General features: G+C 41.9%; 3 protein-coding genes across 5 annotated transcripts; 2 read left to right on the top strand and 1 right to left on the bottom strand.

Moving 5' to 3' along the window:
* Positions 1–3,408: 3,408 nt before the first annotated feature.
* Positions 3,409–15,588, top strand: mtnr1al (melatonin receptor type 1A like; the record flags this gene model as incomplete). Its single annotated transcript, XM_080773351.1, has 2 exons — positions 3,409–3,706; positions 14,819–15,588. The coding sequence occupies 2 exons, from the start codon at positions 3,409–3,411 to the stop codon at positions 15,586–15,588; spliced, it is 1,068 nt and encodes a 355-aa protein (XP_080629477.1).
* Positions 15,589–26,797: 11,209 nt separating this feature from the next.
* slc36a1 (solute carrier family 36 member 1) lies at positions 26,798–58,191 on the bottom strand. 3 transcript variants are annotated; one of them, XM_080774561.1, is made up of 13 exons: positions 58,051–58,191; positions 55,361–55,491; positions 53,751–53,880; positions 53,261–53,351; positions 52,800–52,888; positions 51,689–51,778; positions 50,376–50,460; positions 49,606–49,833; positions 46,454–46,556; positions 45,817–45,983; positions 43,513–43,682; positions 29,706–29,872; positions 26,798–28,093 (listed from the first exon to the last, which is right to left on the bottom strand). In XM_080774561.1, the coding sequence occupies exons 2-13, from the start codon at positions 55,401–55,403 to the stop codon at positions 27,996–27,998; spliced, it is 1,461 nt and encodes a 486-aa protein (XP_080630687.1). In that variant the 5' UTR covers positions 55,404–55,491; positions 58,051–58,191; the 3' UTR covers positions 26,798–27,995. The 3 variants fall into 3 exon arrangements, with proteins under 3 accessions (XP_080630687.1, XP_080630688.1, XP_080630686.1); XM_080774562.1 differs by having other exon boundaries at positions 46,458–46,556; XM_080774560.1 differs by having other exon boundaries at positions 26,798–29,872; positions 46,458–46,556.
* A 503-nt stretch (positions 58,192–58,694) lies between these two features.
* Positions 58,695–62,507, top strand: atox1 (antioxidant 1 copper chaperone). The gene is made up of 4 exons (XM_080774563.1): positions 58,695–58,830; positions 59,033–59,111; positions 61,125–61,278; positions 61,412–62,507. The coding sequence occupies exons 1-3, from the start codon at positions 58,825–58,827 to the stop codon at positions 61,247–61,249; spliced, it is 210 nt and encodes a 69-aa protein (XP_080630689.1). The 5' UTR covers positions 58,695–58,824; the 3' UTR covers positions 61,250–61,278; positions 61,412–62,507.
* Positions 62,508–72,089: the final 9,582 nt, after the last annotated feature.

Raw genomic sequence — 72,089 nt, 5'->3', positions numbered from 1 at the left:
CAGTCTTCAACTCCACGCACGCACGCACACACACACACACACACACCATGCACTGAGTTGGGGTGCAGCAGTATCTCCACAGTATTTAGACTCCAGCGGTGAAGCTGCTGAACTGTCAATCAATATCTGTGCGTATGGACGCACACACGTGCACTATCTCTCTGTCTGCCAGCATGATTCAAAAAGAGTATTTGTCTGAAGGTGTGCGCATCTGAATCATTGTGTGTTCAAGTAGGACTATGTCTGTGTGTGTCTGTCTGTTTACCATGCAGCATAGAGCCAACCTGACCTGCAACAATATGGAGGTTAAAAAAGATGGGCCATGCATTATCAGAGGAAAACAGAGTTACCGCATGTGAATGTTCGTGCTCACATCTGTGTGTGTGAGTGTGTGTGTGTGTGTGTGTGTGTGTGTGTGTGTGTGTGTGTGTGTGTGTGTGTGTGCGTGCATGCGTGCGTGTGTTTGTGTGTTTGTGAGTCAGGTCCCCCCCGAGTCTGTCAATGTGCTTGTCTGTTTGGACACCAGAACACGTGTGTTCCTCTGCCTTGCACGTGTGTCTGCAGGGTGTTGTCTAGTAATTGGAACGGATGAAGAATGATAATGCCAGATCCATTCACACACACACATCATTCTGACGTGATTGTGTCCAATAATGACTTTGGAGCGTGGCTGGGTTAAAGTTCAGATGCAACCTATTTCTCAGCTATGAAATGACATGGGCTGTATATGTTGCTTAGACAGTCTCGTGTCCTGGACTTACTATATAGGACAACATTGTATGTTGTTAAGGGGACAGAAATACCCACCCCGGGTAGCCTATATACTTGAGTAGTCAAACCAGCAGGTGATTCAGAACTGTGGAGGTACTATATGTTTTTATACACAGTGATTCAAATAAACACAACCGTAGGCCTATATACTCAGCTCGGTCAGCGTTTATGTCCGCAGACTCAAAACATTCAGTAAAATCAACATTTCTCTTTGTATTTTTGTCACACTCCATCCTTGAGTGTGCACTAAAGGCACTTGATTCAAGACTCAAAAATTTCAAATTACTCAAGATAGCAAGTCAAAGTCCTTTTTAGCTAAATCAAGCAGTTCTTTATTCACCTTTTCCAAAGTCCCGAGGCAAAAATGGTGTTCGAACAAAACACAGCAAAACTATATACAATGGCTGAACAGGTTGGCCCTCCTGGTTTTTCCTCCACTACAGCCCTACATCGACTGCTGGACAGTGGCAGGTCCCCCTTCTTAAATAGGCTATAGGCCCCTCCCACTGAACCGTACCAACCCTAATTGATTCCACAATTAACAGCCCCATGTCCAGAGACAATACCTACATTTCATATGCTGCCAGACAGGAAATGGTGGACAGTCTCACGATATTTGTCATGTTCAGTTTTTGCTCTTTAGATACCTCTATAAAAAGAATGATCATGCTGGCCTTTCTGTCAGGGGGGTGGCTGTGCGTCGTTAATTTGATACAGCCAGTTTCTGGAGAACATGGAATTAATGTGTCCGTAAAAGCCTTGAAACTACAAGGGTATGAAAGCAATGTCGCTGCTAATATACGTCACGCCCAGCTGTCAACACATTGCGTTCCTGAGATTCCTCGTTGACATAAACTCAGCTGGCAGTGACTCGTAGTCGTAGTAACCACGAAACATTAAATATCAATAAAAAAACTAAAACAAATTTAATTAACATGTCAGTTTCTGTTGTGCGACAGGCAGCTGCAGCCACCCCGCCTACCGGGAAATGTAGTCTCTGGGTTGTTTGACTCGTTTCTAGCGCTTATTGTGTACTCTTTGGGTATATTTGTACATTTTTCACCTTCAGTCGATGCTTCATATTGATATATCCATATGAGTGAAAAGGCCGGGATGATCGGTTTATTTTTCAAACACAGGGGATTTCAATGCAAATAAAAAGTACACAAACCTGTGGACTGGCGCCCTCTACTGACAGTGACGTCAGGACTTTGGTGCTCTATACCTTGTTCAGATCCAAGGAAGCACTGTGGTTAACAAAACAGAGGTGTCAAACATGATTACTTTACTTAACTTAAATAATAAAGGTGAGACTTAAACCGAGTGTTGTAAACTTTTTTTTTGGCACATGCCGCACATGGTGCACCGACCAATCCTGGATTAAAAGCTGCTAATATATTATTTATGGCCCAAAATCTATAAATCCGCACAAGGTGCCCTTTTTCACTTGCTCCTCAAAATGTCTGTCAGTCTGTGCACGCCACTGTAGTATATGCATGCCATGTACTCAAGTAGATTTTTAATTCCGGACATTTACTTGATCATGCATGGCAGTATAGCCTATTGATACTTTTACTTAAATAAATAAAAATGTGGGCACTTATTCCACCACTGCTAGAGAGAGATACAAAGATAAGAAGTGTGAGGTCCAACAGAGGCAATAGAGAGGACAGCACGTGTGCGTAGCCTGCCCTATACTGCACTGACTGAGATGATGACGAGACGAAGGAATGTGCTACTGTAGAATCACCTTTACGCGCGTGCCTATTGGTTAACTCACTATGGGAACAACTAAGCCCCTATAGGCTTTACCATACTACCTCTGTACAATTTCCAAACTGCTAAAAATAGTATTCAATCAATCACTTGCAGACATAGTCCAAACAGAGAAGGGTTAATAATGAGAAGGATGGAATGGAACGTGATGCGCGTGCCTGCCTCCACTCATTACACGAGACAAGTGAAAACGCGCAACAGCGGCGAGAGAGAGAGAGAGAGAGAGAGAGAGCGAGAGAGAGAGAGAGAGAGAGAGAGAGAGATGATAGAAAGTGGGCGTATTTCGTTGACTTTCATAGCGACCAATGCGCCTTCCCACTACAGACACACGCACCTGCAACTACTTAGTACTCCGTATAGTAGCCTAAAGTTGTTCTCCTAAGCTTTCTTCAGTGTGAACGGACGCCAAGGCGGAATCTACAGCGCTTGAATGGGGGCTTGGATTTATGAATTAAGCGACAGATCTATGAATGAAATCGAAAACCCGGAGGGAGAACAATCGTTCCATAGAGAAGATTGAGTTTTTCCAAATACAGTTTTATCAATCAAAACAGGAGGCTAAATGATATCGTGGTGAAATATTGCATTTTGCTGCCTGTTTCCATGTTCCTGAAATATTTTAGCATGAATTTGAAGCTGAAAATGAACCCATTCACAAACCTTTCACTGACTCTGTAACTGCCTTTTTTATGTAACTTTGTCCTACTTAAGATAACAGAACTTTTGGCCGACTATAGACCTATATAACAGACGAATCGGTTGAAGCACTTGCCATGGCTTGTTTGGAAACTTTTAATCTTAACGGACACCACTTCGCATCGCAGTGGTCGCCAAGGGCGACGCGGTGGGCGACCACCTAAAATGCAGTCGTACTACTATGGAGCAGGACGGACCCGGCTCGGCAGCCCGATGCAGGTCCTCAACGCCCGGTTCCTGCCGCAGCTCATGTCCCGGCCGCTGGAGGACGATGCCTCCATGGCGGCACTGGAAGGGACCGCGGGTCCGCGGAACGCCACGGCAGGAGAGGCAGAGGACCGGCACTTCCCCTGGGTCGGCCCTCTGCTGTCCAGCGTGCTGATCACCACCATAGTGGTGGATATCATCGGGAACCTGTTGGTGATCGTATCCGTCTTCAGGAACCGAAAACTCAGGAAAGCAGGTATAGGCAGCTGAGCTCCATTTAAGGAATAGAATAGATCACGGTTTCCCAAACACTGCACATTTCTATGGGTCCCTTTATTTTTTGTTTCCTATATTTAGTTTTAAATGAATAGAATACTATTTTATTTTTTATATATGTGTGTTTATGGGACAAGATGTAAATTTTCCCTTCATTGTCAATGGCGTTTTTAAAACAAACATTAAACGTGTATATAGGAGGGGCTCAGAAATCTAAGAAATTCCATAAATTAGAAAACAAATGTTTAATAAGTAGGCAATAGTGAAAATAAAGCTTGCATATCTGTTAGTTTGGGGCAAACACCTAATTTTCTCTTTTGGGACACGGGCTGAAAGGTCTGGGAGCTACTGGAATAGATTGGAATTCCTTTGGGTTCACCTTTAAACTTTAAAACAATGCACAGCCCCACAGTTGTGTTTTTAGCTTCCAAACTGTAAAGTGTGAACTGTCGATTTCATTGCCATCTCTCATTTGTTAGCTCGCAATCGCATGCCAACTCTTTTTTTTCCTCATCAACTGCTCATGTTCTCTCATCTAATAAACCGACAGACCGAACCCCACACAACCCCACACCCACCGTCCTTAATTGGTGAATGACTCGAGTCTATAGTGGGAATTTCGCGCACGAAAACGCATTAAAAGTAGCCTACGGGATAGACCTGGCTCGCTGCATGCACAAATGCATGGATAATGCATGTTAGAGCCAGGAATGTCATGTGAGATGTGATGTGAGGACCATATATATAATCACACCCGTGTGAAGTGAGGGGCTCCAATATATTAAAGTCTAACTCATGTTGATTAGGTGATGTAATGGTGATGTAAAACAAACATTAAACTCCCTTAACAATAAAGAGAAAATATGACGTAAATGACACATGCACATTTTCCCTTCATTGTCAAAACAAAACATTGAACTAAAGACAAACATTAAACCTGTGTATAGGAAGGGGCTAATATAGACGAAATATCCTTTAAATTTCAACGGATCTATCGATCGGCTCACTCGATCTGCTCCAACTGGTCTGATATCGCTTTTCAACATAAGTTTGAATCAATGGATTCACTTTGAAGCAGAAAAGAAAAAGCCTAAGAAGCTTCCCTGAAACTTTTCTCTTCGCCAGCCCTAGAAAATGTATCTTCAGTTGTAGTGTCACATAACTGAAACCAGAAAACCTGTATAGGCTACTGTGTGAAGTATCATGATTGTTCCACGTCCACAGTATGTTCATAACACCCGTAGTTGTGGAGTAGAGTCCTAATGGTCTAGTAGCCAGCCCATAGAGCTCCATTGTGAACCTGGACATGTTAAAACGTTTTATGTTAGGCTATAAATGTTTAGTATGGGTCCCCAGCATGTAGAAACTGCCGGATGCTAACTTGCATATGTTGGAGCAATTTTCATAATTGGCATAATATGTGACCATATCATTAACAACCTATAGAAGGCAAAATATTCCAAATTTCATCATGCTTTATCTAGCATGTGACACAAACTAGGGGGTTTTCATGATGCTGAATCCATTCCAAGCATTAGTTTTGCAAAAACTATTGCATGCCCACTTGCCCAAATGTGCTGACATCATCTATTTGTGATGACGGCATTGGCCGTTTTGAGACCAATTAGGTTTTTTTGCAAAACTAATGCTTGGAATGGATTCAGCATCATGAAAAACATAAAGCACATGAAATTTTGAATATTTTACATTTTGAATATTTCTATAGGTTGGTCACATATTATGCCAATTATGAAAATTGCTCAACATATGCAAGGTAGCATCCGGCAGTTTCTACATGCTGGGGACCCATACTAAACAACATAAAACCTTGGTGTACTCAACATGTCCGGGTTCACGATGGGGCTCTATGGGCTGGCTACTAGACTACAGGCTAAATTAAGAGCAAATAAACAGATTTGCCATATAGAATAAAATATCTTAGCCTATAGTGTAAAAGTATAAAAGGTTATTATCTTAGCTGCATGGTTAAAAATCTAATTTCTAAAGGCTTGTAGGACAAGGGCAATCGGTTGCTGTCGGTCAAACGGCTTGCATAGTCACTCACATCACTTAGGGACCGTCACACGTGGAGAGGAAATCAATTTATTAGCATTCTAATTGTTATGGCTCATTCAGCAGCATGCATGGACAACCACTATACGATAGCTTATTAAAAGCACTTTGTAAGATGTGCAAGGGGCATGCCCTGTCATTAGCCAAGCCGAGCTAATTCTAAGAATGTTTATCAATATTCATGAGCCATTTGCTGTACACATCTTCACATGTTATGCAATATTTCTTGGAATTCTCAGATAATTAAATGGTTGGGGTTACACAGGGTGGAATCGGGTATAGGCTATATGTGCGTGTTTGATAAAAAAAGAAAAGCTGCCAGTTTAAATCCGTGGCAGGTATAATTCCAGGGATTTAAACCAGCAACTCGATGAGGATAATGAATGCAAGCACTTCACTTGCCAATTCCTCAAGACTGTGTACATTAAAGGACCACTTCACCACTTTTCAACCTTATCTTCATATAATTGGTCCTCACTAATCATGATAAAATTCCACAATTGTTTTCTACTCAGTCTGTGTCTCCTAGGAGAGCTGTGGGCAGTTCAGAAACCCGTCCACCAGTGACACCATCGTTAGGCAGATTTGTTTTAAACAATCTTTTTACAAAAATGTTTAGATTTTTATTATCGTGAGAACGATGGCTTCCATTATCGCATTGGAACTTTTCAGGACTAGAAATCCCTGCAGTTTCTATTAGCTTGGATTCCCCATCGATGATGTCACTGGTGGACGGGTTTCTGAACTGCCCACAGCCCTCCTATGAGACTGAGTAAAAAAAAACTGTGCCATTTTATCATGATTATTAGTGAGGACCTATTCTATGAAGATAGGTTGACAAGTGGTGAAGTGATCCTTTAAGAAAGGAAAGTCTAAAAAGACAAAAGACCGCCTGACATCAATTAAAATCTGTCGAAGAACATAGTAGTCTATCTATATGCCTGTGTTCGAGAGGGAGATTGTTGGAGAGTGAAACCGAGTGGGGAGGAGAGTTAGTTATAGTTGATCTATCCAAGATAATTTAGTAACTGTCACTCGTGTTCAAATCTGCATACCACTGAGCATTAACATCTGAAGCCTACACTGTAGTGAGCCTTAACCAACATGACAGTGACACAGACCATGCATAGACAGGAACCCACTGAACCCAGGGCTCACATTGTGAGCTTGTAGATCAGCTATTTTGATTTAAGTATAGGGCAGGGAAGTATATAGTGGTTAAAAAAATATCCCCCTCTACCTTCCTCTTTCCCATTTTTTTTTCTTTTACTAATCAAACCCTGACTCGCTCACACCAAAGAAAAGGAAGTCATTCTTCACCTCTCCTCATGTCTCTGTACTGTACATACGTATACAGTATCAACCTTATCTAAAGGCTTTTCTTCTCTTTCACTCACCTACCCTTTCTGCTCGATTCAATTGTGTGTGTGTGTGTGTGTGTGTGTGTGTGTGGGGGGGGGGGGGGGGGGATACATGTGGAAACATACCCATATCCCATGTGTTACTGTACTCTCCTCTCCTCTCTCCATCTACACGTCTTGTCAGAAACAAATTACTGTATCATTAGAGATGCACCTATATCTGTCACAGTAAATCATCATGTCAATGTCAGACAAGGCAGATCTGACATACCATGAATCTCATCCCTCCAAAGAAACTCTGATTACCTGTCAAGTCCACATAGATACATTGGATCCATTTGGGACACAGGTTATCCATTTCCTGAAAAGTTACGGTTTTGTGTCTGACAGGAGGAATACAACACACGATTTCAAGAGGTAACGTGTTCAAAAATATTTGGAAGGAATGCCTACAAATTGTAAAGGTTTCTGTTAAATGTAAATGCAGTGACAGTTTATGATGCAATAACGCTTTTATATCTCACACCATCACCAGGAAACTGGTCACCAGGAACTTTCCACTTTTGTGTTCTGTGCTGTTGCACATTGATCTGTTTTGTTGTACTCTGATCTGTTGTTCTCTGATCTGTTGTTCTCTGATCTAATCTGTTCTACTGTGTTCTGTGCTGTTGCACATTGATCTGTTTTGTTGTACTCTGATCTGCTGTTCTCTGATCTAATCTGTTCTACTGTGCACTCACAGAAATGTCAAGGATCAGTTTGCTTTTTTTTAATTCCCAGACAGACAGAACCTTTGGAGAAACTCAGAAATTCACACACTCACTCTCTAATTGACTGAAATCTTGTGTTCACTGGAAATCAATCCACTGCATGAGTTATGAGTGAAGCTTGTCATTGATTTCAAAACTGGCTAGCTTATTATCTCTCAACCTTTCCACAGCTCAGCAAAGCTCTAGCCATATCCACACTGCATACTTATTGACTGGCTCTAAATGTCACAGATATGATCATGTAATTTGAGGATGCCATGATGCGAAATATGTTTTTGGACTACAGCCCAGAAAACATTAACATGGAGAAAATGATCATCATAAACCTATTTTATAGACTCGCAACCCCCACCCCACCACCCCCCAAAAAAAGAAAATGCAACCGCTAAGTTATTGAAATACACTTGCCTAGCTGTGACCTCTCCATCATTTCTGGATACAAAACATACTGAATTATAAACACTAGACCTGTACGTGCCCGTCGCAGTCGGCAACCGGTCGGCCTACTTGGAAATGATGCAACTTCGGAATCTAATGATATACGTTGTCATAGCACCCGTTTTAACTGTCAGCCAGTGTCCTACATGGAGATCTGTGTATGTGCCTGTGTGTGAAGACTGCATACTGAAAAGTGTACTTTGCAATCAATACGGCCCACTGGCAGAGCCTGATTGGTTGAGCCTCAATTGGCAGAGGCTGGAAATTGCACAGGTGAAAGGAGTTGGCCTCATTAGGCCCACTGGCAGACCTGACCAGAGCCTTTTGTGGTGGTTCTGTCCGTGGGTCCGACCGACTCAATACCTGGCACTGCACTCCTTGTGGGCGTGTGGAACGCGTGTGTCGAATGTGAAGTCGGTGGGTCAAACGGTTCTCGAGTTACGTGCATTACAACCGTACACACACACACACGCAGAGACGTGGCACATTTATAGTAGGATATGCTGATGCTGACTTTTTTAATGTTTTAAAAAACAAACATATAAAAATAGCAGATCTCTAAAATAGTAGATCTGCTATTTTCAGTAGTTTGGATCCGGGGCAAACGTTTAATTTCTCTTTTGGTTCTTGAGCTAAAAAGTTTGGGAACTTTAGCAACCAAGAACTGAAGGACATTCTTGACTTTGTGGATGAGTAGTCCATGATGATATACAGGCACTTACAAACACGGTTTGTGGCCAGCTGTCACTTAACTGCTGGCCTGCTGTCTCTGTGCTCAATAGTATAGGAGCCAGAGACCTTGTTATCCTGATGGGGGACTTTAACGCCAAGATTGGAGGCCAATGGAGGCAGTGATGTGAAAACATGGAGTAGGGCGAATGAATGAGAACGGCAAGATCCTTGCGGAGACCTGTGTAAACAATATTCTAGTGATTGGGGGTAGTGCATTCACCAGACCATGTCACAGAAAACCAAATTGACCACATCTGTATCAGCACAAAGTTCAGAAGAGCCATGGAAGATGTTAGGGCAAGAAGAGGGGCAGATGCAGCCTCAGATCACCAACTCCTGGTAGGGAAATTCAAGCTAAGATTGAAGAGATATCAACGGGCTAAAGGTCAAAGAGCGAAATACAACACTGAATCTTTCAGCAATGCTCAAGTGACAGCTACAGCTAGGAAAGATGGAAGGATGGACAATAAAAGAAGAGTGGGATCACTTGAAAGCTGCTTGGAGTTCAACATGAGGCCTTGGGGAGAAGATCCCAAAAACACAAGGACTGGATAACACCAGAAACACTCAACATAATCCAGCAGAGGAGAGAACTGAAAGAAAAAGTGAACAACTCAAGAACAAGAGCGGAAAAAGCCTCGACACAAAAGGAGTACAACAGGTGCCATAAGGAAGTGCGACAGAACATCAGGAGGGACAAGAGATCACAGGTAGAGAGGTTAGCCAAGGAGGCAGAACTCGCAGCGGCTCAAAGGAACATGAAGGAATTGTACAACATCACAAGGAAGCTGTCTGGAACGTATCGACATAGCAACAAACCGATCACAGACAAGAATGGCCATCTGCTTTCAACCCCAGCGGAACAGCTCGAAAGATGGGTAGAGCACTTCAAAGAGGTTTTGAACAGGCCACCACCAGCAGAACAGCCAGATATCCCTAAGGCACTAAAAACCAAGTGTCACAGACCAACAAAAACTGAAATAAAAGCTGCAATCAAGCAACAGAAAACTGGCAAGGCTGCTGGCCCTGACAATATTCCACCTGGAGCCCTTAAATGGACATAAACACATCCACTGACATGCTCCACAGACTCTTTAGGAGAATTTGGGATGAGGAAAATCCTTAAACGTCTCCAGGAAGCTGTGGACAAGAGGCTCCGGGACCAGCAAGCAGGTTTCAGGAAAGATCGCTCATGCACAGACCGAATAACAACACTACCAGTAGCGTAACTAGATGTCACTGGGCCCCGACGCAGGCTGATCAGCGAGTGCCCTCGACAGCACCCACAGCGAAAACCCTGAAATGGAACCCCCAAGGAAAAAGGAAACAAGGTCGCCCCAGGAACAGCTGGAGAAGAAGTATCGAGGCAGAAATGGCACAGAGTGGCCTCAACTGGGGAGATCTCGAAAGAACGGCTAAAAGCCAAGTGAAATGTCAACGGCCTATGGACCCTAGAGGAGCAAAAGGCTTAAGTCAAGTGTCTCCCTCTTCCGTGTTTCCTGCACTGTCCCACAAAAGCTGTTCTGATGGATGTCCTACAAGTTAACAGTTCTGGGCTGTTCACCCTTATGGTTAAATGAAAACCAAGCCAGGTAGATATACAACTACTCCATAACACTGTCCAAACACTTTATGACAAACACAAAATGGAAGCCATAAACATTTGATGGGCGAAGGCTTGTGGTTTAGCATTTTTCACATTTGTCATTTTGTCAACCTATATGCTCCAGAGAGATAGATGAACAATGAACTTCGGTTAACGGTCTTTTCCCCACTCTGCATATAATGGCAAATTGATATAATGTAGGGTCAAAGCCAGAGCATCCATGCACTACAAGTGAAAAATATGCCCACGGTTTTGTCACACATTCATATATAACAGAAATGTATGGCATAATAATAAGGAAGAGAAGGTCACATATAACTACGCATGTGTTTCCGTCTCAGGTAGACACTTAATTGTCTTAAAAGTGTGCATGTGTGTGCACACACACTCTGATATCTCAGACTCAAGTTGTGTAGTATTCAGCAGACAATAGTCAACTGCTGTAATTAAAAGGTTCTCCCTTCTGTCCTGCCTCGATAAATTAACCACGACTTTGAGCTTAGTGTCCGTGGGTGTATCCTTGCAAGCCAGTCTTTCTTCACTTTTGCTTCACTTTGTTCAAAAGAGTGGGTGATGCTATATGGAAAAAAACTGTGTGAACTTGTACATCAGCTATTCTCAGCAATTATATTTGGTGTACTGTAGAGGGGGAAAAAGAGAAAGTAGAGAGCCAGCTGGGGAACCCTGGTCAACGAGGTATGGGGTTTAAGTGGTTAATATACTGTTCGTGGCAGGGAATAAGACTCATCTCTCTCCCATCGTGTAGGCTACTGGGTCTGTTATTGGGAATAGTAATACGGGGTGGGCGTGCTAATAAAGACAAATCTAGGAAGAAATGCATTATGAATGTCAGCTAACAACCCCAGACCCCAACCCTCACCCGTCTACCGTCTCACCCGCTTTCTCTCTGGAGCCCCCAGCTTTGTTATGTACAATATCCCATAAGAGGGGGAGAGTTGCTGTCAGGAATGGTAATGGAGAGAACTCTTAATAATGAGCAAAAATCAATGTAGTCTAATGCATATTGAATGGTACTTGAATGGCATTGATGCTAAGCTCCGTTAATTACTCTTTGTAGGCAGACATGCAGAGAAGTGTCAATCACAGGAATGTGCTTGGCAGTGTTGCTGACATTGGTGGCATAGCTCATTGTTACAGCTTTACGAAGTTAGAACTTTATAGGTATGGAAAAAAGACCACTTTATTTCCTGTGAATCAACCTATGAAGTCACCGTCCCGTCACAACAAAACATTTCACCTATAACCCGGCTGTAGTGCTAGTGTTAATCTTCAAAACATGCTTTGCAGTAGAGTAGTCCATCCTTGGTGGAAATAGAACCTAGGTGTAGGCAGTGACTTGGGAACATGTGGAGAGTGTCTTAAAACAGTGAGTCACCAGGCTGCTCTTATTTTAATTATGTTTAGGACACAAACTATTTCCTAGGGTTTCTATGTGTGTAATATGCGTTTTTAGATATTTTAGTCATGACCAAATTTTGTCTTGAAAATGTGGTCTCACTTCCTTCTGGACTACAAGTCACACTTCCACGCAGCCTCCCCCCTCTCCACAAGGAGAGGCAGTGTACCAACGCATTATGGTCATTGTATGAATTCAGCTATCCAGTCAAACACTAGTCAAACATACAGACTTCATTATTTTTCTGGCCATAGGGTGCACATTTCAAATTGTGATACTGTTATCTACTATTAGTGACTGCAGTTTCTTCCAGCGGTGAAATGTCCCATTAACTTGATTAAGTGTTGTTAGTATGAGTGTGTTAAGAAGAAGCAGCGGCCAAAAGAAAAGTTTTAGCCTAACTGGGTCAGAGCATGGTGGAGCATTTTGAGCAGTTTTATTTTATTCATAACATAAAGTGGGATTAAGACAGTTAGCTCAACCGTCTGGGCACCTCTAGGCTGCTGAGCCAGCCTGACGGCGTGCTGCGGGTTCAACTCCCGAAACCGACAACCTTTGCCATGTGTCTTCACTCCCATCTCTCTCCCCATTTCCTGTCGGATTACTTTCAATCTATCAATAAAGGCAGAAAAGGCTAAATATATATATATGACAAAGCGGAGGAGACGACAGCAAAATAGTTCATAAAGTTCCTGATGCCAAAGTGAACAAATAGCTATTTCTATAATGTTCGGCAGGGGGGAGGCATTTTATCACACAACAGAATAATAACTGAGGGGAAAAACTGTTTCTGAATGTTCATACCTTCACACCTTTTGAAGACACCTTCATATGTGTTTCTGGTTTAATGCATGTATTTTTATATCGCTTGAAAAGGCAGAAACGGGCATGGCCACACTTTTGACACAGCGCTGATCTAATTGCTTTTCAATAGGGTGGGAATCGGTTATAACATTTGAGGCCTTCATGTGTCAGCAGCTTAGTTTTTGTCTATAAAATGCCACTGGTATGATAAAAGATATTCGTGATAAAATGTGTAATTTATCGATGGTATAATTAAGCCAGAGCAAATGGAACTTATGCTGCCATACAGGTACAGAGTAGTTGGAAGTTAATATAATATTTATATAGCACACCGACTTCATACACATGTGTATGAAGTTACATTCATATTAACTTGGTTAATGACTGTATTTCTGTTAATTGCTTTAAAAGTATTTCCTTTTAAAAGTGCACTACAAAGGGCCTGTTCTGATTCAACTCCACTGCGCTGCTAATGTCTGGAAACTATAGTATAAAGTATACTAATCTATCAGAATGATAGAGTACTACTTTATTCTCAAATTGAGTTCTGTCAGGGTGACGGACTGGAGAAATAATGAACATTTCGTTGCATAATCTGCAAAGAAAGAAATTGTGTGTCAAGAAATTGGTACTAGTGGAGCAAAAGTAGTTGTCACCAGGCAGCGCAGCTGTCTTTACAACACTCTGATCCAGACCAGAGTCTAATAGTGTGACTCAGGCCAGGTATGAATGGATAAATCAGCCACCACCCACACCACACAGTGTGATTCATATAGTCATTGTGTTGTAGTGGGGGAAGAAAATAAATCCTACAACAGTAATTGTGTCACGGTCCGCTCCCCACTCCCCGGACCGTGGACTTTGACTGTCCTCATCTAGGTTTTGGACATGAGATCATGAGATACTGTTTGTCATTTCGTAAGATCTATTATTGTTCTATGCTCATGTGTTCCTGACTGTTCTGTTTGGTTTTGGTTTTCTGTTACACTGTTGTTGCCTTGGTTCCCTGTTGTGTGAGTTCCTGTATTATGTTTTCTGAGATTCACCTGCCTTTTGCCCAGTTATGGAAGTTCCTGAGTTTTATTAATAAATTCTTCTAAGTTTAATTGCTCTGCCTTCTGTCGCCTGCATTTGGGGCCTCATCCATACTCACTTGTAACAAATTGTGGTATTGATTAAGTAGATGTCTCACCCCTGACATCACCTGTTCTTCCCTGACAAACTCTACTCCCAAACAGCCTACTCACAAACTGTCTGTGTGTGAGTCAGCTGTAGAATAAAGCCCATGCAACCTTCTTCACCAACTTGTTCAGTCCGTTAGCATCCTCTGTGTTGATCTAGCAAGCAACTGCAAAGAAGAGGACACTGGCCATGCACCACAGACTCATATCGGGCATTCAAATGAATGAATTAGGACGCAGTGATATAGACTGATGATATTGCAGTTCTGTGGATCCATACAGAGATAACTTTGCATAGTGGAATACATTAGCCTTTAATGATGGCGAATGCAATCAGCTGGAGGTGATGGGCTCATAATATTGCTGTTTAATGACCCATAGTTGCCATTCAATTCAAGTTTGAGGAACTCATTTTTAGGGGTTTTTTTTTAGTTTAGTAATTATGTGGTCTCTTCCAATGTGTGTGTTTCGAGAAGAATTCGAGAATTTTATAAGAACTCGAGATTTTTACTCGAGTTCACTGTTTGACAAACAGTGGCCTAATGCATAATCAAACTGTCCTTGAAATTCAAAAGGTTGTTGATCTACCTGACGGTGTCTCTGAGTATTGAAGGAACCCCAACTTGCTACAATGGTATGTGTACTTTAGTCCTACAGTACATACATACGCTGACTTATTCCCGTCTGTCTGTCTGTCTATCTGTCTGCAGGGAATGCCTTTGTGGTGAGCCTGGCCCTGGCCGACCTTGTGGTGGCGCTGTACCCGTACCCTCTGGTGCTGACGGCCATCTTCCACGACGAATGGATCGCCGGCTACATCCACTGCCAGATCAGCGGCTTCCTGATGGGCCTCAGCGTCATCGGCTCCATCTTCAACATCACCGGCATCGCCATCAACCGCTACTGCTACATCTGCCACAGCCTCAAGTACGACCGGCTGTTCTCCAACAACAACACGGTGTGCTACGTGGCGCTGGTGTGGCTGCTCACCCTGCTGGCCGTGCTGCCCAACTGGTTCGTGGAGTCGCTGCAGTACGACCCGCGCGTCTACTCCTGCACGTTCGCCCAGTCGGTGAGCTCGACGTACACCATCACGGTGGTGGTGGTGCACTTTGTGCTGCCCATCGCCATCGTCACCTACTGCTACCTGAGGATCTGGATCCTCGTCATCCAGGTGAGGCGGCGGGTCAAGCCGGACACGCGGACGCGCATCAAGCCGCACGACGTGCGCAACTTCCTCACCATGTTCGTGGTGTTTGTGCTGTTCGCCGTGTGCTGGGCACCGATCAACCTCATTGGCCTGGCCGTGGCGCTGGAGCCGCGCCTCGGCCGCTCCATCCCCGAGTGGCTGTTCACGGGCAGCTACTTCATGGCGTACTTCAACAGCTGCCTCAACGCCGTGGTGTACGGAGCGCTCAACCACAACTTCAGGAAAGAGTACAAGAGGATCGTTCTCATCATCTTCAAGTTCCACTGCTGAAGAGGATAGGGACTATCGGGCAGAGCAGTGGGTGTGGTTTTGTTGGTTCCACTGAAAAATCGGGCCATTCATTTTACCCATAGAGATTTACAAAAGTATTTACATATCAATTGTTTTAAGCCTAGAATAAAGCCATCCAGGATCCTGGTGAATCATGACCATAAAACCTTTGATTCTGTGAAAACTAATATAATTTAATATTTAAATATTATATACTACATTTAATAAATACCCTTTGTTTAGCGGTTTTCATTTTCTTTTTTCACTGATTCTAGGTTTTACGATTCTAGGCTTAAAATAATTGATATTCATGTACAGTAAATAGTTTTGTAAATCTCTATGGTTTTTCAGTGGAACCAGAAAACCACGCCCAATGCTATGCCCTATAAGGGGGTGGGTATTTTTAAGGGGTCAGGGCTGGTTTGAGCTAGTTTAAAGGGACATTGGAATTGAACTGAGGAGGAGTGCACTTATGTCAAAGAAAGTTCTCATTTGAGTTTTAAAACGGAGGCACAGAGACATAAAGCGTGCTATCGGGTGATGCAGGAAAGATCCATGAGGGATACGAGAAAGGCAAAGAGAAACGCTGTGAACTGTCACAATTAAAGATCTGAATGATATCTCCCAATGAGCCCCACCTTATAACCCCGTCCGTGCCCTTGGGAATGGGGTTGTTCGGTTATGAACAAGTGAAACTGAAAGAGCGAGGGCGCAACTGAAATGGAGCACAACATATTAAATAATGCCTGAGGGGAAGGAGATAAGAAGTTAGAGAAACAGGCAGAGACATCGAGAGAAAGACAAAAGCAGAACAAAAGGCAGATGGAAACCGGGAGACTGAGAGAGAAAGGGGGGAAGATTGAGAGAGTAGTCAACAGAAAGTAGCCTACAGAGAGAAGAGGGGAGGGGTTCTCATGGAAGTTTTCCTTTTTCCCTGTGGCGAACAACAAGGCCACTGGCATGTTAATGTGTAAACTATCGTGTGTTAAAAGAACAAACTCTTTTCATAACCACAGCACAATGTGTTCATTTGCTTAACGATTTGTATTTGAATGTTAAATAGCTATGTACAGAAAAATAAGTTATAACACTAATGAGGAACGTGAAGAATACAAATATTTCAAAAGAGTATTCGGACCACATCACTGTGTAGCCCTGAGAAGCTGGATGTTGTTAAATGTTGATTGGGAATGAATCAGGGAAAATAATTGGGGAGTGAGAGTGGGGGAAACAAGAAAAGGTGGAAACTATTTCTGTGATGATATCTGTAAATCTCATAATAATAATGGAGGGCCCCATTGTGGATCGAGGCCTCCAGCTCCACTGTGTGCGTGTGTGCGTGTGTGTGTGTGCGTGTGCGTGTGCGTGTGCGTGTGCGTGTGCGTGTGCGTGTGCGTGCGTGTGTGTGTGTGTGTGTGTGTGTGTGTGTGTGTGTGTGTGTAACTTTCACACGGAACTTTCCCACTTGGAATGAGGAGTGCAACGGTTTGTGCTGTGCAAGAATCACCAGTCACCCAATTAGCTGAAAGTGTGGAGACCAACCAATCCCCAGCTTCCCCAGTATGAAATTATGTGAATGTGCATTTTCGTATAGTGGATTTACTTATTAGAACTCCTGGGGAAAGGGGTAAACTCTTGTTGGACGAGCTTGTCTAATTGGCCCATTGTGGGTTACCGCTTGGCAATACCACAGCGCCCCTTAACCTGTGGGTTAAGAGATGGCACTAAAGAGAAAAAAAATAATTAAGCTCATTGTTTGTTTGTCTTTCTTTCTTTGTGTATTTTGACAAAAAGGCCCAACTGTGGTTGTGAAATGTAGCCACTTTTACCTCATTCACCTGTTTTGCACATTGTCACGGGGAAGAATGTCATGTTTTGAATGTCTAAATTATTTGTGAGAGACATTGTGTCTCTGGGAAAACAAAAGTCTCAATAAAGAACAGTCACTGTGATCCGTCTCCTGACCTCTCTCTTTCCACTTCGTCCCTGTATCTTCTGTAGTTTAGTACTCGGTCCCTGTCACCAGTACGTCTCCACTCCAGGTAGATGAAATAGACTTGCATGCTTGCACTTGTGTCTTGGTCTTTGACAACTCTCTTGTTCTGTTTTCCCTCCATGTCTTTATCAATGCTGTTTCTAAGTCTCTCTTCACAGCTCCTTTATCTTTTATATAAATTTTATCTTTTTACCTTTATCTTTATCTTAACCCATTAAGACCTGCATGAGGCCGATTCTACAAATGTCAGTTTTCTGATAAACTTATGCCACTATATATCAGTGGTGCTCAAAAATGTTCATGTCAAGGACCTCATTATAGCTTAAGAATGTCGCTTTAAAAGAATATTGTAGAATGTCATCCTAGTGAGATACCGCAATCTGCTGTCACTCACTCCCCAATCTCACCTGTTCTCACTCACTCATTAGAGGAGCCTGACTGTGATGCCTACAGTTATCGTTTGCAGCAGCAACAGCAACGCCAGCCCTCTGCCCTGGAGCCTGCAGGCCTTGGTTATGCGGCACTGAAGTGAGTTCAGTGTGTTCATGTTTGTCATTGTTTGTTTGCCTTGAAACTGTATAAAACGTGTGTAATCACTTCAGTATTCTTGGAAATGCAGTAACCACTATGCTCCAAATGCTCTGCTCATGTGTGCAATGGAAGAATAAAAGGCTTAAACTTAACTCAATTTGTTCATGCATTATTATTGATGCACTATGGTGAACTATGGTGATAACTACAACCTTTTCTAAAACCCTCACCCTAACCTCCCACGTGGCAGCACACCTAAACCGTCTCCCAACCCTTAACGCACCCCTCACCAACCTTAATACGGTCGTGTTAACGCACCCCTCACCAACCTTAATCCAGTCGGACCAATGCTATATGTCTAACCAAAGTACTGTGAACCAGTCTCAAACCTAGAACAAAAAAAAACATTGCATGGATGCACCTGGGATGTATCCTCAGTGATGTATCCCAAGGTCTTTCATCATACCCCTCACTCAGGTGACCAAGCCGGGGTGATCAAGTCCCGACTTACATCCCATGAGTAGCTACCCTCGATCAGTCCCATTAGGAAAAGACCAGGGCCACAAAATCCGTTGCTCCGGAACTACTCTGCCGGGACTGGGAGGTAGATCAATCTGGCGCGTGGAAGGACTAGAGTAGACTCTGTGGGTTGAACCCTGTCCAGGCCCCTCCTCCGTCTCACCAGGTCCACTCCTGCTCTCACCAGGTCCAGGACCTGTGCGTTGCACCAGACTAGAACTCTACCATACAAATATATTCAAAGATTTGCACAAATTGGATTTGATTTTTCAAAACCAGTAATGAATAGCATTTTTAAGTGCTCAAAGCGCTTTACAATGGTTCATTCATTCATACTGTATATTGGGAGGTGAAGCGGCGAACAGTCGACGCCAGCGTCCTCACTTCCCACATTCACACACCAATGGTGGCAAGCTTACACCGACCAACTCATTGGAGGCAATGTAGGGTTCAGTGTCTTGCCCAAGGACACTTCGACATGTAGACAGGAGGAGCCGGGATTCGAACCGCCGACCCACGGATCATTGGTCATTGGACGACCTGCTCTACCTCCTGAGCCACAGCCACCCAGTAGCCACTTCATGCCGCTCTATGCACTTATCTGCTATTTTTGACAAGCAAAAGTATAAAATAATAGTTAAAGTGGTTAAAATGTAAAATGACACGGATGCTTCCCTGGTTTTAATGGGTTAAGTCTGCTTCGGTCTCGAAACGTATCTGTCTGATTAAAAAAGTGTTAAAGTGTTAGAGTATTAAAGGCAGTCATGGTTAAAGTGTATGAAGCAAGTTCTCCATTGAGCTCAAAGTGGCTGAACACTTGAGTCTTTGAACTGCCTCTTCATCAGATGTACACAGCTCGGTATTAAGATGAAATGGAGAGTTTAGAAGGCAAGCAGAGGAGAGAAGGGCCCCTGGTATAGACGAATTCAGAAAGGCTGCTGTACTTTATACCTCATACTAAGCATTTAAAGTATGAGGTATAAAGTACAGCAGCATTGTGTTCATAAAACAGAAAGATTGGGCATTGATTGGGTAAGACTGACGTTATGTATCTTTCAGGACCTTTCACTGTTTCGTCTCAACCATTACTCTAGTCTATGGCTCTGCTCTCAGCCACCGCGGTGGATATTTTGACATTCCGTTTTTCTTTTTTTTTAATGTACGTTGCCACTACTGTTGGAGCAGCCATAAACTACACAGGTTCATCCCGATGTTCTGGGCATCTTTGTAATGTTAGTGTTAGTAAAAAGCAGGTAAAAGAGTAACGTTTGAGGCAGACTGTACATCAGTCACTCTAGTAGAAGAGGTTTTTTAAGAGGCAGGTTTACCCCGCAGTTATGTCGGCTCCGCCTACAGTAAATACGTAAGCTGCGACCATGAGATAGACCAGTTTTCTTCATTCTAAATGGCAGCCTCTGTCTGGACAGTTCCCATGCACAGACATATCTGGGTGGGGCATGCATTTCCAACTTGCATCGTTCCAAATAGGCCAGAACCGCCCCAAAAAGGCCTATGCCCAGGCTCTGTACAGGGCCCCTGCCCAGTGTCCATATATGGAGCTGGCCTGTCCGACATCATTCTGACGTCTGCATAGACTCCATATTTGGGCATGCCTGACAAAGAATTCCTATGGGCATAAAAGGGACACAGATAAACTTGGGTCGTTCCAAGTAGGCCAGCCAGTGCCCAAGGGGGTGCATACTTAGTTTAAACTATAGTCATTGGTTAGACATGGGTTAAGTTTAGGTTTAGGTGTGCTGCCCCGTGGGAGGTTAGGGTTAGGGTGAGGGTTTGAGATAGGTTGTAGTTGATAGTTAATGACTGGTCTAAACCAAATACTGTCTAAACTATAAGTACTGCACCTGTGCCCAAGGGGGATACTGATGTTTAAAATAACAATTTAGCCGATAGCCAATACTGATACCGATGTTTATTTTGTGTTTTTATTTCCCCTTGTTGTGCCAGAGAAACAAATACATCTTCAATACAAGAAATTGTACAACCTCTTGACTGTAGAAACGTTTTGGTGGTCAGCGGTATCCAGAACAACTAAACAGCAGATAATATTTATTACAGTATATTGATGAGGTTCCTGTGGTTACAACCATTGTCTTTCATGTGAAATCATTTTAGTATCGTACTGTCAAATTCAATCACAGATATCAATAAATCTGTGATATGGATCTCCCTGGTCTGAAATAAAGCATTGATAATAAAGACCTATGTAAATGTAGCTGAGATATCATATATTAGGAAAGACAAGCCTCATATGCTGCGTTGTGACGTGACGACCAGCCTCCCTCAATCTTGGTCAGCTTTCTCCATGGGGGTGGAATGTGACGGCCAGAGTCACAATTGACTCTTAATTGGATAATTAACAGGCCATCACCACTTAACGATGATTGACACCTGGCAATCTCCCTACTCAGGATAAAGTTGCCACAGGTGTGTCCCTCTGTGTGGGAGAAACAGTTTGCATGCTGGCAGCAGCTCGCAAAGACAGTGTCCAGCACTCTCTCTGCATTCTTCTCTACCTGTTTTGTTATTTTGATCATTTAAGTAGCTCGAGTTGGAGCATGTTTGAGAAACAAATTCACTCACTGCATAAGAGGGCCTGCCGAGATTCTTCCAACTCTACTGTGCTGAAATCCAGGGAGGAGAAGTAAACGGAGGAGGTGACTTTCTGCAGGAGGATTGTTTTCCTATTTTTGAGTTGACCTAGTGGGACCCTAAACCACTCACAGGTAACCCAGACACTCACTGACAACCGGAGAAACACAAACACTTAAAAGGGCTTATATTGCTTGGTCCCGTCTTATCGCAGCTACTGTATATTAGTTCATTATTTTGTTTGTGAAAATGTTTCCAAATACAGAAAAAGTTTTCATTCAAACCTTTATTCTCAATATGACATTTGCAATGTCGTCGAAGATACAGCACTCCTTTGATCAACTAGATTATTAAATTATTGCTGCTGGAGAAGATTAGATGTACTCAATCTGGGACACTATAACTAAATTTAATCTCACATGGTCTTCATTTAAACATTTTGTTAAGAACGACGTCAACGGGTTTTGTGTAAGTGGATGTGCTTGCTCCTGTATTGTGACTTGGTGGGGGGGGGGGGGGGGGGTTCTAGATTGAGGACAGCAGAGCACTGTTGATTGCTGCCCATAAAATCTGAAAAACGATAAAGATAAAATAGATATCATTATTTCATTTACAGCAATAAAACTAAACAAAACAAAGAACGTCCACCACAACAAAAACAGTGTTGCAGACAATTCTGGGTATAGGTCTGCAATCAAAGTATTAAATTTACTGAACTGATTTTGTGTTTAAGCTGTAGGTCAAGTGGTTGGGGCACTAAAACAAAAGGTTGTTTTTCCCAGTTCAGTCTTTACTCTCGCGTGAGCCAATGATTTGCATGACCCCTGACCTAGCACAGTATATGATCCATGGTTCCAGTCTAGCAGAGATTTAAGTGATAGTGTCCCGTCAATTAAACAATGCCGAGATTTAAGTGATAGTGTCCCGTCAATTAAACAATGCATATTTCAGCTATCAAACTATCATACGGGATACAGTGATGAGTCCCATAAAGTTCACCAGATATAAATCGCAGGGAAGAATGATAAACAAAGTATCTTTGTGACAGGCACAGATGAATATTTCACAGGTTATTTTTTCTTCCATGTAGCCTTTATGCATGCCTTGCCTTAGTTGTCATCAGTTAGCCACAAGGAAACAAGTAGATACATATCATGTCATGACACAGATATAACAACACATGTGAGGGCTTGAGGCAAGGACAGACAACAGCCAAGCATTTGGGGACAAAGCTCTTTTTGTAATTTCCCATGAGCTGCTTGACATGCCTTACCTGTAATAGTAAGCAACAAGAAGGAAAATAACCACAAGAGCAGAGTGGACACAAGCGGAATTCAAGCAGAACGCGTGAATTCCGTTTGTGTCCACAACGGAAATGATTAAGTCTCCAAAAGGCCAAAGGCGTGGCAGAGACTATGCTTAGGCCCCTGTCCATATGTCCGTGTTTGTGTACGTCTGATATTGTCTAATGTCTATATTCAGCTCAGAAATGCTGACTGCATGGCAGGTGATGAAAGTATCATGAGGGCTTTTATTACATTTTTTGCAGTGGCAGATTTGTCTGTTTTCCAGGCTCGTGATTACTTAAGTTTGCTTCACTTTCCACCCGCACCGAAATCAGCCCTTGCTGGTGGTCAGGTTTGAGCTAGTGGACTGTCCATCTGAGCATCCATTTTATTTTTGAAGGACGCTAGCCCCTCCTATGTCCAGCTTTGAGGGTGTCTGGGTGTGTGTAAACACAATCATTGTACTAACAACAAACATTGAATGCCATTGACAATGAATTCATGGCCAGCTTTGAGTAAACATTGCGTAAACACAAACATTAAAGACGAAGGTGAGGACGCAAATTCTGATTGGCCGGAAGGAGATGATGTATGATGATAAGAGCGCCCCTCACTTCTAGGGCTTTCCTCGATTAGTCCAATAGTCGAATAATCGATCGGAATGAGTCTTAGTCGACTACCAATCTCTTAGTTGATAGGCGATGTATTTTTACTTTTGCATGATTCGACTTAGAGATTGGCCTAATTTGTTATACTAATTAACAAATGTAAATTAAAAAAATAGGTTATACCGTGATTTATCGGGAGAAACCAAGCAAGTATATGTTAAATCAGACATTAAGCACCCCCAACAGACCAAATGGAATGATTCTCTGTTGCAGGGTTCCCCAATTAGTTTTCCTCAAGAGCCAAATTATGTCTAGGGTGACATTCTGAGTGCCACGAAAATGGTATTTTATTAGTTAGAAGACCTATTTGACAGAAACATAATTGCCTTCCTTGACACATTTAGCGAGTGTCAACGAGCTGGACACAGACACACCTCTGCGGTACAGTGAATGGAGTTTCATTTCTCTCCAAAGGACCTTGAATATGATTACGGATCCCTGTGATTATGGTAAACTAAGCTCACATTTAATATCACACACACCGTACCTGTAACTTTCACCAGCCCCCACAACAACAAAAAAAATAAAAACAATACCTAGTCGACTAATGACAATCCTAGTCGAATCCTAGTAGACTATAAAAATCACACCTGTGTGAAGTAAGTGGTGCAACTCCGTGTGAGGGTCCCACAGGAAGCACCCAGGGTGCCGGCCCGATTCCAGCGGGCCGCCCCGCGTCCGAAACGGTTGAGAAATGACAGTTACCGTGTGGGGGTACCTCTGTACTGTACTGTCACTGTACTGTACTGGCACACCTGAAATCACCATATATAGTATACAGTTAATATGTGCGCACAGGTGGTGAAAAACAACCATGCTGTTTTTGTGCTCAGACGCACCCAGCCAGCCACCCACCCACACACAGTCACTTAAGGAAGTCGTTGCACCACTTAAAAATCCTTAGTCTGGGACAGCCCTATACTCACTTCACACGGGTGTGATTTGCACAAGTAAAATGTACTTAATGCAACTGAATCAAATCAAAGATGTGCCCCAATATGGATATGAATGTGTATACCATACTGCAGTGCACATTCTATAATCCAAATACTCATCCTCTTGCATATTCTGCACATTCCCCATTGCTACTATAAAGTGTTTCACCTGTACTATTGCCCAACTTTAATAGATTTTTTTAATCCTCGTTCTCTTTTCATAATTGTATTTTCTTTATTAAGCCAATTATGTGATAAGGAGATCAGCCCTAACCCCTTGGCTGCAATCTTTGGAGTGGTCCCTGGTGAAATGACACTAATTGATGCTATAGCCTTCTCCTCTTCATTGGCTCGACGCCTTATTTTGTTCAATTGGAAATCAGCCATTCCTCCATCACATCAATGCTGGATGGTTCAATATTCTACAAGGGGTTCTGTCTAGACATTTCACAACGTTTAGAAGCCATGTTTTGATTATTTTAATCTAAAGTTCCCGGCTGGTGAATCACTAAATGGGACAGATTTGTCTTGTTGTACCTGTGGTGTGCGGGCTCCATCATCCATCATCTGCCATTTCTGTACGACCACAGACAAATATCCGTCTAAGAATTTTGTGTATTTAATGTTGTTCCGTCTTTGGTTCTGTATTACACTAAATCAAATAGAATAAGACAGTGATGATGTTTAAAGAGCATCCCTTTGTGGCTGGCTTGGTTGGTTCTGTGATGTTGTATTTTACATGGTGTTTGTGCTGCTGTTGTTAAAACCAAGAACAATAATTAAAAACGACTGAATAATAATTGATTAATTATCATCATCTTGTTTGTTGTATTGTTTGCATAGTCTTGCGGAACATGACACACCAACATTTTGCTGCTTGTACCTTAGAGTATATTATACTCTACAGCAGGGATACTCAAATAGATTTACCTGTGGGCCACATTACAAAAATGGCAAGGGGCCAGTAGATAAAATTACGACATTAATGATACTTGATAACTTCTCTCTTTCAATTGCTTTATTTTCGCAAAATGTCCATGAGTAGCTGTCTGCCTGTCTATGAGTAGCTGTCTGCCTGCCTGCCTAATTGTCCATGAGTAGCTGTCTGTCTGCCTGTCTATGAGTAGCTGTCTGCCTTCCTGCCTGTCCAATTGTCCATGAGTAGCTGTCTGTCTGTCTATGAGTAGCTGTCTGCCTGCCTGCCCAATTGTCTATGAGTAGCTGTCTGTCTGTCTATGAGTAGCTGTCTGCCTTCCTGCCTGTCCAATTGTCCATGAGTAGCTGTCTGTCTGTCTATGAGTAGCTGTCTGCCTTCCTGCCTGTCCAATTGTCCATGAGTAGCTGTCTGCCTGCCTGTCCAATTCTCCATGAGTAGCTGTCTGTCTGCCTGTCTATGAGTAGCTGTCTGACTGCCTGCCTGTCCAATTCTCCATGAGTAGCTGTCTGTCTGTCTGCCTGTCTATGAGTAGCTGTCTGCCTGCCTGCCAGCCAGCAAGTTGGTTAACAGAAAATAAATTGTTATGGCTGAGTAAAATAAAATACAATAAACACAATTTGCCTGAAAATAGATTACCCAGCTATGACCTTTTTCATGAAAAGAAAATGAGTAGTGATATGGCTGACTGAGTAAAATAAAACAATCTACCTGAAAATAGATAGCTATAAGTTAGCTATAAGCAATTTCCATTTCCGCAATTTCCGCAATTTCCATTTCCGCAATTTCCATTTCCACCATTTCCGCAATTACCATTTCCGCAATTTCCATTTCCACCATTTCCGCAATTACAATTTCCGCAATTTCCGCAATTTCCATTTCCGCAATTTCCGCAATTTCCAACTATTAATGGCAGCTGGGTTTCATCATTCAAATAAAATAGAATTCTGTCCGTTTAGCTATAAAATTATGTCAGGGAATAGGGATACACAGTATATGTCTTTCATTTGCATTGCATCTCCCCCCCCCCCCCCCCCCAAGCTTTTATTTTCGTTCGAGTAATAGTACAACTCTAATAGTATTACTTATAATAATGTAATTAAAGATTCAGATTTATTTATTTTTATTTCATTTTCCAGATTTTTTTTTCTTTTTTTTTCCTTTTCATTGGTGGGCCAGTCATAATGGTCCCGCGGGCCTGATGTGGCCCGCGGGCCTGAGGTTGAGTATCACTGCTCTACAGTACCTGTATGTGTGAGTGATAAAACCCCTCTTGTGAAATGGATAACAACCAATGCACATTCAACATAGGCACTCTACTGTATAATCCATTTACACAAAATGTATGTGCCCTAAGTGCCTGCCTGCGCAGAATCTACAATATCACAGCTCATCTAAAATTCATGGGCGTTGTTATCTCTGCATACAGAAGCGCATTGGAGGCTCCCTCAATTCCCAGTTTATATTAATGACATTCCATCTCCGGCTGACCACAAGTGCATCGGATAGCTTCGTTAAGAAAATTTAACCCGGGTGGAATTCTCTTCTTTCTCCATCCCACTCCAATCATCCGCCTTCTCATTTGTATCAATTAGGTGATGGACGTGATTACGCAAACTGCTTGCACGGCGAATGCTCCAAGCCCATTTGCACTTCAGGGACAAAGCAACGCAAGAAATATGCATTAAAGCAAAGCCAGTCACAAACGTAACTCAACCTTGAGTTGTCAAGTGTTGTTTTATTTTGCGTTCATGGGTTCACATGCACTAATGCACACTGTTGAACTGTGTTGGACAATACACAAAGTGAAGATCATCTTGTTTATGGTATGTAGCTGCGATTACAGACATGTTTTGGTGCTTACATTACATCCTTATTTACATAGACGATAAAAACAACTAAATTATCGTAAAAAATACATTTACACTACCATTGTAACCCAAGTACAAATGTCAAGGCTTTAATGAAATGCAAAAACTAAAGTGCACATTCATAAGCGTGACCATGTAATGGAGCAGCAAAATCAGCAGTATTAAAAACAAAAATCTGATCAGAGTCTATATCCGTTTACATTTCAAAACATATTAACAGATTCCAGAAAGAAATTAAAAATAAATAAAAGTGGGCAGTTGTAGTTTACAGCACAGTTCCAGGTGTTAAGTGAGGATACGGTTTACTTTCCTCCCTGTGATGGGAGGGATCCAGTGGGTCAATGAAGTTTCCACTGGCAGACATGCTTTCTCTACCATGCTCCATGGTCCATGGTCGTTGCCAAGTAACTGACCATTCTATCACAGCTGAGCTTTAATACTCGATTGTGCTATATTGGCATTATGACAATAGAAATCCCATTACTCTCATTATGAGCATCCTAAGAAGGAATTATGGCTTTATACAAGCAATAACAACATGTGCTGACTGAAAAGTAAAGTTCAATGAAGCTTACAATTGGGAAAGAACAAGAATGATCACCAACTGGCTTTCCTGCATGGTTACCACAGGAGTTGGCAACCAATAGTGCACAGCTAGCACTGTCCCAACTATCACCACAGTTGGCAAACGTCAGTCAATCTGAACCTACCCAATCTATAAGAGCATTTGACGTCCAAAATGTAATATCTTTGATAAACAGGTCTGGTTAAGTGTCATTTTGGCTTGTCTTCATTAAAATGACAATGTATTAAGATGAGCAATACATTTCGGGGTATTTAAGAATTCAAAAAGTATTTCTGATTAATATAAAAAAGGAATCACCTACTTAGGAATACATTAAAACAAGGGTGTCAATATGGCAACCCAAGAAGAGATCCAATCCGGCCTGCGGGAATATGTTTGGGAAAAAAATTATGATATTCACTGCCAATTATTGTGTGTCTGTACGATAGCCACCGTCAGGCCTCTCTCACGCTGTTAAATCTCTCTGTTAAACTATATACATAGACCAACCACTGTGTGCGCGACTCTGGTCAACCCCCAGTCTGTGCTGGTCCTCAACAAGGCCAGTTCATTTCGCCTCTTAGCGCTCTCTGTGTGTCATGGGAAAGATTACAGGACAAGATCACGAGGACAAAAATATGACAGTAGGCTCTCTGTGTATCACTCATGGGAAAGATTACAGGACAAGATCAAAGGACAAAAATAGTAGGGAAGTGAGTTTCTTTTCGTTACTCTTCACGAGAAGGAATTCAAGAAACTCTTTGGTTCGGTTGCCCTCAACACACGTTGCCTATTCTCCACAATAAACAGTGTCAGTGTGATGCTGATGATGGCTTATAGCTGAAACGCAATTGCTTTTTGGCCACGATAAGGCAGGAGTGCTTGTGTGGACAAAATGGTCTGGCCCACAGAATAAGCAATGTTCCCTTGCCCTATAAAATGTTTGACACCCCTGCGTTAAAACGTAAAATAAATAAAAATACAAACGCATCAAATTTAAAAAACTAAAAGTTTTCAAAACGAGAGCAAAGCCATGTGTACAGAACTGCTCTTTAAATTTCCCTTTTTGCATTTCAGTTTTAAGCTTTGTTTAAGCTCGTCATCAAATGATTTGTATTGATTCTCAATTTAGTTACTTAAATGGATGTGTGCTAGGCATATACATATTCAATGCACTTGGCATGAATCAAAGTGCACCAAAATGTTCTGACTTTTCAAGGGCTGGAGGGTAGAGTGGGGAGTCTTCGTTTTGAAAAGCTCTACGTGAGAACTAGCCTGGGTTTCTGCTAAACAAGGCCCACAAGGTCTCTACAACCCCAGTATCAGCCACAGAGCCAGAGGCTAATGGGCTGTGCACATGGACTTAGAGTCCCTTTGGTTCCATTTGTATTACATTGAAATAACAGAGGATGTGTGTGAACCATGTCAAAAACTTAATCAAAACGACTTTGTGAGGTAGTTCAATATAGTTAAAACATCCTAATATTGAAGCACAAAAACAATTCTCACTGTAAAAAGAGGAAGGTGTGGGTATTATTTCCATGTGATCTAAATAGTTAAAATCCTGCTTGTCCATTACGAAAACGACTTATTTTACTTAATTATTTCACGGTAAGTATTTTAAGTATTATAGATAATGAAGTATTATATGACTTAATTAACTGTAATTAATGTATCTCTGCTCAAATACAGTAGCACGGTATGATTCAATAGTCCTCGCAAATAATGATAACATTAAGTACCACAAATCCTTACAGCATCATAACTGATATAAATTGTAATCGATTCACTGTCATAAATGGATGACGTTGCCAACAGCAGTAAATAGTAGAGGACATCTATAGAGGATATCTACTTCTTGAGCAAGCCTTGGATAAATAACAGTTTCCGATTGGATCGGATGTGCAGTTTTGAGTTCCAAGCTCCAATAACTCCGTCAAACCACACCCCGGTCTCTCCCTCCTCCTCTTCAGGATTTACACTTAACCGTGAACTGAAAATAGCAGACCTAGCACAAGTTGCATCGCGATGCATTTTGCTGGTAGATCTGCTATTTTCGGTGCGCGGTATGGCACGTAACCAAGTATAAATCAAGGGCTACTGGATCATGTAGGTGAAGGCATCGCTATGTTTGTGTCCATTGCGTTGGATTATTTCATCAATGGCTATGTAGGTTCCTGTCACAAAGCCTATCAGACCCACCAGGCTGATGATGGAGTTCTTGATGATCACCCATGGCGACAGGCCTTCCGTGTGATAGGTCAAAATCTGGAGGACGGGCGGAAAGATGAGTGCCAGGAAACTGCTGCTGACAGAGCCCACCAATGAAATCACCAGGTCCAGTTCTGGAATAAGAATGGCCAAGGCACCTGTGAGAGACATAAAAAGAAGAGACGTGATGAAGTGAGAGATTTACAGACTGAGAGCGACAGAGACAAATCCTCCTTGGGGATGGACGCACTGCTGGCCCACCATGTCTATGCTATCCTATACTGAAAAGATGCTTGAAAATACACATGTTAGGGGACAGGGCAACGGAGGTTAATGAGACAGAGAGGATCATTCCGAAAAACTGAGAACATAATGTATTCCAATGGTAAGGAGGAATGATCTGAAGAGGATCAGAGTGAACGAACAGCAGATGACAATGAGAAGGAATGAAATAGACGGATGAGACTTGAAGAGGGACAGAGGGACGTTAGGGAAAATGGAGTGAAACGGATACAGGCGAGAGCCCGTGTGTCGAAAGAAAATAATGGGCAGCTATTCGTTTTGCCTAACGGTTCTTCACGTGCCTCCGCGGAATACACTGTGATGCCCACCAGCGACCACAGGCATCTTCATCTATTGCTGTGGTGATGGAGGAACAGCACCAGCTGTGCCAGGACGGAGAGAGCACACACCAGAGACATTGTTCCAATGTGTTCATCACACAATGCACAATGCAGTGGTTGATTTTAAATCTAAATAAATATTTCATACACGTTGAGGCTACAGAAAGTCACCTAATCAAAGGGTACCCACACTCAAGCCTGCGCACACACACACACACACACACACACACACCTATCTATTAATCTGTCACTTGCCATCCTCTCTACACTGAGTGAACAAGACAAGTCGTTTGCTCTTGTTCTCGCTTATTGTCGGACACACGTTACCAGCGACTGATAAAAAGCCTCTTTGAACCATAATCAATCACTGAGCGCTGCGTGTTCACAGTCTCTCAAATTAACCTCGGGGGGTGACGGCAAGGTCATGCTTTCATGTTAGAACTGGGGCTGGAAGTACCTTGCTGTTGCACGCTCCCAGGGAGTACAAACCTGCCACTTGTCTTTAAAAAAATAAAATAAAAATCGACTCTTTGCGCAGGGACAGTTCTTCAAACCCCATTTGAGGCTTTCCACCCAATCAAACGAGACAGACGGAGCCGAGGAGCGGAGCGGGGCAGGGGAGCCAGGGGGATGAGGCGGGGTGCACTTGGGAGAGTAAACTACAAAGCTAAAAAAAGGGCAAAAAGGGTGGCGGCGCTCCCTTGAGGAGGCGGCGCGGATCATCGGGCAACTTCAAAAAAGGCGAAGTGGGAACACTCGCAGCAAACTAATTTGGGGCGGATGGCCTCCTCCCGCCTTACGGAAAACAAAACGGGGAGGAGGAGGAACACCCTGCTGCTCTGTTCCAATCAGCCTGCTGGCACTCTGTATTCCAGAGAGCTCAATACACTGGACCAGCTCTGGTTCAGAGGAACCAGAAGGATAACGGAAGATGGGAGGGAGCCTGGATTATGATGACGGTGGTGGTTATTTTATCAAGGGCCTTTGATATACCCAAAGTGAAGCGCTGGTCTTGGCAGGTGTGCACTCTAAAGTGTGCGAATCACATCCACTGAGTCCACGAGGTGACTGATCAGGACAGGGCAGGGCAGGGCAGGACAGCATCCTCGGGCAAAACGCAGAACCCCAACATACAGTACACAGCAGGAACTGTGTCAGCTAAACACTATCCATGTAATGCATGTAGAATAAAATTTGAGGACTGAAAACAGAATTAAGGATCACTAAATATAGAAATGATGAAAACCATGGAAGGAAGCAGGTTCAAACGGGAATCATGCAGTGGAGGAGTATTTGCCATTAGTACATACAAATAAACATTTACAGTGAGTCAGAAGAAAGATTTTTTTTAAGTGGCTATTTTGCACAGATATGTATGTGGTGTGCCTTGAGATTTTGACTTCGCTTTTAGTTGTGCCTTGTGCACAAAAAGTTGGAAAACCACCGGTATAAATTTTGCTCCAGGGTTTTTCCTCAAGGACACGGAGAAGTGCCCATGGCTGGGCATCACTGGAACAAAGCCAGAGACTGTCAAGCCCGCAAATGGTCTCTCAAACCGCCAAGGCTAACCCATCAATGACAAATATAATCTTTAAGGTAACAATACTCATTTGCAATTTCCCTGACAGCAGTTTTGGACAGAATCTGGTGGTAACGGAGCATGTAATTTCACTCAACGGTGGTGGTCTTCATCATCATTAGCGTGGCATTAGACACACCTCCTCTACCTCTTGTGTTTATTCAGTTCCTCTCTCTTCCAGCTCACTGTCCATCTCTTCCTGTTAGTGCCCCATCACACTACATCACTGCAGCTTGTCTCTCTTCACCCCCACCAATATGGACAAGCCTTACGTCTCCTTTAGTAGGAGGGAACACTTACGATGATATATGGTGCGTTCAGAAATTCACTCTGAGTGTGGCAGAAGAGTGCTGAAAATTGGTTAGCCAGAGTTTCAAGATGGAAAACATGAACATCCTTGTGATGACGGACAGTGGAAAAAAATGTTTCTATCAACAAGGATTTTCTATACAGTCATTAGGGGTATGCAAAAGTTGCAATCGCTAAGTTTCATGCCCTATACCTGTAACCTGGGTTGAAACCAGGTATCCTGCGTAAGGAGGTTGCCATGTCACTGTTTCCGACAACCCATTATTAGTCCCGTTGGTCCGACTGGCCCCATACCAACCCCGTCCCTAACATTCGGTCTTAAAATAAGTTCCGGATAGCAGCTTTAACAACTTTTAACTTTGTACTGACATTAATATATTTTGTCTAAGACAGTGTGTACTATCATGTCTACTGTCTCTGAAATCATAGAGGTTGAAATACCACATGATCCAAGAATTTGGTTACTGGGTGACGTTACATTGATCAACACAAATTTTAACAAAGCATACTTTGTGTTACTCGCCAGTACAGCTGCGAAGAAAATCATCTTGGTTAATTGGAAATCTGAAAAATCATCTTCACAGAGACACTGGCTGAATGAGCTTTCATCATACTGTACCCCTGAAAAGATACTGTACAATGTAAGAAGAAGGCCTGCTGCTTTTGAAAAGATATGGGGCAGGTTCTTTGAGGTTCTACCTTCAATATCTCCTCTGGGTTGATTTAGTTTTATTTATATTGTTGTTTTCATATTTTTCTGAGTTGATGCTGTCAAGAGGTGTTGTGTACAATACAGAGTAATGAGAGCTGTGTAGTTTCCCTTTCTGGGGTTGGGGTGGGGGGTCGGTGGGGTTTGTTTTGACTGTTTTTTGTCTTTTCCTTTTTGATTTTGTCTTGTCTTGTTTAAAAAAAAGAAATCAGAAATGATTCTGTAATTCATTGTTAATGTAAATATCTGCATTATCAATAAATAAATCTTTAAAAAAAAAAAGACAGTGTGTACTGTGTCAAATGGGATGGTTTTGTATCATAGTACGACGTAAATGCATTGAACATTTGGTGAGCATTCTGAGTGCTACCAGAGAACGCTGCTCTGAATGTCCGATTGAGAATGCACTGAATGTTCTGAAGAAAGCACTCAAGGACACACTTCCATGCCCTCAGAGTGAATTAATGAATGCATCCGTAGTCTTCAATACCGCCAGGCTTTCATTTCTGATACCTAGACCTGAGTGACAGCTTTATGTCAAATGATCAGAGTCTTGTGGAGTATACTGGGTATACTGTAGCACTGATGCACCAAAAGACAAACTCATCCTTTTTACATATTCTGAAATGTAACTGCAATCAAACAAGGACTGTACCACTGGACCACAACCATTGTCTAAATTATCTAGAAAATAGCAGCTCTACGGGTGTTTTCAAAACATATTCAACTTTATTTTTGTTAATGACATTTTATGCGATATTGACATGACTAAAATTGAGATGCCAGGGTTAAAGTGGTTAAGTTATGGTGAAAATCCACCCCCATTCACCCACACAATAAAGTATTTGGAACATCTTAAGGACGGTTGTCCAAGACTGGCAGTAGTACCCACTTCTTTGGTAGTTATTGTGCTTTTGCAGACAAATATAATATATACACTTGACTTTTCCTAATCTCTATTGATTGTACAAAACTTTGAAGACAGAACTTCCACTTAGCAAAGAAATGGGGTAAGAGAGTGAGTAAATGTTGTGTGTGTGTGTGGGGGGGGGGGGGATATTCCTTGTAGGACCTCAATCAACAGCTACTCTTCGTAAGAAAATTAAATCAATTGCCTCGGCCCCAGAGATACCATACAAGAGCAATCAATTCCAGAGTCTCCAGTCATACGGTGGGGGTGGTGCTCACCGTGAAGTGAAGATTCGATTTGCCATGGCTCGCGGGTAATTTGATATTGAAAACCAGCACAAAGTGAGAGGAATGCTGTTTTCACCAGCCGGCCACTGTGAGATCACCAACCACACATTCTCTTTAATCGGATGAGTCGGCTGGAGGGCAAGTAATCTAACTACGCCGGGGTACATCTAACTACGGCACGTTAACTGTATGACGACTTAAGTGGTTAAAACTGAAATTGTAGATTACAGTTTGTATTACAACTTTTTTTTTTTTTTCTTTTTTTCTGCCCCCCTGCCACAGAGACTGGGGTTCAATTCCTCCACGTTCAGTTCAGCGGGCAGCAGAACTGGGAGGGATTGTGTGTTACCCCGCACGCGTTACACCCTCCAGGTAAAACTCCTGAAAGTCACGCGAAAACAAGCATCTGAAAGCTCCATGTGTATTAGGAGACATGGTTGTCTAATGTCTGTCTAACCCCTCCCCCCCCCCCCAGACCAACAGTAGTGGTTGGTGGTGATAGGGACTATGTCTAAAATTGTGGAGAAAACAAACAAACAAACAGCAAACGGGGGCAGCAACGGGTTAATAAAAAGGATCCAATTATTTCTCGGAAACCATTACTTTTTCATCGTACGGGATACGTCGTAATTATATGCTCGGCGATTCATCCACTGAGACGTTTTTATTTGTATCCACAAACGCAGGCAGACACAATTGGGAGCTTTCAGCACAAACAGAATTCCACCAAGCGGTTCCATAACTGAAACAGTTGGGGGTCCAGTGCAGCTTAAGGGTAATTTTATAGAAGACGTTGCGTGTGGTGAATACTGATGGAGTGACGGTCAGCAATCATGAATAGTTTGTAACTCTGGTCTTCACGTAACCCAATGTTAAAGGATCGGCTTGGCATAAATCCTACGTGCTTTTTTACAAAATGTTTTTTATGTACTATATCTATATATATGTACTTTGAGCTCATTTCCGAATACAGAAGCTAATTGTATACACTACAAAAATATATTTTAGGTGTACAACACATGTTTTCACACATTTCTCAAGGCATTGTGAGCATTTAACATTTTCTGCAGGCTACTGTATGTATGAAATAGGTCTGACGTGGTTCCACTTTTTGATATGGCATTAGTAAATAACAAAATTAAAAACAAATGATAAATATAAAACCTAGATCAGTTGTTATTCATACTGTACATCATTCATACATCACATGCTGTGCAGTGTAGACCATTAGAAATTCACGATAACATTTATATTTGGTCCTTTGCTTGAAATAAGCAAAGCAGAACTGTGTTAAAACTCATTTACTGCCTAGGGTGACTTTTACAACTTTACGACTTACAAAATGTAGATTTCGGGTGAAGATCACGGCTAACTTTACGTTTTTACTTCCAGTTCACGGCCCGCTAGTTTTTTGTCTTTAAAAAAAGAGCTTGCTCTGAAAAGACATAGCAGCAGAAAAACAGGGGGCGAAATAAATCTAGCAGAATTAAGAGTTAGGGAGACAAATGAGGTTGAAAACGTCTCCTCATAAGACAACATTACATTTTTTCTCTTATCTGGCCACTCAAAGTTCAAAACTGGGACAAACGAAGGGAAAGTTAAGGATTACTAATTCCATTTTGATATCCTAAATTTCAAAGTCCGCCTCCCATGCATCTTAAGACAGAGAACAGAATAGAGAACAGTGGGAATTTGGGAACATCAGTCAATGTTACGCTCACTGTCACATTTCATGCTACCATTGGAGGGCCATCAAAGGAAAGTCATTTGAAAATGATAAACAAAGGCGGATGAGGAGACAAAGCAACTGGAAGCATTTCAGTTTTCAGAAAAAAGGAGGGGGGGGAACGTAAAAGTGTTAGTTGTGGCCAAACTATTAATCCTCTTTCCTTTTTTCTTTCCAAAAGCAAGCGAAAGATGAATGCAAGCTGATGCTTCGTTCAGAAATGTAAAGATTTTGGAGAAGAAGACTCAGTTAAAGTGCCACAAACAAAAAGCTTCTCTTTGTTTGTGTCCATTGTGCGGGTGGTGCAGACACTGCTCTGAATTTAGATAACGTCTCTCATTGTGGCCCTGAAACATCCAAGCGTGATGAAGAAGGGCTGAGAGTGATGTCGCATTGCTCAAGGCGATGTCACCCAAGGTAGTGTTCTTTTCCCCCCCCATGAACGCACACTGTTGTGCTTGTAGAGACAAGACAGTTTAACACACAGTCGTACTCGTAACACACAAGATACAGCCTTTTCTCTCAGCAAAGTCACAAGCTGAGATCCGCTTGGGATTCAAACATGGCAGACTTTCCCTGTACTCTTTCTCAAAGGGTTGTCTCTGCTACAATCTCATCATGTATTCCCATTCAGAAACCTCGAGGCAACCTTCCACACAGATCCAATTCCGTTGCTTCCTTCCTTCATTCATACATCAGTGACTCCTCATCTTGTCTTTCAACGCGCGCGCACACACATATATACACACACACACACACACACTCACTCACTCACTCACTCACTCTCTCTCTCTCTCTCTCTCTCTGCTCAAAGACCAACTACAGAGGCTTCCTAACAAATGACCTGGAGACACAGAACGGCACGATGCCGTATGCATTCCTGCTTTTATTAACTTATCAGTATGCACATTCAGTAACCTGTAAAGTGGAGGGAATATCATTTGCATAATTTTCTATAGGCTACAATAACAAGTAATAAAGACTGATGGGGGGGGAAATTATGCCGACATAACGAAAGAAAAAGTAAAGGAAAGGAAAGTGTGAAGCCATTAAACTAAACATAAATCAAATATATTTTTCATGGCTTCCTAACCTAATTACAATTTTCGATTGAATCGGCAGATTCAATCGAAGGAATACAGAGGTGGAATAACTGAATGGGGATTAATTTAACAAGAGGTCATGCTATCGAGGGGGATTTAGCACAGACTGCAAGTTACACTACCGGTACTTAGCTTAGCATTGATAGAAGTGTTGACAGGGCTACACTGGAAGACAACGAGCAGTAAACATTATCAAATGATGACTATGATGATGGAAATATCTCTGTACGGTCAACTATTTCCATAGCCATGTAAGGGATACTCTGGGAAAGTAAACAGATTCGGTCCGTTCACAGAGCGGCTGCCGCGACAGTACGCTGCCCTCATAATGGCACAACGTCACCAAACAAATAAACACAACGGCGGGTCAAAGGTTCGTTCAAATTTTTCACCAACGTTCGAACCCTAATATATGGCTTCGGGACCAGCCCAAGCTCCCAGAACCTTTCTGACAGTGCTCACTCAAACCAGGTTGTGCATGTATTGTATTGTGCGTAATGCAGGTACAAGATAAAAGATACAGAGAAGATGGTCAACACTTTTCACACTATTACGTATAGACAGATTAAATCAAACTTCATCAAAGTACTCCTTAAACTTAAACCGAGGAGGTGTTAAGCCTGAAGCGTACTTCATGCAAGTTCGTGAAGGCAAATGACACCCCTGGACCTGGCGGCACTTAACATAATATATCCCTAGTGTAGTGAACATACTCAATGCACCGGTGCATGTAATAAATCCACGTAAAGTTACATTTTTGGAAACTATAGCCTGCTATATTATGAACGATGGAGGACAAGAGAACACATATCATGATGTTGTTGCCTGCAACAGAAAGCCTTGCTGCAATGCACGTCATGCTTGCATTCCTTCATGGTGTTCAGGTGACACATTCCAGAATGCAACAACGCGTGAAATCGTTCTTCCGTAGCTTGAAGCGTCCGCATTTGCTTACTTGCAAGTGGTATTTTTCTGGCTTTAGCCTTAGTGCCGTTGCCTACACAGCAAAATCTAGAATGTCAAACCTGATTTATATTAGTCATATGACTGCACACTACATAATGTGTGTACATAATCACAGGACACATAGGATGGTGCATGGATTTGAAATGAGTTGATTAGTATGAGTGTACATTAATTAACGTATTTCTGGCTGCTGTCATGAAACATGCAACATGCTGACAGGAACACATCAAGGAGTTAGACAGACAGAGACACAACTTGTCAAATGTAGACATGCTTTTGTATTCATTTTGCAGTGTCTTTGTGTTTCATTACACATACAGTACAGTAACTTATTTGATGTGGAAAGTGTGGTTTTCCAGTGTTTGAATATTACCCTTTGAATGCAATCGAGATAGCAGATCAAACTTTTTCGGCCCAGGTACCCCTTGGAGGGGAGAACTTCTTCCAAGTACCCCCTCATCCTCGCAACACCGATACGCATACTTACAACCTTACATTAGATAGCCTTTGGAACTATTTCTATTAAAGAACTTTTCAATCAAAGTCATTCAGGCCCATTTCATAGTTATAAAGAGAAACCACTACTACAGGGCTATTCAACTAAATCGTTCAGGGGGCCTGAATCAATCAAAACATTCTGATGGACTTGTGCACACCTTTAACGGCATGTGTGGCAGTGCACTTGTGTGTGCACGTGCCACGTGTACAGCATTACAGTGACCCGGACCACCATAACCAAGCCAAAACCACAGGCAATTTGAAAGGAACAATGTCAGCAGTCCTTGTAGAACACAAATCAATAGGAAGAATATTGTTGCTATAAATAGCCTGGTTGGGCTATAAAAGGAATTGTCTGCTGCTGCCATCTAATATTGAGGGGGGAGAAGGGGAGGAGTGGGTGAAGGCGAGAGTGTGGCAGGTTAATCAAGCCCGTTCCAAACGGGAGTGGGTTTTCATGAACAGTGATTGCTTCGAGAGGTAGAGTGGAACAGGTGCCATGTGATAACTGCTGCACACCTCACACCTCTCGCGTGCACGCACATGCACACGCGCACACACACACACACACACACACACACACACACACACACACACACAGAACTCAGCCAAGCATCATTATGTTAAAAACTACACCCCCATACACACCTTTGGATGATGAACACATACATATATATTAACATGTGGATGCACTACACTGTATCTGGACACGTGCACAGACAGACACACCAGTCACAGACAGACACATCGGTCACAGACACGTGCACAGACAGACACACCGGTCACAGACACAAATGCATAGACAGACACAGCGGTCACAGACAGACACAGCGGTCACAGACAGACACACCGGTCACAGACACGTGCATAGACAGACACACCAGTCACAGACAGACACACCGGTCACAGACACACCGGTCACAGACAGACACAGCGGTCACAGACACGTGCATAGACAGACACACCGGTCACAGACAGACACAGCGGTCACAGACAGACACACCGGTCACAGATGCATACAGCTACGGACACACACACACACACACACACACACACACATACTTAAGGCTGCCTGTCACAATCATGAAATTTCACTTGCCGATTAATTGTAACACAAATAATTGCGATTTATTGCACTTTTGGCATTGAAACTGCATTTCTGTTTGGCTTTTTTCTTAAACAAAACTTGCACAGGGCACATATGACAAATAACTTAAGACATATTTAATAATTCTATACTTTCAAATACAATAAAAAAGTGGAAATAGCCAATCTATGAGCTGCTACTTCCACAATCTTTTTATTTTGTTTAGAAAGTGTGCGAGCGCACACCTTAGAGTATATATTAATATACCGAGAGGAAACCCTGAGGCGAAATGGACGTAGTGGCCGAATTTGGTATTGCAGCTCGAGCCAGCGCTGGGCCGTTGACTATCATTGCACACGTTCATGTTATTGGGGCAATGAAACTTGACCGCTATGTTTCATATGTGAACTCGCGCAAATGACACAATGATAGTCAACGGCCAGTGAAATCACCTCATGCGCTTTTGAGCAATTTAATGCAAGTGGATGGGAGGAGAAATCTGGTGACGTCTCTATTAATATATTACTCTAAGGCCCACACACACGCGCATGCACGCACACACACACACACACACACACACACACACACACACACACACACACACAGTCACACACACACACACGATTCCCTTGTGAATGCCCCAGATTGAGGGTAGGGATTTAATTTCTCCAAGAGCTCTTCCCTGCCAGCTGTACTGTATATCTGGACCTGGGTTTCACACCGCTCTTTCCCAGATCAAGGACAGACTAATCTACTGCTTTTTTTCCTTCCCAATTTAGAAAAGGATTGTCTCATCTCACACCAGGCTGTATGGCTTGGTTTGAGGTCTACCAGCACATACACTGGAACTAACCTGACCTGCATTTAACAAACAGACATGGGATAATGTGATTGAAATGACCGGTATATTAATAATGTAAAAAAACATATATACCTATTTCTTCCCCACGGGGGGGAATTCACTTTTCAACTACATCCAGCGGAGTACTTCTCAAGTGAGCACGGGGGGAGGGGTTAACCGTTTTGCTCAGGGGCACATCGACACATTGACGTGGCCAGGAATCGTACTTGGGACCTTCCGCTTCCCAGGCCTTCAGCTATGGAGGCCTTCCCTCTATTGGTAGCTTATTATTTCAATATGAACTTTCAACATTAATCTAACTAGAGCGGTGTCCGTGTTGTGATGTCAGAACAGGCCAGATATAGTTGTGATCAGGTACAGATCCCGGACAGAGGCTTTTGTGCTGGTTCTGGACAACCGGAAATGCATGCCCTTTTATGTGTGTCCCTTTTATGCCCATATATGGAGTTCTCTGTCGTGCATGCCCAAATATGGAGTCTATGCAGACGTCAGAATGGTGTCAGAACAGGCCAGCAGCACATATATGGACACTGGGTAGAGTCTCTGTACAGAGCCCGGGCAGAGGGCTTTTGTGGCAGTTCTGGACAACGTGGGTCCGACCGACTCGACACCGGGCACTGCACCGTCTGTGGTGGGGTGGAACGCGTGTGTCGAATTTGAAGTCTGTGGGGCGAACGGTTCTCGGGTTACGTGGATTAAAGACACCTCGTACACACACAGAGACTTTACAGTATAGTTAGATTAGATAGATGTGATGTTGACATGCTTTGTCATAGTTGCTACTGGCAAGTCTCATTCACCCCGATGCACCATGCTTGATATAAATTACATTATTGCATTCTAATAAATAATAATCGTCTAACTCTCACAAATACCCTAAGATAAGATACTGATACTGTTGTTTGAGAATTGATTAACATTTACAACAGAACCTTAGATCAAAGATATTATTTGTGCTACCAGGCCATTAAAGATTTAATGTAACGTCAATGCAATAATGATGAGAGGTTGTCAGAAATGTGGTTTTGTGCTTAGGGGTTGCTGGTTGCAGTGCTGTAGCCTAGGTTTTTTCAGACGGTATACCATAATTATTCCCTGCGCAACATGCGCACGTATAAGCTATACGCTTGCTCGAATGCGCGTGGTCAATGGATTAAATTATTAGCAGGCGGTATACACTTTTTTCCCAAAACTTTCCCAACTTTGACACAGCATACCATGTATCTAGCGAATAATGGTAGACTACACCACAGGCTAGTTGGAATCAATATAATATTGTTGATAATGTGCTCTGCTCTCTTGAGAGCGTAAAATGAAACCAAAACGGCCTGTTCTCTGAGACCCAGTAAGGCCTGAGTTACAAACTTAGTGTGACTGTGGTGAGGTCAAGTAAAAAACTAAAAAAAAAACTGTGACGATCTCATCTCAGCTTTAAGCTGAGATGAAAAGAAAAACTTTTCAACCCATTTCAACCAACTATATTGAGTAAAATATGGTCCCTGGCCAATTATACTTAAGTTTAGTACTCAAAATGTATTTAATAATTGTACACCACTGAAAACAGACAGTTCTATTGTCATAGTGTTAGCATGGCTAATGCAGAGCACGTACTGCATGTGTATGCAGCCAGGAATGGCAAATGAGTTGAGAAATACTTCCCCTCTAATGTCCTATAAAGGCTTTTGTAAAATATTTCGATTTGGACTTTAATGTCCCAGGGGAACAGGAGGAAAGAAGAGTAAAAGCACAGACATAATCATTAAAATGGAAGGAAGGCGACCCAACCCAGTCCGACTCTCACATTGTGCTGCTCGTTATACTATGACACGTTTAAAACAAGGACACCTTCATGTGACCGGTCAAATCCTATTGGCAGATTTCCTATGGGGACTGTTACAACATTAACGGCATGGCCAAAAGCCAAGGTCTCAGGGCAGGTTGTGGCCTCCTAGTGGCGCTATAATATGCCAATGCGAAAAGGGTGGCATTTCTTCTTACACCTTGGATGGCAATGGACCATATTCAGACTGCAGCCATCTTGCCAGCAAGGTGCTACTAGGTGATACTTCCCATAGACAGCCCATTCATCCAAACATTAAAGTCTTATCTAATTGTATTAAACAACGTCAAAATGACCAATAGTACAGCTGTAGGGAAAGCTTGAATTATCCTCTTTCAATCTGTAAAGTGTTTGTTTCATAAAAATCCACCGTAGACATTTTAGTGCTGGAGTTTGGAAGTGCTTGTTGACTATCACTCAACGGCCCATGCGTACCACCCGTTTAGAATGTGCACATAATGCAGCAGGCAGCAGGAGGTTGCTTTACAGATAACGAGTGCTTCCAAACTCTGACACTTAAAAAATAATCATCTGCAAGGAATTTCTTGACAGGAAGTAGCTCATAACATGTCTACAGTGGATTTTTATGAAACCAAAACTTTACAGATTGAAAGAGGATAATTCAAACTTTCCCTACAGCTGCAATGTTGGTGAGTTTGACGTTGTTTAATATAATTAGGGGCCAATCCTGCAAAATTTGAAAGCCAATTAGGATGGAATATGAAATATCGGACAGATCCGTCTTGAACACATGACTATAGAGATACTGTGTAACGAGTAATATCAAAAAATGTGTTTTACAAAAGTCGGCCTCCTGGTGGCACTATAACAGGCCGTTCTGAAAAATTCGTTCATCGTTGGCATCCAGGGAGTGTGTGTGCAAAATTTAAAATATGCCTTCTCCGTCTCCAACTGTGTTTAGCTCCTCACCCGCCACATTGTTTGCTTCATTTCCTTTATTTGCTGCGGCTTGCATTCACACCTGCACAGAATCGTAATCAAGTGCGATTGGAAGCGAAGCGAAACCCCCGTTTTTGGTCGGAGTAGAATGCGGTTCTTTGATGCACATTAGGATTCGAATGATGCTTCACACCTGTCAAACGAAGCGCACTTTCCGATAATGTGAAGCAGGATTCGTTTTAATCGCAGTAAAGCTTTCTGGTGTGAAGGTCACCTAAGGTTCTTGGTTCAAAATGAACACATACCAATAAACATATATTAAAAAAACAAAAAAAACACATAAATGCTGACAAAGACATTCAAATCAAGTCTACCTCGTTCCATTGAGTCTGTACTTACAGGTAAATATGACAAGAGCTGTACGGATGAGCAGGTCTACGGCTGTCTCCCAGCGCTCGGACACACGAGACAAAGCCAGTGGGACAAGGATCTCCGCTGGCACGTAGAACTGGAGGGCAAAGGTGATGAAAATACCTAAACAGTACAGTAACTTCACTACCTGGTACATCCTGTGAGAGAGACACAAGAAGAGAGAGACAGGCGGACAAAGTAAGGAAGCAAGAAATGAAAGGAAGAGAGAAGCAAAGAGAGACAGAAAGATAAAGAGTTAATTTGAGAAAAAGTCAACAAGCCAGACTAGAAAAAACAAATAGATATGCATAATCAAATGCAGCCACAGACAGTCCCAGCCGATCTGTCAGATAGACAAGACACAGATGTCTACACAGACTGGCATCTTTTATGGTTATAAAAAAGAAAAAGACAAAACAAAGATGTAAGAAAATCAATTGTCGTCGTCCCCCCCGTCCCCCCCTCCACCCAAACAGAGAGTCTGGAGATTACAGCACTTGAGTGTTTGGAGCTCATTGAGCAGCCAATCTATTCCACTAATCACCTGAATAATCAGGGGAACGCTCTCACACAAAACTGTACTCCTGCATAGCCAACCATAAAAACTAACCAGTAAGACGCCTTAAAGCCAAAAAGCGAAAAGCGACCGCAGGGCTGAGACACTCTACTGAAACAATGTCACTTCATTATGTCAGCACTACAGCGGAGCGGACAGACGGTGAAATCTCTACCGAAGTCCTGATGTCACTCGCTCATCCCCTGGTCCAGGGCCAAAGTTTCATTTTAAATTGTCTCATATAAGCATTGTGGTCCGAAAATAAATAAACTGTCTCAGCGATATGAAATGTCCCGAAACATTTAACAAATATCGGCCACGTGTGTGTGTGTCTGAATGGGAAGTCCCTGGCAGTCGAATTGACAAAAGCGATCTTCATAAACTTAATACTTAGGCAAAAACCAACTATTTTATAAGATATAAAATTGTTGATGTAACTAAGAGATTCGACGAGTTAGCTATATTTTATATACAGAGATTTAGACGGAATAAGCGAAAGTGGTGATTTCCTGGTTTAATGCGGTTACTCCGGAGCTGAGTAGCTGACACTTTCTGGAGTGGGCGGTGACTAGCAGCATTACATGAAGAGCGGAAGCATTACAGGAAGCGTGACATGCTCGGTTTTCATAGTAACTGCGACCTGAAGTCGCAATAACAGGACAATTTTATCTAATATAAAGTATTGCTTTTCACTAACCTGATAATCCCAAAGTGCAATAGAGTAAAAAAACAATTATAATGTTATGTACCGGTATACATTTTACGGATCCAGAGTGACTGCAAGCCGAAGATAGTATTGTCTCTGCAAATATTAAAACTTAATTTCTCCTAGGAAGAATGAAGTTATGACTATCTGAAACTAAAAGCCCAATACACATGAATGGAAAGAGTGATATAATTCCTCCTAGGAAGAACTTAATTTATCCTAGGAGTAATGTCAGTTGTTGATAGGAAGAACTTAATTTCTCCTCTCAAAAGATCATTACTCTCATCAATCTCTTTGCAACAGTGCTGCTTCAGTGAACAAACTAACCCGTTTGTTTGTTACCTCTAATGGATTAGAGACAATAAACTTGCTTTTAATTAATCTGACTCCCAGGGGCGATTAAGTTCATAATACGCTTTGTAGAAGTTTAGCAGCCCCTATTTCCAAGAATACGTTCAATTGTAAAAATTGAGTGTTTGGTTGACCTAGCACAGTATGTACATTAGTGTACATACTGCCATACTAAAATGCCATACTGAAAAAACAAGTAATTGTAAAGCACAAATCCACCAAATGTACAAATAACTGAACAGAACAGAGTGGTACAACAGAGGACGATACAAATAAATAAAATAAAATAAATTGTCTACATACGTGGAAATCTGAATTATTTAATACAAACTACTTGATTACTTGACAACACAGAACACAGATTGACCACTTCTGATTTACTCTTGCGTTGCCAGACAATCGGAGATCTCCACCTACCAATCAGAGCTTACGTATTAATCGGAGATCTCCACCTACCAATCAGAGTTCAAGAGTTCCAAACTTTTTCAAAGATATTTGATCACAGGTCAGATATCAAAGTGATCCCAACACAGTTTTTCGGTACCAAAATCCAAATCTCAACCACTTGGATAGGGATTAAAATGTTGAACTCTTGGACGCTAGTGCGATTGTCCTCAGCCTCTAGTTGAGCGAATGTTTATGGAGTGATTCTCCCGCTGATCTAAATGCAATAGCTCACCAGCAATTGGGGAGATTGAGTGTGATGCTGCCCTTTATGTGCTCTCCGAAGCATACGTAGCCGACCGTACCCAGGCTGATGTAGAGGATGGTGACGAGTCCCATACCGAGGTACAAGACCAGAGTGAACCTCTGTGGCTTCCCCATCTTGTTCTCCAGCGGAAGGACCTGACAGGCAGAAGGAAATGCACAATAATGACATTCAAAATGCAGCTTGGACTTTTTCCCAGCGGTGTGTGCAATGCATGAAAGATTGTGTCTGTTTCTGGCTATAACAAGGAAGGATGCAAAATGTCAGGGGAGGATATATAGTTATTTTTAAATGCACCATGAAAACACTGCCACAAAATGTGGATAACTAGAGCTAGACCATGACCATTTTTAAACGGTGGGACGTGTGTCCATAGGGGTACACAGAAGTACTACAAGAAAATTGGGAAGAAAATTTTACATTTGACTGCTTTTTATTTTTTTTGAAAGGTGGGTTATAATTATCAATTCATTACCGTTTATTAATTTGCATGTTTACATGTGTGAACAAAGTGAATAAGGCTTTTTGATATTCCCATTTAATTTGAAATGTTGGGTTCTGAGGTATTTTATCCAACTGTATATAAATTAACTCTTGCTAAAGTCACCTACCACTCCAATCCCCTCAAAGGCAAAAATGGCCATTCCAAAGAAGAGTGGGTAGTCCCTGGCTCTCCCAACCTTTGGCAGGTCAATAGGGTATGGGATGTTCTGGAAAGCACATGTGGAAAGAAAAAATGTCAACAAACAATATGTGTTAAAGCTGCAGTCATTAAAATGCAGATCTCCAGACCTACACCCACAATGACTTCTGTTCCGTTGCTTTGCAGGACACAAATGCTTTAGTTTAGTTTCCTCCTGAGTCCCACAGACATACTGTACTGTAGAGTGAAATAAAGCAATTCTGGAAATGAAGAAAAACATGGACATTTTATTTTCAAAGTGAGCGTCTGCCAATTGCATGCATTAGATTAGAAGCATTGCATACACAATGCATTCTGTGCTAGAAGTTTCATTCTCTATCGAGACCCAAGAGTAGATATTAACCTATGTATCAGGCATTGTGGCCAATACATAGAACATTACAACAACAAAATACATTGGAACATGTGCGCATGATGCATGTCCCCAGTCTCATAAGATCCCACCCGTAATTCTGAACAGATTTCTGTGTCATTTCCATGTAATCTGTAATGACTGATTGTATAGCCTTCATCATCATATCATAGTTATAATATCATCATCATCATCATCATACTATAATTCACTCAATGTCTGTCGGTCTGAATGAATGTCTGAAACACTGTCACAGGACAATTCCCTCCAAATCAGTAATGTGATCTATTACGTCACATTAACCACACTGTACATAATTTGGTGTTCATATATTCAGAACGGGTAATGTCAAAAGGCCCCTAGAGACTCACTGCCAATCAGTTCAATCAAGGCTGAGTGGCTGGCAGCTTGCTCACTGCACAAACACTTGTGGGAGGCTACAAGTAGGACTAGCTGCACTCATTCCTTCATTCATGCTAGATCACCACAGTGACCACACCAGCTTCTTGCAGTCTACCAACCTCCAGAACACCATCTCTCTCTCCACCCTTGAACTGTATGGTCCAAGAACAAACGTGAGTCAGAAAGCCTATGGAACATCAACTGTTCATTGCCATCATCACCTCATCACCCATTATGGACTCACTGCACAGCATGCCCATGTGCTGTGTCGAATGTTTGCTCCAGTTTATTTGTGTACTATGGGATATTTCCCCTTTGTTTGAGAATGCCCTGTGAAATGTTTGGCCTGCTCAAACTGTTCATTATAGGTTATGTCTGTATACTTGAACTTGATGCTTTCATTGTCTGCATTAGGTCTACATACTAATTTATTGATTAATCATTTAGATATGAATTATTTCACTATGAATGATTTATTGTTATTAAAGTTATTATTAGATTGAGCAGACTGCTATTTATGATTTGTTTATTGTAGAGGATTATTATTATTTGTTTGACACAGTTCTATTTTATGTGTTCATGTACAGCACACACCAATTACCAGTAAAACTGAAAAGAGAATCCTCTGCCTCTGCCTTTTCTTTATAATGGTCAGCCTGGCCGGTGGCCTTGCCTGTTCACCATTGTCACTCACAACCTGAACTATTCCTAAAGACAATATTTCAGGTAAGGTCTAGTTGGGGATTAGCCTGAGCTAACGTGTTAAGTTTCTGGTCTATAGGGGTGGGTCGCGGCTGAGATTTGCGCACGCCCTGATTGGATCTCACCGATCTGTCCGTCAGCCCATGCCACTCCTCTCCCACCTAGTGAAGCGCTACGTCACATAATTTGGAGCGACACCCACCCGGAAGCGTTGACTCCCACTTCTAGACCAAGGCAGCCAATGCGTTCCTCCAGGCTTTCAATTTTCGCGCAGACGAAATGAAAGCCTGGGTATCGAGGCTAGTTGGGGATAAACACTCTCTTGGCATCGCAGTCCATGGGGCTGAAAGGCACATAGTGGTGTGGTTTGTCTGTGATTTCAGGGTACGTGTTCGGGCCGTTCTGAAATGGGAGTCCAAAAGGCAAAGGCTGCCAATGCAAGTTTGCAGGAAACCACAATGCCGCTTATTTTTTATTTTCTTCGAGTGGAGCAGGGGGAAATCTATATATACAAAGCGGTAGAGTAGAAGAGCGTAAGAACAGCCCGAGCCTTGTATGTGTGGAGTGGGATTCTCCCTGTTCAACTCTGCTCACATTCTCTGCTCTCAACTACTGAATATATAATGGCTTTTGTTTGCTGCTGGAAATTGCTTTTTTGGCACTATACGATACCTCAGGGAATACAAAACAATATGTATGGTCAGACGTTGTGCGATCAAATATGTTCTGTTTTGAAGCAAGAAAAAACTGTCGCCAACACTTATGCTCTCATCTATAACAGCCGCTGTGTGTGTTGTAACGGTTTGACGGCAGGGAGGAACTTTCTTAACCTAACTTCGCCAGATTGCGGCAGTATTGAGTTCACCAGTTCCCTCCTCCTGCCTGCATCTGGGATCTCTCAAGCAGAAACGATGAACCCGGAAGCAGCGGGACAAACATTTGATATCTCCATAATAATTTCGAGTTGTAGTCTTGTTAGGTTGTGTTTACATTTGCGCTGTGGCAGCGCTTCAGTATGTCATAAGTCTCGCGTTGATCCCGCCTCTAGCGGCCTCATATCGCTCCGGCCAGAAGTACATCATCTCTGCCTGAGAGTTCCCAGACACTCCCTGCTGGCAGAATGCAAATGTTGTCCAGCAGGGGGAGTAGTTTCACCAGGCTAGAACTTTCTATCCTCCCCTTTCAAAGATAGTGGATTGAGAGAGGATATTTAGCCATCCTAGCAACAGTAACCATGCCGTGGCAAGGGCCACTTGAGAAGGGTCAATTGTGCTCATTTGCGCACTTTACTTTAGCGGATTCAAAGTAAACCCGTCTCCATGGCGGTGGGCAAGAACTTTACTCCCTTCTAGACTTCATTTTAATTAATTGAAATAAGAGAGGAGATGATTCATCTTTAAAGCTTTTCCGTCAGCCTCAGTCATCAGATTTACTTAGGAAATCCTCAATCTAGGAACCCATTCAGTAAAAAAAGACTTAGGACATCGTGAACGCAAAACTTTGGACTTTTTGGTCCAATAAAATTGCCACTCGGCACTGCACAGTGCACACCCCCAGATACACAGGGCACATGTATTCATAGATATGATTATGTGTCTACCGTGAGTGAGTAGTAGTAGATGAGAACCAGGCTGGCGCTCATGGCGATGTTGGCCACGAGGGAGAGGGGTGCCAGGTACTTGAGGTTAGGTGTAAAGACCAGCAGGATGAACGCAGGCAGGAAGCAGAGCATGTAGAGCCGTGAGTCGAAGCTGGGCACCACTAACTGTGTCTGGTTGGTGTTGTTAACCTGGCAACTCACTGTGGTCGTGTTGGCCGCCTCCACTACCTGGGGAAAAGGAAAACCCATTTGACCAAGGACAAATAAAGAGTTACGTGGCAGACTTTGTGTAAAAAAAGGGAAATGTATTAATCTACCGTATGAATTTGTGTATTTGATATCAGTTATTTTCAAACTTCATTTTCAGCTAAACTTATTTGGCATCTTAGTTTTGTTTAGTGAAAAAAACAAGATGGATAATAACCATTAAATTAGTCTCCTGACTAAAAAAAGTCCTCAGTGAGGCAATTTGTTTTGCAGCATAACAATAACACCAATCATGGGGGAAATACAGTACATAATAAGATAAACATTTGTGTGCATATGAAAACGGCAGCAGCATTATACACCAAAAGCAACAGTCAGCATTGTGGTTATTAGTGCTTGTTTAGCTGAGTGATTTGCAATAAAGCTTGAGTTGAGTTCATAATAATAACAGTAACCCTCAAGATTGAGTGAATAACACCATCTAGTGGTAAAATGTAAAATTACACAACCCAGTGCCACTGGCAAAATGACCACTGTGTGAGTGTTGTCAATGTGTTTCTGACCTGTTTGACATTGTCACTGAGGAACACAAAGTAGACACAGCAGAAGCCCAGCTGGGTGATGATAAGGAACAGGTTCACTATCCGTCTGAGAAAGACAGGGAATATAAAAGAAATGTTATTTCATCCTTTAATTATCTTGTTATTACTGCTAGATTAAAAAGGTAGAACAATTTTGGAAAGTGGGGGAGAACTAGCTCTGATCCATAGTGTTTGAAGGATTTCTCCTTAACGCTATGGTACTTCCTTTTCCCTCACACCCATGGTAGTGCAGCCTCTCATCTTTAGTAAAACAAAAAAATACACTTTTGCTACAAACCAAAACAATGATGGAAAGCCTATTTTCTTAGTGGGAACACTCGAAGCCTGAGTGTTCTCGAGACGTGAGGTGGGGGGCTCAGAGTGTTCCCACTAAGGGGCTTTCAACTCCATAAAACAGTCTTTGTTTTGGTATTAAAGTAGCAAAAGTTTATTTTTTACTAAAGACGAGACAGTGCGCACTCTGTGGTTTGTGTGCAAGGGATCGAAAGTCCCATACCCAGTCCCTTACCCAAAATACCCAGAACTCCCTCTAACGCTATGGACCAGAGCTAGGGGAGAACAATGTGCTAATATAGGACAAGCTCATAAACGGCAAAAAAAAACTAAATTCATAAAGTCTAAATAAAAGCAATATTAAAAAGGTATTGGTCCACTTTGCTAAATTGTAGGTCCTCTCCTTGTGTTTGTGTTGTATTTTATATTCATGTTTACTTTTTGCTTTTTCTGATTTCTTTTTTTCCCCTTTACTTTTGAATTTTGAAACCACATATCTTGTTTGCCAACAGGGGAGTCCTTTTTATGTTTATATTTCTTCATACAGCACTGTTGGTTAAATTCTGCATAGAGTATAGCAATAGAGTACCGACGAGTACCCCCCCCCCCCCCCCTGTAATTCACATCTGAACCAGTTTGCATTTTTTCATATCGTCAAATAAGAACTGTTCCGAAAATAAACAAATGTGCCTGGCGGTTTGACATATATGGATATGACGCATCAACCGACGCGAGAGAACTCTGCCGAATTAATTACATTTTCTCCAGAAGCAGACTGCATGAAATATGAGTAACTGACTTTCGTGATTTGTAAACTATTCAGAGCCACCAACATTATCGCCGGGACCATTTGTTTATTTATTTTTTATATGAGACGATTATAAGATGACCCAATGTTGTTTTCCATAGAGAAATTACTTTCGTGAACCAGGGGATGAGCGAGTGGCAGGACTTCTGTACTCCATGGGGAAAATATGATTACATTCTGTTGTTTTTCTTACCTTCCCCATCTTGAGTGTCTCCTGAGCCATGAGACGTTCTCCATCCCATACTGCACTGCATCACCGTAGTTCAGGAAGGGCTTATTCAATCTAAAGGAAAACAGGAAAACATATTATTGTTCGGATGTATCTGCTATCTATGCCACTGACTATTGTTTCTAAGAATGTCATCTGGTGCATTTGCATCCGTAAAGGGAGTTGATGGTGGTCACCTGACCACAGGGCGGGGGGCTTTGCTCTCAGCAATAATGCTGTCAACTGGGCACAAAGTGCACACAGGACCACCTGACTTGAGAGCCGTCCACATCAAGAACAATAACTATAAATACATTACATCATTTTATAAATTGTTCCAACTCAAGTGGATGCTGGAGTCCACGGCACAACTACAGTATAACGATGGAAGTAGTGAATGATATCATAGCTATGACAGCCAATCAAAATCTATGAGAATGTAGTTTTACAGGGCATTGGCAGGGTTCAATCACTCATGTTCAACATGGCAGATGATATTGCTGAGGGGACACATCATTGAGGAGTTAAAAATGAAATTCAAAATCTAGGCCATTGTTGTGGGCCAAGTGCACAGTTATCATTAGCATCTTTCAGAACCACAGAGGGGGGGGGGGGAGCTGGGCCGTTTTGAATAGGCTAAAATATAGGTTTCATTTGTTTTCTTTAGTGTCTTGCATTATGTCTCGTATTTTGTATCTTGTATTTTAGGTAATTACTTGGCCTTTTTTTGCTCATGTTTATATGTGCCCTTTTTGTTTTTGTTACAGATTGTTACAGATTAGCATCCTTGCTAAATCTGACATTTACATTGCATTTGCAGTGTTCATTAATAATGTGCTGTCCAGTCGAAATAAAGGTATACAAAAGCAAACTGCAATTTTTTGGAAAATCTTTTAAAGTGGAAGTGAAAGATGTCTTTGTCTGTGGGTTTTATAAATATTGAACAATAAAGTATTAAGAAGGGCTTGTGACTAAATTATATCAACTATTGGATCCATTGGAACAAAGGTTCCATTTTCCATGTTCTAAAAAGTAAAGGTTTTGAACATACAAGGTTTCCATCCAACAGCTACAGTATACTTTGCAGTAGACTTACTGTGCACTGAGGTGGTGAGAACAGTCTACCAGTAATCTCATACAGTGAATGGCGACAATTCCCATACACAATAGACTGATCGGACCCAGCTAGATGGAGAGAGACAGAGAAAATATTAGTCATCTTCAGCCTTGGATGATTGTATAAAAACATGGACGTTTGGCAGAAATATACAACTGAAATCACAGACACATCAGGAAAGCTGCAAATATGGCATAAGGCTTTGTATCATGAAGAATGGAGAAGTAACAAGTTAGACGAGAAGATATACTGCATGTTCAATAATGTGGGGCAGTATTCCAATTCATAGATATTCACACCAACCATCCCAGTTAGATCAATGCCAAATTTCAGATTATAATTTGATTTGAGTTGTTCCTGGCTCATTCTCCAGCCCTGGATGATTTCATTTAAGATATACTGAGAGGAAAAGTACCATGAATATTAATGTAGGTTCTTACCACGAGACCTGCATTTTTTACAGCCAAGGGCAGCCCCAGTAGCCCTGTACCAATGTTTCCCTTCAACAGGTGGATTAGAGTCTGGAAGAACCTATAGAGTGGGAGGAAACGTATGTTTTTTGATGGCTTTTAATAAGCAGAAGATCAGTTTTATCTTGTGATTGCCAATAGACCGCACCTTATTAGTCCAATTAAAATATTAAGTTGGTCAGTTACACAAAGATTGTCTCTCTCTACTGGTTACATTTTAGTTGAGGAAGGGGTTGAAAAGCATTATACTATTTTACTATTAAAATGGTGCAAGAACCCTGTGTAAAAAATAAATAACTGCTCACAGACACTATCTCCACGATATTCTGCACTAGGAATAACTATTAAACTAGATTAATATATTTGCACAATAAGCTTAGCAGAAATATAGCTAATATAGCTATATTTTGCACTCAAAATGTGTGTGATCTAATATATGGGAAGTTGGGAACATGCTTACGTGGTTCCACTTTCTCCACCAATCCTCTCATACTGATTCTGGCTCCTGGAAGGGCCAGGAGGAGGAACAGGTGAGGGACACAATATGTCCCCTTCGGATGGACTGGGGGACATGATGGGGACAGAACGACCTGGAGAAGAGAGGAGTAGAAGGGAGCAGGGAGCAGTGAACACACTTTTTGACTGCAGTGAAACTGAAATCTGAAATCTGTTGACTACTTACTATTTTATGACTATGAAGCACTTTTTCTTCTGCATTAAAAGTGAAACAAATCTGCTACTTTTGGCAAAAGTCCCCCCAGAATGGAGATGCTGGGGTTAAAGTGTTTAACAAACCCCCTGTGCATTTAACTAATTCTATTCTACCTATTCAGTTCTACTAATCTGTATCAATTAAATATATAGCATTTAGTACATACACAACATAACCACAGAATACAATCAAAACTCAGGTAAAAAAAAAGCAGGATTGTTGTACTTGAATATCACGATTCTATTCTATATTCTAAGTCATAGATATTTTTTGGACATGAGGCACCAGAGCTCCACTAGGGTGACAGCCACAGCACAACCCTCATCTGAAGGGGAAAGAGTTTCCCTTCACCCCTCTTCATGCTTTTTACCATCACATTTCTACACTAAAGCGGTGCCATGTGGGGTACCCAGCTAAATGATTGATAGTTAGGAGCCAAATGGACCCATAGATGTGTGATGGCCAGAGTCACAAGTTCACAGCTGACTCTAATTAACAAGCCTGTGACTAACTATTGACACCTTTCAATCTCCCTGCTCAAGACTGAAGTTGCCACAGGTGTGTGACTCAGAATGTGAGAATCAGTTAGGATGCTGGTAGCTGCACTCAAGGGCAGTTGCCCACCCAGTTTCTTTTATTTTAAGTGGCTCAAGTTGGAGAAAGTGAACAAAAACAAACATACAGTTCACTAACTGTGTAAGCAGGCCTGCAGATATTCGTAAGGGGTGTAGAATTGGAATTGGTAGGATTGGAACTGAGGAGCTGAATTGTTTGGAGAATATCGAGTTCTTCAGGAGTTTGGAGTTGACCTGTTGTTCAGCAACACACAGGTAACACAACACACACCATATGGAATATACTTGACCGACATTGAAATGGAACTAAATCAACCCTTACTGGTCTTTTTGGTTAAACTTTTAATCTCTCAATAGTTAAATTTACATGAGGGTTTTACAGTGTAGATTGGGTTCACAGGGATGAAACAAAACCACAAATGGGGGTCCAAGGCCTAATAATATTGCATATCAAACTGGCGGTCTTGAAATTAAGAAGTTTGAGAATCTGTGTCCACCAAGAGCAGGGGTGACCACAATTTTTGGACAAAAATGACGAGCTGGAATTGGTAGTTGTTTTTGTGTGGTGCAACCACTCCAAGGAACAGCAATGTCCGTGTTGTTCACCTATGTATGTGACGTTCAACTATGTATGTGTTAATGAGCACCAGTATGAGTACCAGTAGGGGCGCTGTTGTGCCAACAGAGAGAGAGAGTGAGACAGTGCTGCACTGTTAGATAGATAGATACCGTAGATAGATAGAGTTGCAAATTGCAGCTAGGCGTGTGATTGATTTTCAATACCTTCGCTGTGGGGGTCTCCATTATTAGTGGTGCCGGTGGCCATGGCAGGTGGATGAATGGTTGTCCTCAGGTTCCGTCTCTAATCCAACCGTTGGTATATCGTTGTATTCCACATTAACAGCAGAGTGCCACTATTAGGGAGACAGTTATGCATGCATTCATTACATTGTAAAAAACATATATTAACATTATTCAGTAACACCTGTTTTGATCAGCACCTCTACTGTAGGTGTGCACTCTGCTCTGTGTTTGCCTGTCAACACATACTAAATGAGAAGCAAGCGATGTTCAAATATCCGGTAGCCAGAGGTGTGTCCTATCCCCATGAATTCATTTTTATCATGCTTTCTCACATTTGCCATGCTAGACGTGGTTGAATGCCCAGACGTTTGTTTGTCCTCCAGGATGTTTGTCTACCATACGGACCCTTTTAACAGCAGGCATTTGATGTGTAGACACGGCTGAAGGTAAACGATGTTCATTGTGTGAGTGCGTTTCATTTAGGTGTTAGGTGCCAACCTGCATGAAGTAATAAGTAGTAAGGACCTGCTGGCACACAGCAACACCTAAATGAAACACACCCACAAACACAAATACACTATGTTTGGAGAATGGAAATAATAGTGAGATTTAGACTGTTAGCCCCTTTCAGGACCCTTGTTTACCTTTTCTGTATTTGGAGACGTCTCCCCAAATACAGAAAAGGTAAACAAGGGTCCATCCTGAAGGTACAAATATAATTCATGAAAAGCTACTACAGTGAAGTCTGTTCACAGAAGTTGTTGTAGGATATGTGGGGATTATCTGACGAGGTACCATTTGAGTGGGCAAAACCTTACATATACTAAATAATACTAAATTGTTTATAGGGTCAATATAAGTAAAATAATATAGCCTTTCCACAGGAGTATCTTTTTATATTTTTCCAAAAATAATACAAACAGCCAATAGCATATTACAAAGTTATCCCCCTCACTGGTGAAAGTTCCAGGAGGAAAAACGGGCAAGCACCGGGGTGAGTCGTCCAGTATTCGTCCTGAAGGGGCTAGCATTTAGTTAAATTTCAGTGGTGGGTAGAGCATTGCACTAATGACTAATGGATCATTTATACCTTGTTGCACAGCACAACTATTTTATTGTCTTTGTATTATTTATTGTGTATTTTTCTTGTTATACAGTACATTTCCGTCCCTTATTTATTGTGTATTTTTCTTGTTATACAGTACATTTTCGTCCTCTCACTGTCCCTGTATTTTATCTATATTCTAATGTTTAAGATGATTGTTTTTTCTTTAAACAAACAAAAACAACTATGGGGGGGGGGGGGGGGGAGAACTATGTCACACAATGCAGATTTAACAAAGTATAGGCCTATAAGACTTAATCCTCTTGGCGTCTGGCATTTTGTTTTATAATGCAATTTTGGGTCATGGGTGGGATGGCTGACTTTATATTGTTTTTAAACTGCTATGACTAGGGGTTCTGCTACCTGTGTAGCTGTAGCTCAATGGGAAGATCATAACAAACACTCTGATCTAACTCCAGATACAGTGTAAAGAGATCTTTCTGAGTCAGTGTAATCTGACTCCAGAACAGCTCTTCATTCTCATATTCAGTTGAACGTTCTTACTCAGTGCTGATGTGTTAATAGACTGTGCATAGACTACACTGTACACATAGACCGTACATTATATATCCAAGACATACTGTGTGACGTGTCAGTGTCATGTCAGCACATTGACACTGAAACAGTACTGATGCACTACTAATGTGCTGAGCCTGAAGCAATGACATTAACCTCATTGTTTTTTTGAAAAATAAATTAATCAGGATAATGAGTAGTCACCATACAGCATACACTGTACTTAGCTCTGGTCCATAGCCCTAATGCCCTTTGCTAAAGGCCATTAAGGCTATGGACCAGAGCTACACTGTACTCTCACTACTCAGTGTTACAAGGAAATGCATATATCCTCCCATATACTCATTCATATATTCACAGGTGATAGATCTACATTGATGCATGTATATTAATTAATATTATACATTTATTGTATGTTTATAGATAGACTATACACTATATATACTCATGCAGAGATCCAAAGCAGGCCAGTAGCTCAGTATTTATTTTACCATACCATCAAACATAGTATACAACGAACTAGGATAATTATGTGAGCAATTGCACTGTTGTTTTTGTTTGTGGTGTGGACTCTGCCATTCAATTGGGTTAGAATAATCTTTAAAATTATTTACTATTGCATCCTGTGTTTGATTACCAATGCTGTTGATTAGTTTCCAGGACGTCCCTTCGCCGATGGTCAATTTAGTTTAGCCTGTAACTTATCTTATCTAAAAGGAGTTCATTTGGAATTGGACTGCTGTCACCGAGACGAGTTTGAAGGTGTCAAAGACAACGAACCAAGAAAAGTGGATCATAATGTGACCAGCGCAGCCTGCGCAAGAACCGATTTGCAGAAGCATATTGCCAAAGGCAAAGCAAAGGTATAGAATGCATTCAATCAGTCAAATCTGTTTTATCCGTGGCTTTCTAAATTACATGCAGTATAGTATAGCCTTTTTTACTTATGTCTATACCGGTAATATTGCGGCTTACCACTTCTATGCGTCTGTGAGTGAGACTGTGAAACCTTCGGTGGAAGGAATGACACATCAATGACAGAACATACCTGGGCAAAATCGCGTGTTCTCTCTCTCTTCAAATGGAATCTGTTTGATTGCCAGATTATCCTCACGACGGAGATATTACTGTCATATCAATCACGATCCTGCCCGAGGCGAGCGCGACATTATAGTTGTTAATAGCTGTGTGATAGTGGCTTTATGCAAAGTAAAGATGATTCCGGTTCATCCACTGCCAGCCAGGCAGTCACATGACGACGCGGACCCGTCAGCTGACTGCTGACATAACAAACCAAAACTACCAGCAGCGGCTGCTTAGATTTGTGTACGGTTAGGGCTACAATATAAAAAACGTGTTTGAACCACACACTTGCTCGAGTGGTGTAATAAGCACGGTCCCGATCATGAAACTGACTTCATAGGGATTATAATAATTTCGCCCGTGATGAAGCTCCGCGCGGTGTGTTTTGTTTTTCTTCCATGCGATAATGACAAGGAAAGTTATTTTATTTTGAAAACAAACGCTGCTCTGTTCCGGTGGTAACGGCGTGGGATGCGCTTGATTTGGCTCAGTCTGTCTCTGGTCTGGTGTCTGGTCTCCTAACCTAACCAAGTCTATGAAGTCTATGAAGTAGAAAGTAAGCTCCGCCCGCCTAGCAACAAATGCCGGAATTTATTTAAACCGACGGAACCCCCCTGGTCTGCGTGTTCTCATCCTTCTCATTCAGGACAAGCATACATTGGTGCGCAAAGCTTTTGGTCTTGGAGTCTATAGTCTCGACGCCGGTGACAATCCGCTGTGCCACAACAACATCTGAAACATGACGGTGAGTTCTGTCCACGATTCATCTTTCATTAGAAATGAAGTGAAACACTGCACGTTAGAAAACTACTATATAGAGCATTCGCTTTCTGGACTCCACTGTGGCCAGTTGTGGCGACCATGAGAACATCAAAGCTACAGCTTCGTGCGAGTATAAATAAATGAATTTACCGTATAAGCTTAAATGCATTTTCATTTCCCTACAGAAGCACGAATTTGAGGTGGCCATGACGTGTGAGGGCTGCTCTGGAGCCGTCACCAGGATCCTCACTAAGCTTGGTGATGGTGAGTTAAGGATCTCGGATCATCATTTAGTCTTTCTCGGACTCGGACACATAATGTTCCCCATTTCTGTCTTGACCTGGGAGAAATGCGACCTGTGGTGGTTATTGGTGTGTAATTGGTGTATTAGTGTGTACGTTTCTTGCTTAACTATTCTACCAACAGTATTTGAACATGCTGTTCTTTCAATGTGGGAGAGCATCAAACACCATGGTGAAATCTTGCATCTTCTTTGGACCTAGTTCTGACTTTGGACCTCAACCCCAACTGTCTCCCCCCCCCCCCCCCCCCCACTATATTTACACTCTGTGTGTGTGTGTGTGTGTGTGTGTGTGTGTGTGTGTGTGTGTGTGTGAGAGAGAGATTGAGATTCTATTTTTTGCTTATAGGAAAGCTAACATGATTGTTGTATTTGTGTAGCCTAAAGTGGCTTAAATAAAGCCTTTCTGTCATCAACAACTCATGACTTCCTGGCAGGGTGTGGCATGTTATTAACATACAAGTAACCTGTTTCAAATGGTGTTGTTGTGTCTTCTCTTATTTAATGAATTTTGGCCTCTGGGAGTAGTGTCATTCATATTCAAGATCTCCTGTAGCCAGACAACTATCCTGAAAGCTGATGACAGGAAGTTGTGAAAGTGAACATTTCTGCTAAGCAGCAAACGATCACTATCAGGCCTATAACATTATATAGGCATTGACACTAAGGGTTTCCCACCTGCCCCTGGTACAGGTAAATACAACTTCCGGGCAGGCAGAGTTTGCTTTCTCTAGTTTCTGGCAGAGTAATATAGTAAGAGAGTGGCGACACTAGCGGTGACTCTCATTGTAACAATGGAATGCGGAAGTGCTCATTCTATCTCAATGGGATAGTTCCAGCCATAGGAGCAATGTTTGGAACTATAGCCCATAGGCACCCGCTTTGCGGCGAGATCAAAGCGTGTCGCTATACACTCTGGTTTCTGGTTGCCTGACCGTGCAAGTGCTAGTTTGAGAGGGAACGCAACAGTCTATAAACACAACATGAATCTGTCTAAACACCTAAACATGGCCAGAGCGCTCTGTCTTCTAATCTGTGGAATGTAAAATAAGACTGTTTACCTATAATGTGCTGTTTTCACTGTTGCTACACTTAAAAATAGTGTGAACCCATATTCATAGCATGTACTGTAGGTATTTTGATATAAAAATTGAGATATGATTTTTTGTACTTCGCACAGCCCCAGAAAGTAAAGTGTTAAATTAAATGGTAATTCAAATGTTACCCATCATTTTATGATGGACGATTTACTTTTCGTTCAAGTTGGCATGACCTTTGGGCAAGTAGAACAAATCATTTTCAGATCTTCTGTTTGCACAGACTGTATGACAGAAGCATACAAGACTACATTCAAGATATCGTTTAAGTTAAGGCCTGTTTTATACTTTGTTGTACTACAGTGTTTGTTGCTTGAAAATAGCAGTTCTACAAACTCACAAGTATTTCTGTGTGATTATGTCATTTCCAGCACAGACTGGGTCTGTAATGGCTCGGTGTTTAGCTGAGTCGCCAGAATGTCTCAGAATACTGTTATTTCTTTATTGCAGTCAACAAGGAAACTAACTTGTTTTCCAGCATAAAACACATGCAGCACAGTACATCCAGCATCAGCATATTTATTTCAATGCTGAGCTTTATTTCCCATATTATGTTACACATGTTTTGTGACTGATCTAAGCATTTAAAAACATCTGTCAGAACTATGTAGGTTTTTTTACCCTAGATTACAGGATGACTAGGATGACATATAATTTGTCATGTCTATGAATTGATTGCCTAGGGCCTAAATGGAAACGAGGCCGCAAGGACTTTTTTTGTGCTATGCCTTTTGGACTGAGTGTTTGACTATACTCTGTTGCTGTTTATACGTTCTGTCTAATAAACTTTTCAATCAATTTTACTGAACGCTCCTCTCTTTTAACAACCCTTGACCTCAACAAAACAGTGGTGATAAGCTTTGCTGTTTGCTCTTTCAGATGTTAAGTTCGAGATCGACTTGCCCAAGAAGTTGGTGTGGATTGAGTCTGAAAAGGATGTGAATTTTCTCACAGAGACTCTGAAGAAATGTGGAAAGGAAGTCAAGTACAATGGTACCAAATGAAGGCACCTGCTGCAGATCATGTAGAACAGGTAAGGTTATGTTTGTTTTGTCTATTCTACTCTGTCAGTCCTCATAACACTCATGGCTGTGTTCATTTTATTGATTTAGATATTGCGGAAGACTGCAGATCACTCATAAATGGTGTTTGTTTATGTTTTGCAGGGGGGGTAATTGCTGCTGAGATGAAGTGACAATTGACTGGATTATATAGTCCTTCTCTGTGTATGGCGTTCCCCTGCATTCAGATTCAACTTTGATTAGAATTCAAGGATCCATAATAATGGACACGTGTCAACATTCCAATAGCGGCATTTCAGAGTGGCTACCAATGATTACTAGGGTCACACTACCCTAATGAAGGACTGACTATACTAAAGATGTTCATGGTATTGCATTTTACTCACTGTTAAAACGAAGATCTGTTCTTCTGCTTGACATTATATTAAAGTCAACCCAGTTTACAGTATTATTTGATACTGCAAAGTGATATTCATATAGAAATCAATGTTGTGATATATCCCTTGTAACCAATGTTAAACACTCTAAACATTCTGTAACAGGCTTCCGTTCAGTTTCATTCAAAATTATGATTGCATGAGAAATAATTGAGAGGAAATTCTTTCAGGTTTATTTGATTTATATTTATACAAGGCAATTAACAGTGCTTTACATAAAACATTAAGCATTCAGACATCAAGACGGCATTAAGAGTACAAAAGAAACTCATTTAGAATCTCATTTTTTTTCCTCCATAACAAACAGTGGTGGCAAATACTTCTAAAATGGCTACCGTATTGAATGAGTTATGCTCTTAAATAAACACCCCCTATCATGAAAATAAAATATATTTTCATCTACAGTTCCTGGGGGAATATGACCAAATGTACAAAGGAGCAAAAGGTGGTTGTCTAAATTGGCTAAAGGCTTGTACAATGGACATCTTTATCTAAACGTTTGACTTGCCATAGCATTGTTAACCTTGAGCCAATCTTGCCGCTAATAACCATAAAGCATTGTTAGCTGTGTGTTGTATGTATTCTGTAAACTTCACTAAGTCTGCCTGTGTATTCTTGGAGCACTGAAGTGGTCAAGTTTTGTAAAACCGTCCACTTTGCTTTGTCTTAATAACTAACTTTAAGCATTTAATGTAATTCACTCTGATAGGAATTTGTAAGGAAAATGCAAAGAACCCGTTTATTTAAGCTTCTGTTTCTGTAGGTTTTTAACTCTTATGAAATAAAATCAACTTTAGAATCTGCCTAAATGTTATCACATTTGTATTGATTCACTTTAATACAATTTCCTCAAGTGATCCTACAAGTACTGACGTGGGCTCATCTGGAGGACCATTAATCCAGGCAGTCCTAGATGTTCCTCAGTCAATGAAATTGCAGATAAATTCAGCTTGAGGTAAAATCTGATAAAAATATGGATTTCATATTATGTGTTGTGCACAGTGACTTTGGCTATTAATCCAAATCTGATAAATGAGTACATCAAAATATCACATCCAACTATAACTATGGCTGCATGATAAATTAAGAACGCAAAAGTCATTATCCCAATTTGGCTTAATGCAATCTTGATTATAAATCACAATTATTGTTGATTATAATGGAAGAAAACAAGTTTTTATGCCTTTATTGCTGTGCTAATGGTATGCAATGGCATATCTTTTATTGTTCTGTTATCCTTATGGATGGGGAGATGGGTTGTGAAATGTTATGGCTATATTCAAATTTTGTGAGGAGACGGCAAGGTGCAACCAAAATTATTTGGTTTTGTGATTACTTAATTGTGAACAATAAAAAACTATTTACTATTATTCTTGATCAATTATACATGGCAAGGAGAAACACTCGAGATGGGAGGATGGTCTGGAAGAAATACTGGAGAGACTTGAGTATTCTGCCACTGGGTGGTGCTGTTTGATAAAGATCTATTAGTTTTCTCCAGTGCTTTTATAACAAAGAAATAAATCATTTACACACGGATCTAACAGGTGTTATACAATTTATAGAATTCCTGATTGTAATGATTGTAATTTAAATGATCGCTTGAATTAAAACGTGTCAGGCACAAAAATAAAGGCTTAACCACTGAACTTGCCATCCCTATTTGGGCATTGTCAAAATCTAATTTAAAATCGTGAAAATAATAATACTATATGGGTAGATCGTGATGTGAGTTGTCGATACACTATTTTGCTATAAACTTCTATTTGGGGCTTATGTTGTTGAGGTCTGTGTCAGACAGAGGAGACAGCTGAAATATTTAAAAAGGAAACTCAATGTGCCAGAAGATAATTTGTGAATAAACCTTTGCCCACCCTCAGGCTGCTACCACTGGCAGATCCGCCTCCAGTCCAGCTGTGCTTGGTTCAACCCGTGAGTTGTCACCCTGCACCACGCCCAGTGCCACGGACACTAACAAGCCATAGAAGAGGTTGCCACAGCAGATGTAGAAGGTCCAACCCAGGTAATTCAGCAACTCTGTCATCTTCTCCATGGACATCACGAAGGCAATCAACCCACTGATACAGAAAGCAACTAGAGAAGAATGAAAATGTATAGAAATGTATAGCCTACATTTACACTATAAAATCCTGTGTTAATTTAACACTTTCTGAGATAGCACTTTCAGAAAGTGTTAAGACACAGTAAAAGAGTGCTAATTTCATCGTTAAATTAGCACTCTTTTACTGTGTATATTGTTTCACAACCAGTAGTCCATTTAAGCTCGTTTTGAACCTCTTTTACCCCAATCTTTGAGAAAGCTTTCTCATAAAGAAAATATGTATGATGTCAGTTTGGAGAGCATCATTGTATATTGGGAGTTCATATAGAAAATGTGGCATCTTGATCTTTGAAGCACTGAGAAAACTGTTGCGCCTTTCTTCGTCCTTTTTTCTACTACGGTAGCGGTGGTCTCAAAAACATAAGGGAAACTTTGACAGAAAAAGACCCGCTCACCGTATACAAAATGGAAGTAAAACTCCTTAGACTGAGACTTAAGAAAATATATTTTCTTTTCTTTTATCATGCTCATAAAGTGCTCTGTGCTCAAAGTGCAATTAAAAAGCAAACATTTGGTCCTAAAATAGCACTGATTAGTCTTTTCATTGAAATGCCACACCGTTAAAGAGCAATATGACGCTTGCGCTGCATCAGAAGGCATCAGCTTGTTACTGGAATTTAAAGTAGGAGGGGGAAAGTGTATTATTAACATTGAATTTCACCCTCTGGGCAGCTATTTGTGTGCTTGACTTCAAAGTAACATCTCTTCTATAGTATGTTGAACTTTGAACCTTGAATCTAGTAGAGCCACTCAATGTCCAAGTCCAACTAGAAGACAGTGGCTGCACTATAGGAAGCTCCCAGATCAGATGTGAATGTATGGAACTGTAGGCTGGAGATGGATGATTGATTTAAGCAGTCACACCTTTACTTTTGACACCTTTACTTGGTTTGTTTGGACAGGACAGAGTATATTAATGAACATTACATAAAAATGTAGCGTAAATACACCGGATTTAGCAGAGATGCTATTTTCAAGATAACCATCTGCTGGGGGGGGGGGGGGGGGGGGTGTTCCAGACCCCCAGGAACGCGCCCAGGGGGCCGGGCCGGTTCCGGTGTGCCGTCCCCTCGTCCGAACCGGTTGAGAAATTACAGAGTTACCGTGTGGCGGTCCCTCTACTGTACCCTCTACTGTACTGTACTGTCACTGTACTGTACTGGCACACCCGAAACTTGCGAAAGCATCATATATACAGTTAATACGTGCGTGTGTGTTTGTATGTGCGTTAGGTTGCGCACAGGTGGTGAAAAACAACCATGCTGTTTTCGTGCTCATACCCAGCCAGCCAGGCACCCAGCCACCCACACACATAACTCTGTAAGGGAGTGGTTGCACCACTCAAAAAGAAAGAGAATGTTGGTATCTTGCAACCTATTAGCCAGAATAAAAACACCCCATCCCCCCGACTCCCGTGCTCAAGTCTGACCACACGGACAGCAATCAACTGGGTGAAGCTGAAAACGGATAACATTTTCGAATATGTATAATTAAGCAATATTACACGAGAGGTTCTTTATCGTCATGAATTCACGCCTGCGGTATTGCAGAAGTGCATTAATGACGATAAAGAACACCCTCGAGTGTAATATTGCAATTATACAACAGTTACCCTTAAAACGAAGAGAATCTTTCAATGACAGATGTCGTCACTATATGACCACAAATGTCCCAAGAAACTAGCTAGCCTAGCCACCTGTCTGCTGCGCTCTGAGAGAAAAGCACGGCTGCATCAGATTGCTTCCTCAAAACGACCTGTTGTATTAATTACCAGTAAGACGCCTGAGGGAAGGATCAACATATGGAATGTCAGAACAGGTCAGCTCCATATATGGAGATCTAAGGGTTTGAGGTCAGATGTAAAGTTGCTGGTCAATATTGATTACATTAGGGATCTCCATATACGGGTATTCCCATACATGGGCTTAATTTTGATGACATCAGTGATCTCCATCCCTGATGATGTCACGTGGTGTCACATGACCAACCAACTGACGGGAAATGAACGTTTTCATAATATAGTTTTAAGTCATCAGACACCTCCCCACTCTGCCTAGTCCCACTGCTCTGTCTGACAAACGAGAAATATCCTGAAAACAATAATAAATATCTATAGTTATTAGTTATATACCTGAGCAGATGTTAAGGACTAGGGCAGCCATGGCTCTTCTTCCTCTGCATATAGCAGGCTTGATGCTGAAGAGAGCAGCTAAGGAGAGGGCACAAGACGCAGCCAGGAACATCCATGATAAACTGTATGTACCTAGGATAGGATTAAAAGTTTAAAAAAAGTAATATTGTGTGCACAGCTTTAATCATAATCACAGCTAACATAATTGATTTACTTGGTAGGTATACCATTTACATGGCCTATTCCTGTTACATTGGACTCTGGCACTCAGATATTACCTCTACCTACACATTGCTACATCACTGTAGATTGACCAATGAGCATTTCAAGGTTCAAGGTTGTCTTTATTTGTCTCCCTTGGGAGACAGAGTCACAGCTGCATACAAATAACATACACGTTCACATAAGAAAAACACCATGAAACATACAAAATAGAGATATTGCACACATTCGCTTGATAAAGTGCAGTTTAGTCAATAAAGTGATTGACAGGGGTCCAGGGGAGCAAATGAGTGTTTAAATCTATTATACATATACCGTGGAGTTCTATATCTCCTACCGGATGGCATTAGCTCGTACTCTTGGTACAACACATGCAAAGGGTCGGATACAATATTCCCATGATCTTCCCAGCCATATTTGCTAGCCTACTTATTTGAGATTTGTACTGTAACCAGCTGGACATACCGTATCTTAAGATTGACTCTATACTACCTCTGTAAAAGGTCAACATAATATTTACACTGACTCCGAAGAGCCTAAGTCTTCTGAGAAAGTGTAGACACTGGTGTATCTTAGAACACAGTGTTGTAACATGTGTGTGCCAGCTCAGGTCCTCATCGATCAGCACTCCCAGGTATTTATACGAGGGGACATATTGTACACTTCTCTAAAAAAAAAAACGACACATAGGGGTTGCTTACCCACCCAGGCTGGAAATGTTGTGCAGCTGGAGAAGCCCTCGTAGACATTGCAGATGGTAAAGAGACCCTCTCTAAGCCCTTCCGTCTGTACCAGCCACTCTGGGGCACAGAGAGACATGGTGTAGAGCCCAAACTCCACAGACACCAGGGTCACCAGCACTGTGACAGGATTCCTCATACCCTTCAACACACTTCACTGGCTTTGATCCTTGTTACCCTGATTAGTTTTGTGGTAGGCCTATCGAATCCTGAGGGCCCTCTAACAGTTTGGTAAATGCATGTAGAAGAGGAAGTCGTTTCTTCTCTGGGCTTTACTCAGGTGGGTAGCTGGATCAAATCCCTTTTACTTTCCAGAAACATCTCAGTGAAAGATCTGAATGTATCATTCTTATCCCTGCATGGCCCTTAACGTCCACCACTGAACAGCTGTGTAGGGTGGTGAAATGCTCTGCTGCAGCGCAGCTGTTTGTTGACGGCTGGTTGTAGTGGGTAGCTCCCAGGTGTGTATGCGCATGAACTTGCAGGACATTACTGAAACAGAGCATCCTTGCAGAGCCTATACTCCCCTGCATAAAATACATTTGAAGTTGAACCCGTCCTCTCCTTGACTACTGCTGAATACGCTTGATAGGATGTATTATGAAGATTTTTAATATAGATATTGGTGTGTTCCATGTCACATGGAACAATTAAGCTTGTTTGCCAGGACAAACACATTCAAACTGACTGTTTTTGTCATTGGAGCAAAGTAAGCAAACATTGATAAGCTGTTTCTATATTAAAGCCATGCTTTGGTTACCAGTCTGCTGCTGTTCAGACACATGAATTCAGACACATGAATCTTATCATGGGGCTTCAATTTAACGCTTCACCAATATCCTCCATACAAATACACAATGGTCTCCATCTCCAATGAAAACACACTGACAAAATAGACCTGAGCACCCAATCAGCATGTGTTGACTTCTTGATTTACCAAAGAAATGTTAACTGAGGGGTTTGGAACACCTTGTATCACATTTACAGTTGTGAGCAGGTCAGCATAATGTTAGTGCTCTTTTGTTGACTTCTGTGAAGCAATATGTTATTTTATGTAACCTTTGCTGATAAAAAACCAAACCAATGAATTACCAACCACTAGCCCACTCACTGGTTTGGCTAGTCCCACCCTAAATGCCCATCTGCTCTCTGGGCAGCAATGGCTCAGGAGGTAGAATAGTTGTCTGGGAAAGTTCCCTGTTCAATAGAATAGAATACTTTTATTGGCAGTAAATTAAATCTACCGATGCACAAACTTGGACACATCATCAGTGTTGTAAACCTGGAATCGTTGGGTGTTTCTGGGTCTTACAACATACACCCTCCTCCAGGAGACCCGACCAAGGCTGATCAGACCCCGGCCTGTGTCCAAGTGGCATGCTACAGTACAGCCCTCACTGTCTCTTGCAAGAAGAAAAAAGTGGAATGTCCGCACACGATATAATTCTGCTCCCCGTCTTTTTTTATTTCAACCTATAAATACAACAACGTTTTGCCCCTCCGGGCTTTCTCAAGTTACATGGGTATGGCCTTGAAATCCTTAAATAGGTGGAACATAACTGGGTGTCATCATTCAATCAATTGATAAGCCAATATCATGTATGTGAAGATCCACTCCAGAGCAATACAAATAATTGATGTATTTGTGTTGCTCTGGAGTGGATCTTCTGGCAGAATTAAATGTTGTCCAACAGGGGGAGTGGGTTTACCCAGGCTAGGGCAGTATTAGCCTGGGCACCATTTCATTTCGGTATATGATCCGGGCTGGAGCAGGATGATATGCTTACGTCATGTTGCATTGCCTACAACAAACGGGAAGCTGTTTGTTGCTTTCTGTTTGATTAAAAGCAATAAAAGCTCTCGTAAGCGAGAGCTTTTATTGAGAGGTAAAAGGAAGTTGTCGCCGCCTGTTCATCCTGTCTGGCGACTACAAAACAATACTACAACATGACGTAACCACATCATCCGGCCCCAGGCGCGATCATACAGACTTTTGAAACAGAGACCAGGCTTTCCTCCGAGGCGGTGGAAAGCCTGGTGAGGCGAGGTTAGGGCAGTATGATTGTAGGCTCCGTTCACCTTTTGTTTATGATATTATAGTTCTGTCTGCCGTGAGGCCTGGTGTAATATGGTCAATACTGGATCAATGCTCTTTTTAGTAGACTGCCAAATAAACCAGCTTTATAGTGACATTCATCTGTGTCTGTGGACTGGGAAATACCTGGACTCAGTGGACTGACATCTATTCTATGCTCCCTGCTCAACACATCAGTAATATACTTGTGAGGACCTCTGCTTGGATTCATGGTGAGTGGGGCACCGACGATCTGCAAGCTCACAACGTGCTGCATGTGTACGAAACACTTGTAGACTTGTACACTTGAGCTTGTAGATCCACGGCTTGCTAAGCCGTGTATCCACGGATATCCCAAGCCGTGTATATGATATATCCACGGATATCCAAAGCCGTGTATATCCACGGCTTGTCAAGCCGTGTATATCCACATATCCCAAGCCGTGTATATCCACCTTCACAAGCCGTGTATATCCACCTTCACAAGCCGTGTATATCCACCTTCACAAGCCGTGTATATCCACGGCTTGGGAAGCCGTCTCTCTCTCTCTCTCTCTCTCTCTCTCTATCAGAGAGATTTTTACCTGTAGGCCTACTATATTTTCACCTGTACGTTGAGATTTTTCCTGTATGTTGTCTGCTTCGACAGTGCTCTCTTCATGCCTATGCCTCTACCTGTCTATTTCCAATATGTCTCTCCCACCCCTCATGTGAACAACATACGCATGAACACACGGAGCGGGGATCAGTTAGTTCTGGGCTCAGTGGGCTGACCAACAGCAATTACTGTTGTGTGTGTGTGTGTGTGTGTGTGTGTGTGTGTGTGTGTGTGTGTGTGTGTGTGTCAGTGCTGCTGTTAGATCCTGTACAGTGTGCCAAATAAAACACAGCTCAGCAGGGGGGGTCAGCCAGCAAGTCAATGCCAGATTGAGTGATGAAAGCAAACATGGACACCACAGCTTCTCCCCTCGGTTCAACATCATTATCTTATTTGGGTGAATTGAGTTGGCAGTCTGCTCTGCTGACCGAATGCTATTATGAAAATAATACGGTATGGTAATGATTAATGACACATAAACGTAGTTGTTTGCTAAATGCAATATTTTCTTACGGATGTGCATCCTCAATAGAATAGGGTTGAAAAAAAACATTTGTCCACAGGTGTGCAAATTTGGCTTTGGTTTCACACTGGTGGAATTAATTAAATAAAAGCCATATGCTGTGTCTCATTTTTCCCCGTCTTGTTTTGGCATCCTTACCTTCCGTGGTCCTATGATTTTCCTTGCATTCCAGTGTGGAATGAATACCTTGATATGAGAGCTGATAGTTCAGATAAGGAGGAACAAGGAGACTGTCGAAGATCAGATTGCCAGTGCTTGTAAAACATCCCAGTATAGAAAGACGACGGCACATGGCTTGTTTTGACTTCCAGCCTTGCTTCCACTTCCATGCACACCCACATACTCACGTTGCGCATACACTGAGACACAGAGATGGGAAAGATCAAACAAAGGTAAATAGTGGACACACAAACACTTAAAGCTGGCATGTGTGCAATCAGTGTTGTAGGCTCACTCACAGCAGATGCATTCAACACACACAATCACACAAATCGCACACACATACACGTAAACAGACACAGTTTGAGCATGTGCTCACACAGTCGGGGGGCCAAGAAACACATGGCCCCTATCAGGCAACCATGTGAAAATAAGCCTAGCTTCAGGCCAGAACACAAAACTCTCAGCGTGTCTGGTTCAGGCCACAAAATGATGAGGGGCCATAAACATGTGAGCAACACGTTTATATATTCCAGTCATCTTTCCCCCAAGAATGTTGCTCACATGTTCTGAGACATTGTCTAAGACAAATTTCTTCCTCGGGAGACTAATAAAGTATATCTCTATCTCTATCTCTATTAGAAAGGAGATCTCCCCTCAAAATGGCCCCGCAAACGTGTGGCGAAGAGTTGGTGTAGAGCGGAAAAGGGACTAAGTATGAGCTATATGGACCCCTGGGGGATACCTGTAACGTTTATGGTTTAAGTAGCTAAACTAGTGCAGTACCTGTTATCAGAGTATGTGGTTGCCAGTATGACATCGGTTATCAATTTGGGGAGAGTTAGTGGATCTACATACGTTGAGCAAGTGTTTCAACCCATCAGCAAAGTTGCTTGAGAGAGACAAACACATTCCTCGAAAATGTATGCTTTTATGAATCACACATGAAAAAATCACACCCGTGTGAACTGAGTGGTGCAACTCCCCCCCCCCCCCCCCACCTCTCTCTCTCTCTCTCATTAGCCGGCAACATTGCAGCACTATCCCTCTCTCTGTTTCTGGAACCCCCTACTGGTACTAATATTCATATACTGGTACTCATTAACGTCACATAGGTGAACACATACTGTAGGTGAACAAGGTACACGGACATTGCTGTTCCTTGGAGTGGTTGCACCACTCAAAAAACCATCTATGGGTGGTTTGATGTCCATGCTCTTTAAAGACAAGCACAAGGATTTGGCATGATATACTTCAGTTGTGCAATTTTTTGTGAATCTACATGATGAATGCACTGTTAGTGTAACCGAGGCCCTAAATCAAGGGCCTGATCTGGTCTGAGAATTACTGCCGAGAGATCCCAACCTTAGCTCAGTAGTAAGGGATAGAAATGGATCTCTTGAGGCGGGCTTATAGTCGAAGTCACAACTGTTTCTTAGTGCTTAATTCCATCTAACCCGCTAGGCAGCCTATATTTATAGTGTCGAGATGTCAGAGGAGATGTCAGAGGTGACATCACCTCTGACACCACGGCTATGATGTCGGAGCCACACCTGGTTCCTTCGTAACAGTTAGCGTGACGTCTTCTATTCTGAAATGGTGATTTGCTGTCGGGCAGAAACCTTGTATGTCCAATTGTCCATATTTAATTTTTTCATGTTTAATTTTTCATAAATTAATGTATGACAGTGTCACGCAAAAGTAGTGAAAATAGACGATCTACAAGCTTGAAAGATTTTGAGAATGTCCACCTTTTAATGACATTACCCAGGCGGACGCCAAGTTGAAAGTCTCTGTGGCTTTAAAAAATATTTGT

Source organism: Protomyctophum bolini (assembly GCF_963924005.1).
Source record: "Protomyctophum bolini genome assembly, chromosome: 10".
NCBI lineage: Eukaryota > Metazoa > Chordata > Actinopteri > Myctophiformes > Myctophidae > Protomyctophum > Protomyctophum bolini.
Note: the sequence above shows the minus strand (reverse complement) of the source record. Positions and strands in the feature narration are given on the sequence as shown.

Bases quoted from the DNA above. Each gene is read 5' to 3' on its own strand.
- atox1 (XM_080774563.1), top strand. The intron at 59,112-61,124 runs GTGAGTTAAGGA...TTGCTCTTTCAG, and splicing joins CCTCACTAAGCTTGGTGATG to ATGTTAAGTTCGAGATCGAC.
- slc36a1 (XM_080774560.1), bottom strand. From the start codon at position 55,403: ATGGCCACCGGCACCACTAATAATGGAGACCCCCACAGCGAAG. The intron at 53,352-53,750 runs GTAAGCATGTTC...CCCACTCTATAG, and splicing joins GGTGGAGAAAGTGGAACCAC to GTTCTTCCAGACTCTAATCC. The intron at 45,984-46,457 runs GTAGGTGACTTT...TCTGCCTGTCAG, and splicing joins CCTTTGAGGGGATTGGAGTG to GTCCTTCCGCTGGAGAACAA.